The 72,089-nt window shown below is 45.6% G+C and overlaps 1 protein-coding gene across 1 annotated transcript; it reads right to left on the bottom strand.

Annotated features, from left to right (window-relative positions):
* Positions 1-19,945: 19,945 nt before the first annotated feature.
* On the bottom strand, positions 19,946-33,074 carry TKTL1 (transketolase like 1). Its single transcript, XM_073590796.1, has 14 exons — positions 32,907-33,074; positions 31,310-31,427; positions 30,915-31,028; positions 25,707-25,804; positions 25,430-25,621; positions 25,223-25,350; positions 24,941-25,134; positions 24,700-24,864; positions 24,417-24,573; positions 22,123-22,253; positions 21,919-22,002; positions 21,745-21,841; positions 21,390-21,509; positions 19,946-20,354 (listed from the first exon to the last, which is right to left on the bottom strand). Exons 1-14 carry the CDS (start codon positions 33,011-33,013, stop codon positions 20,182-20,184), a joined length of 1,878 nt encoding a protein of 625 aa, XP_073446897.1. The 5' UTR covers positions 33,014-33,074; the 3' UTR covers positions 19,946-20,181.
* Between the last annotated feature and the right edge of the window lie 39,015 nt (positions 33,075-72,089).

The raw sequence follows: 72,089 nt of genomic DNA on the forward strand, positions 1-72,089 counted from the left end.
GGAAGCCTTCTGCAGTGCCTGTGACAGATTGCTGATCTGTCACAGTGATCTGTGATGTGACAGGTCAGCGATCTGTCACAGGACAGTGATGTCCCACCTGGGACTATTTAATAAAGTAAAAAAAAATAATTAAAAAAGTGTTAAAATAAATTTAAAAAAATCGCCAAATAAATTAGAAAAAAAAAAAAAAATATTCCCCCAAATAAATCCATTTTTTAGAAATAAAAAAAAAACAAAACAATAAAAGTACACATATTAGGTATCGCCGCGTCCGTAACGACCCGCCCTATAAAACTGTCCCATTAGTTAACCCCTTTAGAGAACCCCTTAAAAAATAAAAAACGAAGCAAAAAATAATGATTTATTATCATAACGCCAAACAAAAAGTGTAATAACGCGATCAAAAAGACGCATATAAATATCCATGATACCGCTGAAAACGTCATCTTGTCCCGCAAAAAACGAGCTGCCACACAGCATCATCAGCGAAAAAATAAAAAAGTTATAGCTCGCAGAATAAAGCGATGCAAAAATAATTATTTTTTATATAAAATAGTTTTCATTGCATAAAACCGACAAAACATAAAAAAAGACCTAAATAAGGTATCTCTGTAAGCGTACTGACCCAAAGAATAAAACCGCTTTATCAATTTTATCGCACGCGGAACGGTGTAAACGCACCCCCCCAAAAGAAATTCACGAAACGCTGGTTTTTGTTCATTCTGCGTCCCAAAAATCGGAATAAAAAGTGATCAAAAAAGTCACGTGCCCAAAAATGGTACCAATAAAAACGTCAACTCGTCCCGCAAAAAATAAGACCTCACATGACTCGGTGGGTCAAAATACGGAAAAATTAGAGCTCTCAATATGTGGTGATGCAAAAACTATTTTTACAATAAAAAGCATCTTTTAGCGTGTGACAGCTGCCAAACATAAAAACCGCCATAAATAGTAAATCAAACCCCCCGTTATCACCCCCTTGGTTCGGGAAAAATAATAAAATTAAAAAAATGTATTTATTTCCATTTTTCCATTAGGGTTAGGGTTAGGGCTAGGGTTAGGGCTAGGGTTAGGGTAGGGTTAGGGCTAGGGTTAGGGTTAGGGCTAGGGTTAGGGTTAGGGCTGAGATTAGGGTTAGGGGTGTGTTGGGGTTCGGGTTGGAGTTAGAATTGGGGGTTTCCACTGTTTGGGCACATCAGGGGCTCTCCAAATGCAACATGGCGTCTGATCTCAATTCCAGCCAATTCTGAGTTGAAAAAGTCAAATGGTGCTCCTTCCCTTCCAAGCTCTGCCATGTGCCCAAACAGTGTTTTACCCCCACATGTAGGGTATCACCCTACTCAGGTCAAATTGCAAAACAATTTTTGGGGTCCAATTTCTCCTGTTACCCTTAGGAAAATAAAAAATTGGGGGCAAAAATATCATTTTTGTGGAAAAAAATGATTTTTTTATTTTCACGTCCGAGCGTTATAAACTTCTGTGAAGCACTTGGGGGTTCAAAGTGCTCACCACACATCTTGATAAGTTCCGAGGGGGGCCTAGTGTCCAAAATGGGGTCACTTGTGGGGAGTTTCAATAGTTTAGGTACATCAGGGGCTCTCCAAACGCACATGACACCCGCAGACCATTCCATCAAAGTCTGCATTCCAAAATGTCACTTCTTCCCTTCCGAGCCCCGACGTGTGTCCATACAGTAGTTTTCTCCCACATATGGGGTGTCAGCGTACTCATGACAAATTGGACAACAACTTTTGGGGTCCAATTTCTCCTGTTACCCTTGGGAAAATAAAAAAAATTGGGGACTAATTGATCATGTTTGTGGAAAAAATACGATTTTTTTATTTTCATGCCTGGGCATTATCAACTTCTGTGAAGCCCTTGGGGGTTCAAAGTGCTCACCACACATCTAGATAAGTTCCTTAGGGGGTCTCGTTTCCAAAATGGGGTCATTTGTGGGGGGTTTCCACTGTTTAGGTACAATAGGGGCTCTCCAAAGGCAACATGACACCCGCAGACCATTCCATCAAAGTCTGCATTCCAAAACGTCACTACTTCCCTTCCGAGCCCCGACGTGTGTCCATACAGTAGTTTTCTCCCACATATGGGGTATCAGCATACTCAGGACAAATTGGACAACAACTTTTGCGGTCCAATTTCTCCTGGTACCCTTGGGAAAATAAAAAAAATGGTGACTAAAAGATCATGTTTGTGGAAAAAATACTAATTTTTTATTTTCACGCCCGGGCGTTATAAACTTCTGTGAAGCACTGGGGGGTTCAAAGTGCTCACCACACATCTAGATAAGTTCCTTGGGGGGGTCTAGTTTACAAAATGGTGTCATTTGTGGGGGGTTTCCACTGTTTAGGTACATCAGGGGTTTTCCAATCGCGACATGATGTCCGATCTCAATTCCAGCCAAAAACGTCAAATGGCGCTGCTTCCCTTCCGAGCTCTGCCATGCGCCCAAATAGTGGTTTACCCCCACATGTGGGGTATCAGCGTACTCAGGACAAATTGCACAATAACTTTTAGGGTCCTGTTACCCTTGGAAAAATAAGAATTGAGGGTGAAAAGATCATTTTTGTGGAAAAAATATGATTTTTTAATTGTACGGCTTTATGTTATAAACTTCTGTGAAGCCCTTGGGGGTTCAAAGTTCTCACCACACATCTAGATAAGTTCCTTAGGGGGTCTAGTTTCCAAAATGGGGTCATTTGTGGGGGGTTTCCACTGTTTTGGTACATCAGGGGTTTTTCAATCGCGACATGGTGTCCGATCTCAATTCCAGCCAAAAACGTCAAATGGCGCTGCTTCCCTTCCGAGCTCTGCCATGCGCCCAAATAGTGGTTTACCCCCACATGTGGGGTATCAGCGTACTCAGGACAAATTGCACAATAACTATTAGGGTCCTGTTACCCTTGGAAAAATAAGAATTGAGGGTGAAAAGATCATTTTTGTGGAAAAAATATGATTTTTTAATTGTACGGCTGTATTTTATAAACTTCTGTGAAGCCCTTGGGGGTTCAAAGTTCTCACCACACATCTAGATAAGTTCCTTAGGGGGTCTAGTTTCCAAAATGGTGTCATTTGTGGGGGGTTTCCACTGTTTTGGTACATCAGGGGTTTTCCAATCGCGACATGATGTCCGATCTCAATTCCAGCCAAAAACGTCAAATGGCGCTGCTTCCCTTCCGAGCTCTGCCATGCGCCCAAATAGTGGTTTACCCCCACATGTGGGGTATCAGCGTACTCAGGACAAATTGCACAATAACTTTTAGGGTCCTGTTACCCTTGGAAAAATAAGAATTGAGGGTGAAAAGATCATTTTTGTGGAAAAAATATGATTTTTTAATTGTACGGCTGTATGTTATAAACTTCTGTGAAGCCCTTGGGGGTTCAAAGTTCTCACCACACATCTAGATAAGTTCCTTAGGGGGTCTAGTTTCCAAAATGGTGTCATTTGTGGGGGGTTTCCACTGTTTTGGTACATCAGGGGTTTTCCAATCGCGACATGATGTCCGATCTCAATTCCAGCCAAAAACGTCAAATGGCGCTGCTTCCCTTCCGAGCTCTGCCATGCGCCCAAGTAGTGGTTTACCCCCACATGTGGGGTATCAGCGTACTCAGGACAAATTGCACAATAACTTTTAGGGTCCTGTTACCCTTGGGAAAATAAAAATTGGGGTGAAAAGATCATTTTTGTGGAAAAAATATGATTTTTTAATTGTACCGCAGTACGTTATAAACTTCTGTAAAGCCCTTGTGGGTTCAAAGTTCTCACCACATATCTAGATAAGTTCCTTGGGGGGTTTAGTTTCCAAAATGGGGTCACTTGTAGGGGGTTTCCACTGTTTAGGTACATCAGGGACTCTCCAAACGTGACATGGCGTCCGATCTGAATTCCAGCCAATTTTGCATTGAAAAAGTCAAACGGCGCTCCTTCCATTCTGAGCTCTGCCATGTGCCGAAACAGTTGTTCCCCCCCACATATCAGGTATCAGCGTACTCAGGACAAATTGCACAATAACTTTTGCAGTCCAATTTCTCCTGTTACCCTTGGTAAAATAAAAAAAATTGAACCTGAAGTATTTTTTTTGTGAAAAAAAGTTAGATGTTCATTTTTTTTTAAATATTCAAAAAAATACCTGTGATGCACCTAAAGGGTTAATAAACTTCTTGAATGTGGTTTTGAGCACCTTAAGGGGTGCAGTTTTTAGAATGGTGTCACTTTTGGGTATTTTCTATCATATAGACCCCTCAAAGTGACCTCAAATGTGATGTGGTCCTAAAAATAAAATTGTGTTGTAAAAATGAGAAATCACTGGTCAACTTTTAACCCTTATAACTTCCTAACAAAAAAAAATTTTGTTCCAAAATTGTGCTGATGTAAAGTAAACATGTGGGAAATGTTAGTTATCAAGTTTTTTGTGTGCTGTATCTCTGTGATTTAAGGGCATAAAAATTCAAAGTTGGAAAATTGCGAAATTTTCAAAATTTTCACCAAATTTCCGTTTTTCCCACAAATAAACACAAGTTATTTGAATGAAATTTTACCACTAACATGAAGTACAATATGTCACGAGAAAACAATGTCAGAATCACCGGGATCCATGGAAGCGTTCCAGAGTTATGACCTCATAAAGGTACAGTGGTCAGAATTGTAAAAATTGGCCCGGTCATGAACGTGCAAACCACCCTTGGGGGTGAAGGGGTTAAAGAGAAATGAAAAAAATTAGGATAAAAAAACGGCTGCTTTCAAGCTTGGTATCTATCGATGTGGTTCCCGAAAATGTTGTACCTGCAAAATCATCAACCATATGACTCAGTACATTACGTTGTACAGTTCGGGTGAAACCATAGCGATCACACAAAAATTAACGTGCTAGTGACTTTGTGATATATGCTATTACCTGTGCCTGCAATATGTGCATCAGACCATCTAGTCCTTATGATCCCGTATGAATGGCCACAGATACAATACCAAAAATGGCTTTTTAAAACAGAGTTTATCCCGGCATTTATGTTTGAAGCATAATATAACATTCAATATTTCCGTGACTTCTCTTTAGCAAATACCTGATAAATGTACTAATAGGATTATTATTATTTATTTATTTATAAAGCACCATTGGTTCCATGGTGCTGTACATGAGAAGGGGTTACATACAAATTACAGATATCACTTACAGTAAACAAACTAACAATCACAGACTGATATAGAGGGGAGAGAGGATCCTGCCCTTTTGGGCTTACATGCTTACAGGATGGAGGGGAAAGAGACAGTAGGTTGGGGGGTTGCAGCAGCTCCAGTGATGGTGAGGCGGTAGCTCCAGTAGTTGTAGGCTTTCCTGAAGAGGTGGGTTTTCAGGTCCCGTCTGAAGGATCCGAGTGTGGTTGACAGCCGGACGTGTTGGGGCAGGGAATTCCAGATGATGAGGGCTATTCGGGAGAAGTCTTGGAGGAGGTTGGGTGAGGCGTGAATAAGTGTGGAAGAGAGAAGGAGGTCTTGGGAGGACCGGAGATTATGTGAGGGAAGGTATCGGGAGATTAGTTCAGAGATGTATGGAGGAGACAGGTTGTAGATGGCCTTGTAGGTCAGTATTAGTAATTTGAATTGGATACGCTGAGGGAATGGGAGCCAGTGAAGAGATTTGCAGAGGGGAGAATCAGAGGAGTAGCGAGGAGAGAGATTAATTAGTCGGGCAGCAGAGTAGAGGATGGACTGGAGAGGTGCAAGGGTGTTAGCAGGGAGGCCACAGAAAAGGATGTTGCAATAGTCGAGGCGGGAGATGATGAGGGCATGCACAAGCATTTTAGTAGATTGAGGGTTGAGGAAGGGACGGAACCTGGAAATATTTTTGAGCTGGAGGCGACAGGAGGTGGAGAGCTTGGATGTGCGGTTTGAAGGACAGGTCAGAGTCAAGGGTTACTCCGAGGCATCGAACCTCCGGTACGGGGGAAAGCATGATATTGTCAATTGTTAAAGAAAGGTCGGGTAAGGAAGATCTGTGAGATGGGTGAAAGTTGATCAGCTCAGATTTGTCCACATTGAGTTTGAGGAACCGAGAGGAGAAGAAGGAGGATATGGCTGATAGACACTTTGGGATTCTGGAGAGCAGAGAGGTGATGTCTGGGCCAGAGAGGTAGATCTGAGTATCATCGGCATAAAGGTGGTACTGGAATCAGTGGGACTTTATGAGTTGCCCCAGGCCAAGTGTGTAGATTGAGAAGATTAGGGGTCCTAGGACAGAGCCTTGGGGGACTCCAACAGAGAGAGGGTGGGATGAGGAGGTGGTGTGGGAGTGGGAGACGCTGAATGTGCGGTTGGAAAGGTATGAGGAGATCCAGGATAGGGCGAGGTCTTTGATGCCAAAGGAGGAGAGGATCTGCAGTAGGAAGCAGTGGTCAACGGTGTCGAAAGCAGAGGACAGGTCTAGAAGCAGGAGTATAGAGTATTGTCCGTTAGCTTTGGCTGTATGTAGGTCTTGGGAATTTTGGTCAAGGCTGTCTCAGTGGAATGATGGGGGCGGAAGCCAGATTATAGATTGTCAAAGAGCAAGTTAGATGAGAGGTGGGAGGAAAGTTCAGTGTGGACATGCTGTTCCAGGAGTTTAGAAGCAAATGGGAGCAGTGATATTGGGCGATAGCTGGACGTGGCTGTTGGATCGAGGGTTGGCTTTTTAAGGATAGGCATGATTGTGGCATGGTTGAAAGCAGAAGGCAAGGTACCAGAAGTTAGTGATAGGTTGAAGAGGTGGGTTAGGGATGGGATAAGAGTGGTGGTGATGTTGGGGAGGTGGGATGGGATAGGGTCAGGTGCACAAGTGGTGAGGTGTGATTTGGAGAGAAGATGAGCAAGCTCCCCTTCAGTGATATTAGATAAGGAGGTTATGGGGTTTGGGCATTGGTCTGGTATACAACGGGTTTGTGGTGGTTGAGCAATAAAGACTTGCCGTGTTTGGTCTATCTTGTTTTTGAAGTGTGTAGCAAAGTCCTCGGCAGAGATTAGGGAAGTCGGAGGGGGCTGTGGTGGGCGGAGGGAGTTAAAAGTATTGAACAACTGTTTGGGGTTGTGGGATAAGGAAGATACAAGGGATGTAAAGAAGGCCTGTTTAGCAGAGGTGAGAGCTGATTTGAATGCAAGTGTTGCTTGTTTGAGTGCAGTGAAGTCGTCTTGCGAATGCGTTTTCTTCCAGCGCCATTCTGCAATTCTGGATGCTTGCCGAAGCTTTTTAGTGGTGTTATTGTGCCAGGGTTGTCTATTGATTCGTCGCACTCTGTTATGCATGACAGGAGCGACTGAGTCGATGGCTGATGCAAGAGTGGCATTGTAGAAACTAGTGGCAGTGTCAGTGTCGTGGAGTGAAGCTATGGAGGACAGTGGTAGAATAGTCAGAGAGTGTGCGAGTGTCTAGATGTGCGAGGTTTCTGCGGGGGTACGCATGCTCCTGGACATGGGTGATAGGTGAGGAGGACAGGGATGAGAAAGTGAGAAGGTGGTCAGATAGAGGGAGAGGGGAGGTAGTGAAGTTAGAAAGAGAGCAGAGGCGGGTGAAGACCAGGTCTAGTGTATGTCCGTCTGCGTGGGTGGTTGAGGAGGACCAATGAGTAAGTCCAAAGGATGAAGTAAGGGACAGGAGTTTGGAGGCTGCTGACTGGTGGGTGTCAATGGGGATGTTGAAGCCACCCATGATGATGGTGGGAATGTCTGCAGAGAGAAAGTGAAGGAGCCAGGTAGAGAATTGTTCAATGAAGGCAGTGATCGGGCCCGGAGGTCGGTATATGACGGCCACTTGGAGGTTGGAGGGAGAATAGATGCGGACAGTGGACTTCAAAAGAGGGGAGGATAAGGGAGGGAAGAAGTGGGATTGGGTTGAAGGTGCAGATGGAAGAAAGGAGAAGGCCCACTCCTCCGCCATGTCTGTTGCCAGGGCGAGGAGTGTGGGTGAAGTGGAGGCGGTGTCGGAGGGAGTCCTTAGGATACAAAAGGATTCCTTAGGATACAAAAGGAAAACCAGAAGGAATCATATTGGATCTCCAGTCTGGGTACATTATACCCAGATGGATTAAATGATGTTATTAAGGGTATATGATGTATAAAACAAATAAATCGCCACGTATAAAAATCGCATATTAGTTTTTTTTACACGAATGAAATATCAAAAAATTCTATTTGGTATGTGTAAATAGTTCCAATATGGATACAGGAAGAGTTTTACATTTTGTCAGTGTATATGTTTGTAGGATTTTACATTTTTGTATGAAATCACTGTTTCTTAACATTGTAAAAAAATTTTTACTTACAGTATAATTATGCTTATAGTTTTTTGGAAAAGAAAGATACTTGTGAAAAATGTGTGTAAAAATTTGTGTGCAATTTTATTTTTTGTGAAAAAACTTGTGCATAAAATTCATTTGGTATATGGGTTTTGTTAGATTCCTCAGAGTGCAAAATCCTGCATGTCTATCTGTGTGTCTGAAAAAGTCGTAGTTACTCACTGGTTAACGGTATTTTTCGGAGTCCGTGACAGCACCACCTGAGAGAGGGACTCTGCCCTCCAGGAACAGGAAATGCTACAGATACATAAGGGCGGCACCTCTCCCACGCATCAGTTGGTTTACAGAGCACAAGAGGTCCGCAATGGTTAATAGCATAATTTATATACAATACTCTACACGACTATCAATTACCCGTGTACATATAAGAGGAAGAAGTGCACACCCAAATTAAACTAAAGGGAGGGAATATACGGGTGCTGTCATGGACTCTGAAAAATACCGTTAACCGGTGAGTAACTACGACTTTATTCGGTCGTCCATGACAGCACCACCTGAGAGAATTACAGAGAGTAATAACTACTTTAGGGAGGGACTACAGCCTGCAGAACCCTGACACCAAAGGAGAGGTCTGAGGAAGCACCCAGGTCTAGTCTATAATGGTTATAAAACGTGCTCAGAGAGGACCAAGTAGCTGCCTTACATATTTGGTCGATTGAGACCTCCGATCTCTCGGCCCACGAAGTTGCCATGGCCCTGGTGGAATGCGCCCTCAGCCTGCCAGGGGCCGGTTTGCCTTTTGAGGTGTATGCTAAAGAAATGGCCTCCCTAATCCATCTCGCTAGCGAACTTTTTGAAGCTCTAAGGCCCTTCCTAGTGCCCTGATAGGAAATAAATAAGGCATTATCTTTTTTCCAGGGGTCGGTAACTGTCAGGTACTCTAGGAGACATCTCCTAGAGTGTGTCCTTTCCTTATCGTTCGTGGGATTAGGGAGGAAGGATGGAAGAACTATCTCCTGAGTTCTATGGAAACTGGAGGCTACTTTAGGCAGGTATGCTGGGTCAGGTGTAAGAATTACCCTATCATCCCTGAATTGTATGTAAGGAGGGAGTCTAGCTTGGATGTCACTCACTCTTCGGGCAGATGTCAACGCCACCAGGAGAGCCACTTTAAGGGATAGGTTTTTCGTGGAGGCTGATGATATAGGTTCAAACGGGGCCTCTGTCATGGCTGTAAGAACTAGGTTTAGATCCCATGGCATAAATTTATTTTTCACTAACGGTCTGGACCTGCCTGTTGCTTTAATGAACCTATTGATCCAATGGTTATTGGCGATGTTGCAGTTGAACAGTGCCCCAAGAGCCGACACCTGTACCTTGAGGGTGCTGGTGGAGAGTTCCATATTCAGACCTTTTTGCAAGAACTCTAAGATCTGTGCTATGGGAGTGGACTGTCCAGCTACTACCCCTGAGCTCTGAAGGAATCTCTTCCAGATCCTGATGTAGATTTTTGTTGTAACCGGCTTTCTGCTTTTAAGTAGGGTGTTAATTAGGGCCGGGGAAAAACCTCTCTCTCTTAGCAGTGCCCGTTCAAAATCCACGCCGTCAGATGTAGGCCAGCTACCTGAGGATGGTAAACTGGGCCCTGGGACAGGAGGTCTGGGATGTTTGGTAGGACCCAAGGGTCGGATACCGACATAGTCCTCAGACATGAGAACCATGCCCTACTGGGCCAAAACGGGGCGATCACTATAATAGTCGCTTTGTCCTTCCTGACTTTCCTCATCACCAGGGGTAGTAGAGCCAGGGGAGGAAAGGCGTATGCTAGCCTGAAGTCCCATTTGATTAAAAGAGCATCTACTGCCAGAGGGTTCTCCCTGGGATTCAGGGAGCAGAACCGCGGCACCTTCCTGTTCTCTCTGGTGGCGAAGAGGTCCACTTCTGGCTGTCCCCATTTTTGTACTATCTGGTTGAAGATGGACGCTTTTAAGGACCATTCTCCTTGCTTCAGGAGGTTGTGGCTGAGGAAGTCTGCCGTGGTGTTTTCCTTTCCTTTTATGTGCAGAGCTGTTAAAGACAGGCTAGATTGTTCTCGTCTAGCCACCACTCAAGTGATCTCAAAGTGTGTTGGGACAGAGTCAACCAACCTTCTAGATACCCGCCCAGGATTTTTTGGTGGCGTAAAACCTCGCTCTGTAGCACCCTTGTATGGAACTGGGTCCACCGGACCGCGGGGATGCAGGATGAGAGAGAGCCCAGGAGGGACATTGCCTTCCTGAGACATAGAAGGGCTATTGGAGGCGTTCAAGACCTGCTGACGTAGGCGGACCAATTTGTTGGGAGGAAGACGACATTCCTGATTCTGCGAATCTAGGATTAAGCCCAAGAACTGCTGGACCTTCATGGGCTGTAGACGGGACTTTTTAATATTTAATAGCCACCCCAACCTTTCCAAAGCCAATTTTGCTTTCTGCAATTGATCCAGACAATGGACTGCTGTTTTTCATACAATAAGGAAGTCATCCAGGTAGGGGATTACTAGGATGTCTGCCTCCCGTAGATGGGCCATAACCTCCGCTATGACTTTAGTGAATACCCTGGGGGCAACTGCTATACCAAAGGGAAGGGCGACATATTGGAAATGCTGCAACAACACCTCCAAATGAACTGCCACTCTAAGGAAACGCTGGTGAGACGCATAGATGGGTATATGGTAATAAGCGTCCTTTAAATCCAATACCACCATAAAGCAATATTCAAACAGCAACTTTATTGTGGAGCTGATCGTTTCCATTTTAAAAAGGTCGAATGACTAGGTATTTGTTAAGCGCCTTCAGATTAATTATGGTCCTGTAGGAATTATCCGGTTTACGGACCAAACATAGGGGGGAGTAGAAGCCTTCACCCTTCTTTGCCTCTGGTACCTTTATCAGTACCCCCTTCTGGCATAGTTCAATAACTTCGGTTTCTAGGGCAGTCTGTTCCACCAAGGAAGACCTAAGCGGAGTGGCTCTAAAGCTGCTCTTTGGGACACAGGCAAATTCGAGCTTTAGGTCTGCGGCCACCAACCCCAGGATCCAGTTACTGTTCGAGATCCGTGACCAGGCTGGGTAGAAGGCCGATAGTCTAACTCCCACCGGGGCTTCTAGTCATTGGGGAGGTTTCTTGGACTCACGGGATGCTTCTTGGCGTCCCCCTCCAAACATAAAACCGGTACTTTTTCTTTTCTTATCTTCCCATCTGCCCCGGTCCCTGGATGACCTCCTCCGAAAAAATCTCTTCCTAGCAAAGGGACGCCTATAGGAAGTGGTGGGTAGGGAAGGGAATTTCTTTTTATCATCGCCAGCCTTCTCCAGGAGTTCATCTAGGACGGGTCCGAATAAATATTCTCCTTCACATGGGATGGAGCAAAGCCGGGATCTGGCCTGGATATCCCCGGGCCAGCATTTCAGCCATATAGCCCGTCGGGCTGCATTCGAAAGAGTCTGCTGAAGCGTCGGCTAAAAAGGCTGCCGCATCCTGGATGGTAGGTAGGGTTTTTAAGATAGACTCCCTCGAGGCTCTGTCCACTAGCTGTGTTTCTAATTGGTCCAACCAGACCATCATAGATCTGGTCGTGCAGGTAGCTGCGACCGCCGGTCTCAGGGCGCCAGCTGACATTTCCCATGTGTCTTTCAAGTAGGAGTCCGCCTTTTTATCCAGCGGATCTTTCAAAGAGACCATGTCCTCAAAGGGAATAGTGGATTTTTGGACGCCTTAGCCACTGCTGCATCCAATTTCAGGGCTTTGTCCCATTTATTCACCACAGGGTCCTCAAAGGGATATTGCCGTTTAAAGGCTGGTGGTAGGGAGCCTTTCCTTTCCGGTTTCCTCCATTCTTTATTAATCAAATTTTGGACCTTGTCGTTTAACGGGAACGACTTACGTTTCCTGGGGTCTAAACCCCTGAACATTAGGTCCTGTGCTGACCGTTCAGGTCTGGCATCTGTTACCCCCATGGTAGCCCTAACTGCCTTGACTAGCTTGTCCACTTGGTCAAGACCTAGGCAGAAACGGCTGGAGTCTTCCTCTGAAGAGGATGCGGACTCCGAGGGTTCTGAGGAGTCTTCGTTCCCTCTAGGGTCTGCTGAAGAGCCTGACTCTGAGAAGCTCGCCCTCTTTCTCTTCCTAGACGACTCCCCCTGGGGTACGGATTTTAGGGCTTTAACCTCCTCTCTGATTATCTCCCTTAGACTTGTATCGAAGTCAGGGGTCTCTTCTGCCACCTACAGAAGGGGGGACAGAGCAAGGAAGTATGCTTGTAACTCTTTGTGACTACGCCCCCCCTTTTCCCTTTTCTTTTTACCATCTGCCGTATGAATGACTAGCACAGCCTCTTAGGATAGGCATCCGGCAAGTGGCATTTACAAAGGGCGCATTCCCTGTTTTTTGCCTTGTCGGTACATTTCTTCCCCTATAGGAGGAAAAACATAAAGGGGAACACTGCATCAGGGCACATTCACGAATATCTCTTACCCTGAGCAGAAGGCATAGGTACCGGATCACGGGGGGGGGGGGGGGGGCGAGCTGGATCCTTCGGTCTGGAGGAACTTCTATGGCCGGATTGTCCAGTTCGTTTCTTCTTTTGCTGGGTGCTGGTTTTGGACCTCTCTGAGGTACGTTCCTGCTCTTTGTCCAGCTGTGGCACGGGAGCTTCCGGCTCATCTATCCTGCCCCTGAGCTTGAAGCCGCTCGGCAGTGCATTTGTGCCCTTTTTCTCCCCCCGGAAATCCGGGTCCGCAGGTGACGTGGCCAGGGGCTGATTTTCGCCCCATTTTCCCGATCGTCCACCCCCCGCATGCCGCGCCCCCCGCCCCCACCGCCCTGCTGGCGACGCACGGGGAGAAAGCCGGCACCCGACTTCCGGTCCGGCGCCACCAGCCCCGCCGCGCCACTTCCATTCCGGGCGCGCGGCGACGCGCAGGCCATCAATGTCACCGGCCCCGCCGCACCACTTCCGGTCCGGGCGCGCGAGTACGCGCAGGCCACCGGCCCCGCCCCCCCGTCGCATCACATCCGGTCCGGGAGCACGCGAGGACGCGCAGACCACCAGCCCCGCCTCTCACCTGCGCCACCCCCGGCGCGCGCGAGGATGCGCAGGCCACCAGCGCCCCGGCGGCGCCGACACATAGCACTCCCCGAGCGCCACCGAAGCGCAGCCGCACGGCCCCGACTGCGATCCAGGCGAGGGGAGCCGCACCAGCCGGGACAAGGACCGGAATCCTGGGGGGGAAGCCTACTTACCCGCCGGCCCAGGAGACGGGCATCCACCGGACCCCGCTCCCACCTGCCCCGCACACTGCCGTGAAACCCTGCGCGGGTCACCGTGGCGCTTCCAGGGGACTCCGCACTGCCCGAGGTAGGAGACCCCCCCGCTACCTGAGTCGGACAGCCGGCCTGGGGATTCCTTCGTCCATGATGGCATGATCTGTAGGGAATCCTGTCCTCCAGGAACAGGAAACCAACTGATGGTGGGAGAGGTGCCGCCCTTATGTATCTGTAGGATTTCCTGTTCCTGGAGGGCGGATCCCCTCTCTCAGGTGGTGCTGTCATGGACGACCGAATAAACAGATCTTTCAGCCCCCACCCAAAAAGACATGCAGGTATCTGCTATAAAATGTATTCAGATACATCTGTTTATATGCATGACATTTTACCGAGGAAAAATCTAAGACGTCGAAACCAGTTGTGTTCTAGCTTGAAATAAAAATCATCCTTGAATCAGAATATTGAGTTCCATCGTCCTTCAGGAGCGCATATTGCTGGGAAAAGTATTTATAAAGTGTTTTCACTTGTGGAATATACAGTTGTGGCCAAAAGTATTGACACCCCTGCAATTCTGTCAGATAATACTCAGTTTCTTCCTGAAAATGATTGCAAACACAAATTCTTTGTTATTATTATCTTCATTTAATTTGTTTTAAATGAAAAAACACAAAAAGAATTGTCCTAAAGCCAAATTGGATATAATTCCACACCAAACATAAAAAAAAGAGGGAGGACAAAAGTATTGGCACTGTTCGAAAAATCATGTGATGCTTCTCTAATTTGTGTAATTAACAGCACCTGTAACTTACCTGTGGCACCTAACAGGTGTTGGCAATAGCTAAATCACACTTGCAGCCAGTTGACATGGATTAAAGTTGGCTCAACCTCTGTCCTGTGTCCTTGTGTGTACCACATTGAGCATGGAGAAAAGAAAGAAGACCAAAGAACTGTCTGAGGACTTGAGAAACCAAATTGTGAGGAAGCATGAGCAATCTCAAGGCTACAAGTCCATCTCCAAAGACCTGAATGTTCCTGTGTCTACCGTGCGCATTATCATCAAGAAGTTTAAAGCCCATGGCACTGTGGCTAACCTCCCTAGATGTGGACGGAAAAGAAAATTTGACAAGAGATTTCAACGCAAGATGGTGCGGATGTTGGATAAAGAACCTCGACTAACATCCAAACAAGTTCAAGCTGCCCTGCAGTCCGAGGGTACAACAGTGTCAACCCGTACTATCCGTCGACGTCTGAATGAAAAGGGACTGTATGGTAGGAGACCCAGGAAGACCCCACTTCTTACCCCGAGGCATAAAAAAGCCAGGCTGGAGTTTGCAAAACTTACCTGAAAAAGCCTAAAACATTTTGGAAGAATGTTCACTGGTCAGATGAGACAAAAGTAGAGCTTTTTGGGCAAAGGCATTAACATAGAATTTACAGGAGAAAAAAAGAGGCATTCAAAGAAAAGAACACGGTCCCTACAGTCAAACATGGCGGAGGTTCCCTGATGCTTTGGGGTTGCTTTGCTGCCTCTGGCACTGGACTGCTTGACCGTGTGCATGGCATTATGAAGTCTGAAGACTACCAACAAATTTTGCAGCATAATGTAGGGCCCAGTGTGAGAAAGCTGGGTCTCCCTCAGAGGTCATGGGTCTTCCAGCAGGACAATGACCCAAAACACACTTCAAAAAGCACTAGAAAATGGTTTGAGAGAAAGCACTGGAGACTTCTAAGGTGGCCAGCAATGAGTCCAGACCTGAATCCCATAGAACACCTGTGGAGAGATCTAAAAATGGCAGTTTGGAGAAGGCACCCTTCAAATATCAGGGACCTGGAGCAGTTTGCCAAAGAAGAATGGTCTAAAATTCCAGCAGAGCATTGTAAGAAACTCATTGATTGTTACCGGAAGCGGTTGGTCGCAGTTATTTTGGCTAAAGGTTGTGCAACCAAGTATTAGGCTGAGGGTGCCAATACTTTTGTCTGGCCCATTTTTGGAGTTTTGTGTGAAATGATCAATGTTTTGCTTTTTGCTTCATTCTTTTTTGTGTTTTTTCATTTAAGACAAATTAAATGAAGATAATAATACCAAAGAATGTGTTTGCAATCATTCTCAGGAAGAAACTGAGTATTATCTGACAGAATTGCAGGGGTGTCAATACTTTTGGCCACAACTGTATGGTGGGTCTAACTCACAGGGTAGTACCCCCAGACCGCGCTGTAGTGTAAGGCGATTCTTGGCAGATGGCAGTCATGACCAATTGCCAAAGTATCCAAGTCTGATTCACCAGATGGAAGCCAAGGCACCTGGAGCACAACCATAATCAAGAGCGAGTTGCATGATAGAAGTTAGGTCTGACTCGCTGGATAGCTCCATCGGACACTTGCAGCTGGTCATATGGTACAAGATAAATGGTGCGTGTGACTTACATTGCTGCAATCTGCCAGCCGGTAAGTGCTATGCAAACTGGCCATGTGGAAGACGACATCTGGCTCACTAGAAAGGGAACATGGACCGTTGCTTTAGTCAACCCTGACGTATATGATACGTGGGTGAATGGCGAGTATAGCTCCGATAGTGAACAGGAAATATCTCCCAGTCGATTGCAGTGGACCAGGTCACTAGAAAAGTGGCGAGTCCTATTCCTTGAACAATGATCTGAAAATGTGGACTGCGGTGCAGTGGCTCCTGGAGGGATTAGCGACAGCCTGGGCAGAACGGCCAACACAACGAATGAGCAGCTGCGCCTCTGCCTGTTAGTGTATTGCTGGCCTCCGGGAAAGAAGAGGGCAGCAAGTGAAGGATGAGGGGGTGTGTGTAGAGAAAGTGCTGGGAAGCAAGACCCTGTGGTTGGGAGAGGGTTGTGGCTGCAGGAAAGCCCACGCAACTGACTGGATTGCCAGGGGTGTTTCCACAGCTGCAGGAGTAGGCCCCGGATGAAGCAGAGACTAAATTTAGCAACTTAGCAGCTGGGGAGCAGGTTGATGAGGAGGCTGCAGTACTGCATGCTGCAAAATATAAATAGCCCCACATATTATTTTACAGATATCTTCAAGTGCGTCAGTACATAATATTAGAGGAAAAAAAAAAAAGTGTAGTCAGCTTACTGGTCTGTAGTTAAATCCCCCAGCCTGCCAACGCCCAGCACGGATTGTGGTGAGCATCCACATCAAAGAGGAGAAGGGTGGGGGGAAAAACCAAAACACCACTGATCCAGCTGAGGACAAAGGCAGCTACAGCTTAACAAAATTTTATTCGACAACTTGAAAATATATAAGTGCTTTACAAAAATATGTGCATAACAAACACCGAGCACACCAGTAGGAACAATCTACACATTTCAACTAAACAGTCTTAAAGGGAATCTGTCACCCCTTTTTTGAGATATCATATAATGATATCATTCAATTGTGTGTCACATAAGGATTCTCTTAGTACTTTTGCTTCCCCCTGACCCCGCACCTTTCATGCATAAATACCTTGTTTATATCAGTTCAGATGTATGTAAACTGCCACTGTCCGGTCCGCTGGGCGGGGCTTATTCAACTGCTCTCCCCCTCCCTGTCTTGCTCTACGCATTTCTTCTTGTGTAGACAGGGGAGGGGGGGGGAGCAGTTGAATAAGCCCCGCCCAGCGGACCGGACAGCGGCAGTTTACATATATCTGAACCAATATAAAAAAGGTATTTATGCATGAAAGGTGAGGGGTCAGGGGGAAGCAAAAGCACTAAGAGAATCCTTATGTGACATACAATTGAATGATATCTCTAAAAAGGGGTGACAGATTCCCTTTAAGAGCCCGTTACACACAGCGATCTCACTGGTGAGATCGCCGATTTTGTGACACATCAGCGATCTCTCCAGCGCGATCGCTGTGTGTGACATCCAGCAGCGATCAGCCCCCCCGCGGTGTATCACTGACTGTCCTGACCCGTTTTTTCATCGCTGGTCTCCTGCTGGCCAGCGTGCATCGCTGCGTGGCAGCGGGAGCGACACTGCACGCTGGTTACCAACGTAAACATCGGTTTTCTAAGGGCCGCGGGGCCCTTAGAAACCCAATATTTACCCTAGATACCAGCGTGCACTGCAGGCAGGGCAGGAGGTGGAGGCAGAGTGGCACACAGACTGGAGTAGCTCTGCTACTCCAGTCTGTCAGACCGGAGTAGCAGATAGCGCTACGCCGGCCTGTCTGCACCACTCTGCCTCCACCTCCCGCCCTGCCTGCAGTGCACGCTGGTATCTAGGGTAAACATCAGGTTTCTAAGGGCCCCATAGCCCTAAAAACCTGATGTTTACATTGGTAACCAGCATGCTTGCTGGTCCTGATCACTGGAGGGGCTGTCTATATGACAGCTCACCAGCGATCAGCTAACAATGTCCCAGCGATCCCATCCACGTCAGATCATTGGTGGGATCGCTGTGACATAGTTATGTGTAACGGCACCCTTACTCATGATCTGAGTCCAATAAGATTTTGTTAAGCTGTAGCCACCTTTGTCCTGAGCTGGATCAGTTTTTTTTTCCCCCCCAGTACATATTAGGTACGGAACGGCAGTCTCACAGCCAGGCTCAGTCATCAAAACCACAGGACTTGAAAATCCCCCCCGCCCCCTCAAAAAAAAAAAAAAAACTTATCTACCCAGGCCTTGAAACAAATGCACTATCGGGGTGCAGTGGACCAGATTAAAGATGACGGCGACACAGGTGAAGTAACACCGATGTAGGCTGGCTGTCTGTATAGCTTTTAGTGCACTGGTGTAACAGTCTGTATGCGGCAATGTTCACACACAAGAAATGCAGAGCATCTGGCTTACAGCTAATTAATGATGTTGACACTTTTAGATCAAATAAATAAACTTGACAATTGCAGAAAAAAAAAAAAAAAAAAAAAAAAAAAAAAATAAAATTCCTTTTATTGTGCATCCAGACAAAATAAATGTTGAATGGGGTTATACTCTCTGGATATTGAAAGGAAGGGAGGGGGAGGAGAGAAGCAGAGATAAATAAGTAGTATGTGCATCTGTGATTGCAAACAGATTTGCCAGTGAACTGCGCTTGTGTGCCCCAGCCCGTGGTGCAGAGGATCGCTTACTCAGGGATTTGGGACCCATACAGACTAGACTAATGGTATGTGCACACACTGCGGATTCTGCTGCGGATCCGCAGCGGTTTTGGCTCTGCGGGTCCGCAACAGATTCTGCTGCGTTGTACAGTGCCTTTGTTTCCTATGGGAAGAAAAAAAAAAAAAAAAAAAAAAAAAAAACCGCTGTGCACACGCTGCGGATTTTTCCGCGCTGTTTTGCTGTGGGTTACAATCCACAGAAGGTCAGTTCTTTGTGCAGTTTCCAACAAAATCCACACAACCAAAAAACTACGTGTGCACTTACCCTTATACTATTAGATACAGCAATACACCACTTCTGGATAGCTTGTTTGACACCGCTTGAATTAAATATCCAAGGATATTCTTTCTAGTTTACGCTATGAAGGTATTCTGATGAAGGTCCTATGATGGACAGAAAAACGTTGACATTTATTTTGTCTGTATGCACAATAAAAGGAATTTTTTCCCCACAATTGAGTGCCAAGTTTATTTTTGTTTAGTTGATGGGCTGGATACCCAACAATAACAACTTTTCATGAGTGCCATGCTATCTATAGCACACTCTTAGATCAGGCAGGCTGCCCAGTGCTAACTAAAATGCATCCTGTGTGAACAGAGGCCATAGTTTACAGAGCCATCTGGGCCCAACTGCACCCTGAAAAAAAATATAAAGTGTAAAAAAAAAAACCCATAGCAATATGTGAGGCATTAATTATGGCCAAAATACAGGAGCACGCAACCCATGTCAAGGGTCCCAATGTTTTGCGAGTCCTACTCTATCAAAACCACAAAAAGGGGACAAAAAAAATCCTCCAAAAATCTATAAAAAAAACCTGAGAGTCATGCTGCCCCCATTGGGCAACATTAAATTTAATCACTGGTTCCCTTTGAATGAGAGCTAATTGATGTCTTGCCGATCTGCACTATGTTGTGTTAAAGAACCCCCCCCCCCCCCCCAAACACACAACACCCAGGACTCTGACACTGCCTTTTCCCCCCCCCACTCCTTTGAGAACAAAAGTGGCAAGTGACATGTCAAATCTGCAATGTTAATCCAGAAAGGTCTCAGTAGACAAGTGTTTTGTTGATTCATTGTCCAGAAGTCTCATGCCTGACCATGGGTGGTGGACAGATTGTAGCAGACCCCCCCCCCCCCCCCCAATACAAGTATTGATCTGATAACCTAAGATTACAGAAACTTGGGCGCTGCTCTAATATGACTCACCATAGACAATTTTCGCTTTGATAAGTCACAGTACAACGTTTAGATGAGTTTTTGCTTTATTAAGTGCATGGTGGAGGATAAACAGACATGGAATTCTAGAAGAGCTGTAGAAGCCAGCTCGTGCAACGTGGCGTATGGAAATGTCAGAACTGTTACACATGTATACACTGAGGTAGCTGACATGTTATGTGGAGGCCAGTGACAGGCTAGGATTAGACAGTGCTTTACACAGAAGGACAAGTGCTTTTCTATGGCAGACAACAACTTGATCTGATTAGTTTGCAAATGTGGCTTTTACAGCTTCCACAATACATTTTGCGCTGATGCCGAACACTTGTAACAGCTCTGTAGGTTTCCCGCTGCGAGGTACACCCTTAACGGCAAGGCTCTGAATAACGAATCCGGGTTCTCCTGCAACAGCTGCGGCCACAGCGTCCCCTATACCACCTGGAATAAGGAGAGATTAGGATAGAGGTAAGGCCATTTAATATAGAAGTGCTGTGCAAGTTACCAGTGGGCAATTCTACATGCTGATGTAGTGTAGGGTGTGGCACCACAGCACTGGTCCTGCAGAACATGTGCAGAGTTTAAGGCAATAGTGCCATCTACTGGCTAGAACTGTGAAGGACCATTTTAAAATCAAAATGAATATTCCAGACAGGCACTTCGCGCAACCAAAATCTTATAATTGGCTCACGCTGAAGATTGGAAAGGGAATGGTTCCTTCTGACTAAGGCTAGTTTCACACTAGCGTTTATGAGCGCAGCGACGGCCTGCACACGGCTGCCGCTAAGCCCCGCCCCTGCCGGTAGCTCCGCCCACCTGCGCATAACGCTGCATGCGCCCCCTATCTTTATCACAGGGGGCGCAGGCCGTGCGCAGTATGTGTTTGGCGGCGCATGCGTCCCTTTGACGGTGCGCCGACCAGCGCCAAACGCAACCTGCTGCAGTTTGGTTGCATCGGCGCACCGTCAAAAAGGCGCATGCGCTGCCAAACGCATACTGCGCACGGCCTGCGCCCCCTGTGATAAAGATAGGGGACGCAGGGCGCATGCAGCGTCATGCGCTGGAGCTACCGGCGGGGCTTAGCGGCGGCCGTGCGCAGGCCGTCGCTGCGCTCATAAACGCTAGTGTGGCACGGTGGCTCAGTGGTTAGCGCTGAAGCCTTGCAGCGCTGGGGTCCTGGTTTCGAATCCCACCAAGGACAACATCTGCAAGGAGTTTGTATGTTCTCCCCGTGTTTGCGTGGGTTTCCTCCGGGTACTCCGGTTTCCTCCCACATTCCAAAGACATACTGATAGGGAATTTAGATTGTGAGCCCCATCAGGGACAGTGATGATGTGTGTGCAAACTGTAAAGCGCTGCGGAATATGTTAGCGCTATATAAAAATAAAGATTATTATTAGTGTGAAACTAGCCTAAGTAGGATTGCATGGCTCAACAAGATGCATCAGCCCTTCCTTTAAGCACACAGTCCATTACCTTCTTTGTAGTGATCTTCCACAGTGATTATATGTCCGCCAGTAGCTCTACCGCTTGATATAACGGTCGCTGCGTCCAGAGGCTTAATGGTAAAAGGATCGATCACACGGATGTTAATACCTAAGGATAATAGTCCCATCAGTCAGTGCCATATTATTCAGCATTCTTTACAGAAGTTTGAACATGCTGGGAGTTGTGGCTCCCCCATCAGAATAGTAGGAGGTTATTAACAGTGCACCAAGTTATACTGCTAGTTGAAGTATTGAAATCAGTGATGCAATTAATGTTTCAGACTCGAAGGGGGCAACAAGTTGTGCACTGCATGGGCACTAAAAAAAATATATGCAAGTCTCACCTTGTTTGGCAAGCTCATCTGCTGCCGCCAGGGCCTCATGTAAGGTGACGCCAGCACCAATAACCGTGACCCTGTCTGTTTCACTTTGACGGACGACCTGTATGAAAAGGAAAATAAAGTAGTGTCCAAAAGATGAGGGTTATGGAGTAAAGCACCAGGACTTTTTTTTTTTACCTTCGCTTGACCAATTTCAAACTTTTCTTCTGCAGAATAGATTATAGCGGTGTCTGGACGGCTGGTGCGAATGAAACAGATGCCCTACAGGTGTAAAGGGGTGAGAAGTTACTACATCGTATGTAAAGATCTGGACTAACGCATTTCAGCCACTTACTCCAGGGAGAAACAAAATGCAAACTGAGGTGAGAGGGTAACACTTACTGGGGTATTAGCGGCTAAAGTGACAGCATATTCTGTGGAGACACCATCACTGGGGTAGAAGATTGTACAGGAAGGAATAGCACGGAACATGGCAAGATCTTCCAAAGCCATCTGAGAGGGTCCATCCTCACCTGAAACACAGCAAACAGGTGAACCATGTGTGGTGCAACATAGTGGAAGATCACCAATTAGAGGGATAGATCTGCTCCTCGTATCCGATACCTGCATAGTCAGAAGGTTTTGGCAGCTGCATCAACCCGTCTGACAGATTTACACCGATGTCGGACTCGCTCCCTTTGACGTGGGCTCCGGTGGTGAGCTCACATCTTTCCCGGTACATGTCAGCTGTTTTGAACATCTGACATGTGCCCAGAACAGCCACGGGTGGAATTGCGATTCACCTGCAGCTATTACCCAGTTAAATGCTGCTGTCAAACTGACAATCGTGCCAGAGATCTGCCCACTGGTGAACCCCCCCCAGCACATGATTGCGGGTCACCGGTGGGTTGGAATGACAACCAGAGGTCTCAGAGACCTCTATGGTTGTCATTGCCACTTGACGGTCTGTGCTCATAGCAAGTCAATTCTGCTACATACAGGTGACCTGGTCATCGCCTGTATGTAGCAGAGCCGATCAGGTTATAGCAGCTTCTAGTCTCCATGAGACTATTGAAGCATGCCAAAAGTGGAGGGAAAAAAAAAAAAAAATTATATATATATATATATATATATATATATATATATATATATATATATATAAAGTTCCTCCAGCGATCAGTCCAATGGTGGGGTAAAATATAACTTATTTTTCCATTAAAAATGGTTCCATGTTTCTTCAGTAACAATTATGCTCATAGTCAATCCCTTCTGGACGACATGTGTCGAAACATGTCCAAAGGGGAACTAAAAATATATATAATTTCCCCCCCCACCCCAAGATGACGAGAAAAAAAAAAAAAAGATGCTGCTGGTATCAGAAAATTGTATTTTCAGACTATACGATGCACCCCAAATTTTCAGTACACATGGTAAAACCAATGGTGTTCAAAAGTACAACTCGTCCTGCAAAAAACAAGCCCTCACATGGCCATTTTGGCAAAAAGTTATGGCTCTGGGAAGAAGGGGAGCAAAGGAAAGTGCAGAACCAAAAATGCCTCTGGTCATTAAGAGGTTAATTATGGGACATGTGCACCATCAGCAGGAGTCAGGACAGATGCACAATTCTTGCAGATTATATTAGGCATGAGATGTGACTAGCCCCACTCATGTCACAACGTAGATGTGAGCGTAGAGAGACCAACTCCTTTTAAGGCTAAGTGCACACGTACCGGAACTCTCGCGGAAATTACCGCGAGAATTCCAGTCCGCGGAAGAAAAAAAAAAAAAAAAAAAAAAAAATTGCATTTTAAATTCCCGCGGAAAAACTAGCATTTTGCAAGCGTAATTAGCTTGCAAAATGCTAGCGTTTTCCAAGCGATCTGTAGCATCGCTTGGAGAACTGATTGACAGGTTGGGTCACACTCGTCAAACATAGTGTTTGACGAGTGTGACCAACTTTTTACTACTGAGGCTGCCTATGCGGCATCAGTAGTAAGATAGAATGTAAAAAAAAAATAAATAAAAAACGGTGTTATTCTCACCCTCCGACGTCCCGCGCATCCGTTCCCAGTAATCCTTTGCGAAAATGCCCGCAATGACGTCAGTTCTCGCGGGATCGCAACGTCTCGCGGTAATTCGCGATGTCGTGCGAATGACCGTGAGACTTCGCGATCCCGCGAGAAGGGACGTCATTGCGAGCATTTTCGCAAAGGACTACTGGGAACGAGAGCGTGAAGAGAAGCGGGAAGGCTGCGCGGGACGGAGGGTGAGAATAACAATATTTTTTACTTTTAAATTCTATTTTTTACAGGGATATGGTACCCAAAGCCCGGAGGACAGTCTCCTCTCCTCCGGACCGTGGGTACCATCCGCACATGTTCTGCTTACTTTCCGCATGGTGTGCACAGCCACATGCGGGAAATAAGCGGAACAATGCATTCCTATGGGTGCGGGATCGCCGCAATTCCGCAAATTAATGAGCATGCTGCGGTTTTTACCGCGAAGCGATTCCGCCGCGGTAAAAACCGCAGCATTAGCACAGCATTGCGGAATCCCATAGGAATGCATGGGATGCTCATTTTTCGCGGCAAAATCGCGTGGTTAAAACCGCCACAGAAACGCGAAAAAAACGCCACGTGTGAACTCAGCCTAAGTGTTCAGAAAAGAGAGAAGTGTACAAGGTTATGGTCACTCACCTATTGAAACACCACAGTGGGAGCCACAGATGTTCACGTTGGATTGAGATATGGCGCCCATACGAATGTGATCATAAGCTCTACTAAGGAAAGCGGCAAAAGTGCTGGCAAAAGCAACAGTGCGATTGCGGGTAGCACAGCCCATAGCCACACTCACCTGGAAGATACAAGTTAAGAATGGAGATTTTTATTAAAGACTTCAAACTGCTTGTTTTTACAGGAAATTTATAGCACTACCCATTAACAGAGACAACTTACTGTCTCTGCAAAAAGGGCAACTTACCATGTTCTGTTCAGCAATGAAGCACTCAATGAAACGGTCAGGATGTTCATTCTTGAAGATCTCAGCAAAAGTGGAGTTCTTGGTGTCACCATCAAGAGCAACAACTCTGCTATTTGCGTGGCCAAGTTTGGCAAGTGCTAGTCCATATGCTTTACGGGTTGCGATCTGAAAGGAATGGTGGCATTTATATAGTCAGGAGACCCTTACATACAGTTCTATATTACACCAGACCTCTCTTTACCTTGTCACCAACTTTGTAGCTTGGTGGGGTTAGCATCTTAATGTCAGCAATGTCAACTTCAGGAGCATCTTTTACTGGAGCCGCTGGAGTCAGGCTCTTATTAGTCTGGATATTATCCTGGATCTCCTTGATGATGGACTCTACCTTGTCTTTGGGCATCGGCTTCCCGTGCCAGTTATCTTGATTTTCGACACCTTGAAGAAACAAGTATTTTAGTCAGCTGGATCAAACCTCGTCCAGCCTGGGGGTATATCCCTGATGCCATATCTTCCAGGTACTTACCAGAAATCCCTTTCCCCTTGTAGGTTTTTGCAATGATTGCTGTGGGTTTATCCTTCACATTGGCAGCTTGCCATAAAGCACAGCACAACTCCTCCACACTGTGGCCATCTACAACATAGGTGTTCCACCTGCAAGTGTATCAGAAGGCTGTTACTTGGATGGTTCCTTTCAAGTAAACAGGTGTCTGCTAGAAGCAGGGCAACATACCCAAAAGCTTCACATCTCTTCCTATATATGTCAGTCTGATGCTGAAGAGGAGCCGCCTCACTCTGCCCCAGACGATTAACATCGAAAATTGCTACCAGATTGTCCAACTTGTAATGAGACGCAAAAGCCATGGCTTCCCACACAGCTCCTTCAGAGGACTCCCCATCACCCAGCAGACAGTAAACACGGTAACTGAGGGGGTAGGTGGATAACATAAGACATTCAGAAGACAAGTCATTGGTGAATTGTATCACAGGAAACCTCAGACAATTCTTACCTGGCTTTGTCAAAGTGCTTTCCAGTGTACGCCATGCCACATGATGCCCCCAAGCCTTGTCCTAAGGAGCCAGTGGCCACATCCACAAATGGTAGTTTCTGGTAGTTAAACAGATGAGTCACATTCATGCAATCTAGTAATTTGTAGACCACTTATGGCTTATTCAGCAACCATCCATTGGGCAGGTGGTCAACACCTGCTAGACAAGTTCACTGTTGAGCCCATGCCTCTAAAGTAGTTTGATGGTTCAGCAGCAACAATCTGTATGTTTGCAGACTGGTATAGTTCTAAAACACCAGTATCTTAAAGATCTAAAGGTGAAGTTAGTCTGACTCTTCCCAGAACCATTGCTAGCGATGATCATGTCTCTTCTTCGTGTGTACATAGGTAGAGCAGTTGGCCACCTGCAGCAGAGTTAGGAAAGGATAGACTAGACTTGTCTCAGGCTGGAACTGTAAGTTTCTTCTCAAACGTTTAGAGCATATACCTGGCTGCAATTATACTGACATCAAGTGACAGGTTTCCCAAGAGATGCACCATCTTGACATGCAATTGTCAGCTCCAAGTGAACAGCTCAGACTTGCAAAATCCCCAGCGATCAGCTTTCATTATGGAAAGTGGCAGCTAGCCAAGTGAATGGGAAACTTGACCTGTCCACCCATTACAGTGTGAGGCAGTTTTTTTGTTCTGGTGTATTGCAAGGTTCTTAATGTAGGATATATAATAACATATATAGAGTGCATATTGTAGTTGTATGTAAAGATAGCCAAGCACAAATTCTCCTAGAAGTTATTGCATTAGAAGTGATCTCTGACCATGATCCGACACCAGCATGACATCCTACGCTAGTGACCAGGGAACAACACTGACTGATCATGCTTGTGTCTTCTCTCTATGGGGTCAGTCATTGGCACAGCTCACCACTGCCTGAAGTGAGCATCGCCAGATAGGCCCTTTAACAGTCAGATACTGGACCAGTAATGATGTCCCAGTATATGGGCTCAGCCACTGAAGTCTAGGGGAGACCCTGGTACCCTGTAATAGTTATAAGGTTGGTGCTGGGACACATTAGCCCATCCTGCCATTGTTCTTTTACATTTGAGAGCACAAATTAAGTGGGCAAAAGGAGTTACGAACACCACACAAACCCAGGTCTGCGGTGGATTTAAGGCTGCAACAGTTGGCTTTATGCTTCAGGATTATTTCTTGTCACAACATTTCTCTGGTTAAGCCCAGATAAAAGCAATAAAGCAAGCCATCTGCAGAGCTTCTTAACGCCAAGCGATTTCTTTCATTCATGGACAAGTGTCTGATGGCAACTACTGTTAGTTTGCGATGACGCTGCCGATCTAAACTCCTTTCTGTTGCATTTATGAAAGTGCAGAAGATTGTTAAGGATGGCCAGCATATAGCTACCGGGGATGTAGAGAGTGCAGTTGCCCCAGGGCCCTACTGATACTGCTCAAGGTGACAGTTGAGGGTGTGACAACAGTCAATGCCTCCCTGCACTGCCATGCTCTGTTGTGTAGGTCTCCGGTTGCTTTAGGCCTACAACACAGAAGGTCCAGAGCAGAGTAACGTGATGTCAATTGCACCGTGACAGGATGAGTCCCGGCACTATGACATCACCACCCCCCGACATCTGCTTCTGGACTTGCTGGGGTAAGGACAGCATGAGGCTTATTTTTCCATTAAAATTGTGATGGCCATCAGAGTGTGGGCACTACAAAGGGAGTCATCAGAGCGTTGGGGCCATCATACAGCGATAGCCAATGTGGGGCCATAGTACAGTGTAGGGCTACTAAGGGGCCATTATAATGTGTTTAGGGGAGCATACGGGAGATGACTCCGTACACTAATAAAAGTTAAGTGGGCACTCAGGTTGTGACTCAAGAGGGAATATTCTAGGTACAGAAGGTGGACACTTGCACAGGTCATTAATATATTATAGGTTTATTTTACTGTTTAACCCCTTTCTGACCTTGGACATAGTAGTACATCCAAGGTCAGATCCCCCACTTTGATGAGGGCTCCAGCAGTGAGCCCACATCCAAGCCGGGACATGTCAGCTGTTTTGAACAGCTGACATGTGCACACAATAGGCACAGGTGGAATCGTGATCCACCTGTGCCTATTAACTAGTTAAATGCCCCTGTCATACGCTGACAGCGGCACTTAAATACGTGCATCACTGACCCCAGTCACATGACTGGGTTGGCATAACAACCAGAGGTCTCCTTGAGACCTCTATGGTTGTTGATGCTGGAGGTGACAGACCAATTGTGTACAATGGCAATTGTCCTTGGACACAATTGTCCTTGGACACAATTGTCATGGAACCGATGCTGGATTGTTATGAGCGCCACCCTGTGGTCAGCACTCAGCAATGCAGTATTTCTGCTACATAAAGATGATCTGAGCATTGTATGTAGCAGAGCTGTTCACGCTATGGCAGCTTCTAGCCTCCAATAGAGGCCATTGATTAACCTGTTCACTAAACGGTATAGCGGGGGGGGGGGGGGGGGGAAAAAGCAGACAGTTATGTTTTTGGTCGCCGCGACATTGCATTAAAATGAAATAATGGGTGATCAAAAGATCGTATCTGCACAAATGGTATCCTTAAAAAAAAAAAAAAAAAAAAAAAAAAAACCCTCACACGGCCATATTGACAGTAAAATAAAAGTTAGGGCTCCAGAAGAAGGGGAGCAGAAAACAAATGCAACAATGGAAAAAGCCCCGGTCAAAGTGCACAAGAGAGGCATTATTATTGCTATGCAAGGAGCACAGAGGTGGCATTTTTATTTTGTGGGGCAGCAAGAAGAGTGCTGTTAGGCTGTGTGCCCACGTTGCGTTTAAGAGTTTCTGCCACTGCGGAAACGCTAACAAAATGCCTTCCCATGCAATTCCGCAGTTGCTGTGCCCATGCTGCGGATTTTTCCGCTGCGGAGTCACATAGCGTTAAAGTGCACATGTCCATTAATTCTGCAGAACCGCAGAGATTCCACCGCCATAGGATTGCATTGAAACGCTCACTTTACACATGCGACTATGCCCACCATGTGCATATGGTACACAGGAGAAGAGGAGACTCTCCATGCCCTGGTACCATATTCCTGAGAATATGAAGAAAAAAAAAAAAAAAAAAAAAAATAAAAAATAATATATATATATATATATATATATATATATATATATATATATTTTTATGCTCTGTTGGCCCCCAGCAGCACTGCTGGCATCTTCCGATCCCAATGATGCTTTGTGCGAATGACCTCTGATGACAGAGGTCTCGCGTGACCACTACATCAGAGGTCATTCGCACAAAGCATCATTGGGATCGGAAGATGCCAGCAGTGCTGCTCAGGGCCGGGAGGGCTCTGGGGGCCAACAGAGGGAAAGTATCTATTTTTTTTTTAATTTTAACATTTTACTATTGATGCTGCATAGGCAGCATCAATAATAAAAAGTTTGTCACACTTGTGAAGCATAGTGCTTGACAAGTGTGACCAACCTGTCAATCACTTCTCCAAGCAATGCTTCAAATCACTTGGAAGAGATCTAACATTATGCAAGCTAAAAACGCTTGTGTTTTGCAGGAAACTGCATGCAAATTCCACATGCGGTTTACCCGCAGCAGGGAGTTGCAGACAATTCTGCAGCATTTCTGCATTGTGAGCACATAACCTTATTGCACCACAGCAGGTGCAGTAATAGGGACACATGGCAGCTGTGGCATCAGTAGGATGAGGAGTTTGTGCAGGTTGGGAATAGATGGAGCTAGAAGTGTGAGAGTTCAGATGTCTGTTGTAATAACTGCAGACAAGTCATGGCTGGAAGAAGTTGTATTGGTCTGGGCCAGATGGAAAAGGTGAACGGCTCCAGGAGAACAAATATCAGCTGTAAGTCACAATCTAATGGTACAGTACTCTTACATGTTCTGCAGAACTGGCATCTAACACTATATGGTGGTAATATCCGTGTTGGCCTTTGTATAGAGATTTTAGTAACAGCTCTCACCTGCTGAGGTTCTCCTACATCCACTATAGTTGTAGTCAGGGTTCCCGGGTTAGAGGCCCAGTCAAACGCTTTTCCCCTGATCCAAACCCATAGTTATGCCTCTGGTGGCCATATGAATTCCATGTCTGCCACAAGGGCCTAACATGATCTAATGACACCATACCTGTGCAACCAATCACAAGATGTGATGCCATTATTGAGGCATGTTCACATGATGCTTTTTTATTTATTATGTCGTGAGACACTAAAATTATGTAAAAATTACCCCATTTTTACTGTGAAGCAAATATGGAAGTTTACAAAGCAAGAAGTAACGCTTGTGTGAACAGGACCTTAGGATAGCAGGTAACAGATGAGGATATGCCAGTGTAGAAGAGTATCATCCAGGAGAAGTGGGCAGCAACTAACAGAATGGTTTTTAACAGGGAGAAATGCAAAGTACTACATCTGGGCAATAAAAATGAAAAAAGCATATATAGAATGGGAGGAATAGGGCTAAGTGACAGCACATGTGAAAAAGACTTGGGTATACTAATAGATCACAGACTGAATATGAGTCAACAGTGTGATGCAGCAGCAAAAAAGGAAAATGCAATTCTAGGATGTATTTACAGAAGCATACAGTCTAGATCACGTGAAGTCATTATTTCCCTCTACTCCTCTTTGGTCAGACCTCATCTGGAATATTGTGTCCAGTTTTGGGCACCACATTTTAAAAAAGACATCAACAAACTGGAGCAAGTTCAGAAAAGAGCGACCAGAATGGTGACCGGTCTGCAAACCCTGTCTTATGAGGAAAGGTTGCAGGATTTGGGAATGTTTAGTTTGCAAAAGAGAAGACTGAGAGGAGACTTAATAGCTGTCTACAAATATCTAAAGGGCTGTCACATTGTAGAAGGATCATCTTTATTCTCATTTGCACAAGGAAAGACTAGAAGCAATGGGATGAAACTGAATGGGAGGAGACACAGATTAGATATTAGAAAAAACTTTTTGACAGTTAGAGTGATCAATGAGTGGAACAGGCTGCCACGAGAAGTTGTGAGTTCTCCTTCAATGGAAGTCTTCAAACAGAGGCTGGACAGACATCTGACTGGGATGATTAAGCGAATCCTGCTTTGAGCAGGGGGTTGGACCAGATGGTCCAGGAGGTCCCTTCCAACTCTACGATTCTAGGAGTCTGGTACATACCGGTGTAGGATGCCCTTCCAGGTCACAGTCAATCTTTCTCAAGTTGAGAAGGTCCGATCCCTTGATGTAGCCAGCTTCTACCCAGGCTGCGTACAAGATGGGCGCAGCATGACCCTGAAGAGAGACACCATTAGAGAACTGGAGAAGTTGTGCTGCTAGTACTCTGGTTATACATAAGCCATAGCACCATGGTACCCAAGGTCCGGCACCAACATGCCTGCATATAAGAGGGACATGGTACACCACAGCCCCTCCATTCTGATGGCTGCCCAAGGTCAAGCAAGGCCCACTGATTATTAACCAACTCAATATTTCACATCAAGGAGTGATCACAGGAGCACCAGCCCCACCCCATGCCTGGTGATCAGTCGTAGGCACAGTGTGGTCATCCTCACCTTGGACAGAACAAAGCGGTCATTGTTATAGTTGCCAGGGTCAGCCGCATCGTATTTCATGGCGTTGAAGAAGAGGACAGACAGGATTTCGGCAGCGCTGCAGCAGGATGTGGGATGCCTGTCACAAGGAGCAGAGCACATTACACAGTCACTAAATAACCCATAACCGTATGACATCCAACACGGATTCTAGGGGAAATCCGGTTGGAAGCGATCTCCCGAAATGCACATTGGTGGAGGGTGGTAAACGTCTAGACCCCCTGGCACAGCAGAGACATTTCAGAGCTAACTGACTGATCCATAACTCAGTTTGCACAAGAAATAAAGCCCTCCGAGTAGCACCCAATGGGTTTGGACAGAGTGAAAACCAAACCTTCAGTGTCCTACACTTTCTCTTGTCCCCTCCACATGTACAGGTGGGTAACCTATACCTCCCATTTTCTTCCATGCAGTCTGTGCATAAGGGGAAGCTAGGGTTACCCCCATCGCACCCACAGGAAAGATGGTTCCTAAGTCTCTTGTCCCCACATAATAGGACTAGGTTGATCACACACAGGCCCAGTGTCTTAGCCATTTAACTACACACATTTTTTGGCAGAGTCACCAGCCCTAGCTGCCACCCACTAGACAGCTGGCAGATCCTACAGTCACATGGGAGAAAGGTAATCCCTGCTGTCTAGGAAACTTTTCCTGGAGGCACAAAGTTGTAAGAGGGGAATATAGATCCTGAATGAGCCATCAGCACAGGGGGGACACAGACAGCTACATCCCAGTGTCAGAGATACAATACACCCCCCTATGTACATGTATGCTCAGCATGGCTGATCACGCTCTGTGTGTAGCATGCAGCTCATCTACCGGGGGGGGGGGGGGGGGGGTGTTATTGGGAGTTTACAGGGACGACTACATCAGCCTCCACATATCACACGTGTCTCAGCCACCATCCTGACCCTCACACAACCCCTGAAGACCCCTTGCGTGTACAGTATTATATTATCTCTGCCCTGTAATAAGGCTAATACCACAAATAAATAAAAGTTCAGTTTCCTAACCTGTATCTGATCCAAAAGCCAAGGACAGAGGATAATATTTAACCCTGCACTGTCCAAAGGATCAGGCAACATGCGAAGTCTTAAAGAGGTCAGAGGCCTCCACAGCTAAGATGGAGGCGGGTGCCAAATGAAGCCCCCCAGTCATCTGCAGAGACACCAGGTGCACCCAGACAAAAGGAGCCATGTGCCGGCGGAGCCTGGGCTCTTTAGCCAGTGATCTGCCAGGAGTGGAGTTCCCCTTTAAGTAGGAGCCGCTACTTCACACTGAAGACGAGGCCTGCCGGGAACTGACACATTAACTCGTCACATCCCGACATGAAGATGCCATGGCACGGTGAAGGGGGAATAGTTAGGGGTTAACAATTACAATGCAGCTCTAGTTGTAGAGACTGCGCCCCCCATGTGTGCACAGGACGCGTGCTGCGGGGGGCTACAAAGACACACGTGGAGGTCAGGCAGGGGGAGCGAACCGACCACCACGTGTGCAGGGGGACCTCTAGAGATGATGCATGAGAAGACCCCGCACACAGATGAAGGGGGCTCACCCGGAGTTGGAGGCGCATGTTGCCCTGATGGAGTGGATTCTCAGCCGGTTGGCCACGTCTCTGAGGGCCTGCAGCGCCTTGTCCTCGGGCTTCTGGTAGGTGTCCATGCTGGGGATGGCGGCGGGATGCTTCTCCTCCAACCTGTGCAGCGGCAATGCTGCTCACACCAGAGGCCGGACTTATACGGGTCCGCCCCCAGCCCCTGCACGGAGGAAGTGAGATCAGCTGAGGGGGGAGGGGACCGCTGTGAGGTGTTGGGGACTATGGGGAGGAATAGGGACCCCACACACGGTCACACCACCCACTGGTGACCAGTCACCCCACACTAATGTGTACTCACCCCACTGGTCACCAGTCATCCCACACTGATGTATAGTCCCCCCCACTAGTGACCAGTCTCACACACTGATGTATAGTCCCCCTACTGGTGACCAGTCTCACACTGATGTGTAGTCCCCCCACTGGTGACTAGCCTACCACACTGATATGTAGTCCCCCACTGGTGACCAGTCTCCCACACTAATGTGTACTCACCCCACTGGTCACCAGTCATCCCATACTGATGTATAGTCCCCCACTAGTGACCAGTCTCTCACACTGATGTGTAGTCCCCCACTGGTGGCCAGTCTCCCACACTGATGTGTAGTCCCCCACACTGGTGACCAGCCTCCCACATTGATATGTAGTCCCCCACTGGTGACCAGCCTCCCATACTGAGATGTAGTCCCCCACTGGTGGCCAGTCTCCCACACTGATGTGTACTCACCCCACTGGTGATCAGTCTCTCACACTGATGTATAGTCCCCCCACTGGTGACCTGCCTCCCACACTGATATGTAGTCCCCCACTGGTGGCCAGTCTCCCACACTGATATGTAGTCCCCCACTGGTGGCCAGTCTCCCACACTGATATGTAGTCCCCCACTGGTGGCCAATCTCCCACACTGATGTGTAGTCCCCCCCCCTGGTGGCCAGTCTCCCACACTGATGGGTATTCCCCCCATTGGTGGCTAGTCTCCCACACTGATGTGTACTCACCCCACTGGTGGCCAGTCTCTCACTCTGATGTATACTCCCCCCACTGGTGACCAGCCTCCCACACTGATGTGTAGTCCCCCACTGGTGGCCAGTCTCCCACACTGATATGTAGTCCCCCACTGGTGGCCAGTCTCCCACACTGATGTGTAGTCCCCCACTGGTGGCCAGTCTCCCACACTGATGTGTAGTCCCCCCCACTGGTGACCAACCTCCCACATTGATATGTAGTCCCCCACTGGTGACCAGCCTCCCATACTGATATGTAGTCCCCCACTGGTGGCCAGTCTCCCACACTGATGTGTAGTCCCCCCATTGGTGGCCAGTCTCCCACACTGATGTGTACTCACCCCACTGGTGATCAGTCTCTCACACTGATGTATAGTCCCCCCACTGGTGACCTGCCTCCCACACTGATGTATAGTCCCCCCACTAATGACCAGTCTCACACTGATGTGTAGTCCCCCCACTGGTGACCAGCCTCCCACACTAATATGTAGTCCCCACTGGTGACCAGTTTCCTACACTGATGTGTAGTCCCCCCATTGGTGGCTAGTCTCCCACACTGATGTGTACTCACCCCACTGGTGGCCAGTCTCCCACACTGATATGTAGTCCCTCCACTGGTGACCAGCCTCACACTGATGTGTAGTCCCCCCACTGGTGACCAGCCTCCCACATTGATATGTAGTCCCCCCATTGGTGACCAGCCTCCCATACTGATATGTAATCCCCCACTGGTGGCCAGTCTCCCACACTGATGTGTAGTCCCCCAATTGGTGGCCAGTCTCCCACACTGATGTGTACTCACCCAACTGGTGACCAGTCTCTCACTCTGATGTATAGTCCCCCCACTGGTGACCAGCCTCCCACACTGATATGTAGTCCCCCACTGGTGTCCAGTCTCCCATACTGATATGTAGTCCCCCACTGGTGGCCAGTCTCCCACACTGATGTGTAGTCCCCCCCATTGGTGGCCAGTCTCCCACACTGATGTGTACTCACCCCACTGGTGATCAGTCTCTCACACTGATGTATAGTCCCCCCACTGGTGACCTGCCTCCCACACTGATATGTAGTCCCCCACTGGTGGCCAGTCTCCCACACTGATATGTAGTCCCCCACTGGTGGCCAATCTCCCACACTGATGTGTAGTCCCCCCCACTGGTGGCCAGTCTCCCACACTGATGTGTATTCCCCCATTGGTGGCTAGTCTCCCACACTGATGTGTATTCACCCCACTGGTGGCCAGTCTCTCACTCTGATGTATACTCCCCCCCACTGGTGACCAGCCTCCCACACTGATGTGTAGTCCCCCACTGGTGACCAGCCTCCCACACTGATATGTAGTCTCCCACTCGTGGCTAGTCTCCCACACTGATGTGTACTCACCCCACTGGTGACCAGTCTCTCACTCTGATGTATAGTCCCCCCACTGGTGACCAGCCTCCCACACTGATGTGTAGTCCCCCACTGGTGGCCAGTCTCCCACACTGATGTGTAGTCCCCCCATTGGTGGCCAGTCTCCCACACTGATGTGTACTCACCCCACTGGTGATCAGTCTCTCACACTGATGTATAGTCCCCCCACTGGTGACCTGCCTCCCACACTAATATGTAGTCCCCCACTGGTGGCCAGTCTCCCACACTGATATGTAGTCCCCCACTGGTGGCCAATCTCCCACACTGATGTGCTGATGTGTAGTCCCCCCCACTGGTGGCCAGTCTCCCACACTGATGTGTATTCCCCCCATTGGTGGCTAGTCTCCCACACTGATATGTAGTCTCCCACTCGTGGCTAGTCTCCCACACTGATGTGTACTCACCCCACTGGTGACCAGTCTCTCACTCTGATGTATAGTCCCCCCACTGGTGACCAGCCTCCCACACTGATGTGTAGTCCCCCACTGGTGGCCAGTCTCCCACACTGATGTGTAGTCCCTCTCACTGGTGACCAGCCTCCCACATTGATATGTAGTCCCCCACTGGTTACCAGTCTCACACTGATGTATAGTCCCCCCACTGGTGACCAGCCTCCCACACTGATATGTAGTCCCCCACTGGTGGCCAGCCTCCCACACTGATATGTAGTCCCCCACTGGTGGCCAGTCTCCCACACTGATATGTAGTCCCCCACTGGTGGCCAATCTCCCACACTGATGTGCTGATGTGTAGTCCCCCCACTGGTGGCCAGTCTCCCACACTGATGTGTATTCCCCCCATTGGTGGCTAGTCTCCCACACTGATATGTAGTCTCCCACTCGTGGCTAGTCTCCCACACTGATGTGTACTCACCCCACTGGTGACCAGTCTCTCACTCTGATGTATAGTCCCCCCACTGGTGACCAGCCTCCCACACTGATGTGTAGTCCCCCACTGGTGGCCAGTCTCCCACACTGATGTGTAGTCCCTCTCACTGGTGACCAGCCTCCCACATTGATATGTAGTCCCCCACTGGTTACCAGTCTCACACTGATGTATAGTCCCCCCACTGGTGACCAGCCTCCCACACTGATATGTAGTCCCCCACTGGTGGCCAGCCTCCCACACTGATATGTAGTCCCCCACTGGTGGCCAGTCTCCCACACTGATATGTAGTCCCCCACTGGTGGCCAGTCTACCACACTGATGTGTAGTCCCCCCACTGGTGGCCAGTCTCCCACACTGATGTGTACTCACCCCACTGGTGACCAGTTTCTCACACTGTGTAGTCCCCCCACTGGTGGCCAGTCTCCCACACTGATGTGTAGTTCCCCCCACTGGTGGCCAGTCCCCGCACAGCCTCCTCATACATATCTACAGTATGTGTCCATCCTGTGATTTCCAGAATCCCACCGCTTTTCCTCCTTAGCTGGTGTACAGCCATGTTTTGGGTGCAGGTTGCGGGTTCTCCGCCGCCCCATGATACAATCAGCGCCCATCCGCCTCCTCGGTTGGAGATGACTCGGCGCTTGATGCCGGAGATTTCCTCGATGTCCTCAGCGTCTCTGTCACCCATTCACGTCCGTGGTGCCAAGAGCCGCGTCCAATATTATATCTCATTTATCCGATGCCAATCCTGTCACTATGCGCAGGGAGAGCCCCACATAGTTGGCAGACAGCTGCGGAGCATTCCTGCGCTTACAACTGAGGTTGCTGGCCGCCAGCCATTGGTGCCTTCCATGACACACGCTGCGAGCAGAGATCTGTCTGTCATCCCGGCTGCTGGGAGGCGTACAAATAATAAACCAAATAATAAACCATGTCTGCAAATCTGTTATCAGTGATTGTACAGGAGGAGGAGGAGGTGAGCTGTGATATCACCTATTGTGAAAGGTGGATGCTGTGTTATCTACTGTAAATAGAGGTGTTATCAGTCATTGTACAGGAGGAGGAGGTGAGCTGTGACATCACCTATTGTGAATGGTGGATCCTGTGTTATCTACTGTATATAGAGGTGTTACCAGTCATTGTACAGGAGGAGGAGGAGGTGAGCTGTGACGTCAGCTATTGTCAGAGGTGGATCCTTTGTTATCTACTGTATATAGATGTGTTGTCATTGTACATGAGGTTGAGGTGAGCTGTGATATAACCTATTGTTAATGGTGGATCCTCGTGTTATCTACTGTGTATAGAGGTGTTATCAGTCATTGTGCATGAGGTTGAGGTGAGCTGTGATATAACCTATTTTTAATGTTGGATCCTCGTGTTATCTACTGTTTATAGATGTGTTATCAGTCATTGTGCATGAGGTTGAGGTCAGCTGTGACGTCACCTATTGTGAATGGTGGATCCTGTGTTATCTACTGTATATAGAGGTGTTACCAGTCATTGTACAGGAGGAGGAGGTGAGCTGTGATATCAGCTATTGTCAGAGGTGGATCCTTTGTTATCTACTGTATATAGATGTGTTGTCATTGTACATGAGGTTGAGGTCAGCTGTGACGTCACCTATTGTGAATGGTGGATCCTGTGTTATCTACTGTATATAGAGGTGTTACCAGTCATTGTACAGGAGGAGGAGGAGGAGGTGAGCTGTGACATCAGCTATTGTCAGAGGTGGATCCTTTGTTATCTACTGTATATAGATCTGTTGTCATTGTACATGAGGTTGAGGTCAGCTGTGACGTCACCTATTGTGAATGGTGGATCCTGTGTTGTCTACTGTATATATAGGTGTTATCAGTCATTTACAAGGTAAAACAAACAAAAAAATTAGCCTCACCGTGTCCTATATTATGATTCAGTTCGTCTTGCAATGTAGTGGGTCTCCAGCCAATAGTCGTGCCTGGCGACTTATAAAAAAGAAATTTTAGCGAGTCCCAAAAATAGATAAAATCCTCAAATTTATTTCAAATATTTTAAAATAAATAAATAAAATAAAACGCGTTGAGATGTATCCCCAACCTGTATGATCTTTTAAAATATTTGAAATAAATTTAGGGATTTTATCTATTTTTGGGAATCGTCAAAATTTCTTTCTTTGTTATCAGTCATTGTAGGTGACGAGGAAGTGAGCTGTGACATCTCCTATTGTGAATGGTGGATCTGCAGTTATCTACTATATATATAGAGGTGTTATAAGTCATTGTACAGGAGGAGGAGGAGGTGAGCTGTGACATCAGCTATTGTCAGAGGTGGATCCTTTGTTATCTACTGTATAACCTATTGTTAATGGTGGATCCTCCTGTTATCTACTGTGTATAGAGGTGTTATCAGTCATTGTGCATGAGGTTGAGGTCAGCTGTGATGTCACCTATTGTTATTGGTGGATCATGTGTTGTCTACTGTATACAGAGGTGTTATCAGTCATTGTACCTGGATGAAGGTAATGGTCATATGCCGGTTGGAAAACCGCTGGGCCTTTTCCTGGGAGAGAGACAACTTATCCACCACTTGGTCCCAGATCTGGTGCATTCTCTCCACCACAGTGTCAACACCTGGGCAGGCAGAAGGCTCCACCTGCCCTGAAGAGAATCGAGGATGAAACCCAAAATTACAAAAAAAAGGTGACATCAAAGTGGCAGAACTAGCTCTATTATTTAAAGCAAATTCGGCCAAGGGCAAAAATGAAACCCAATCATCATGATCAGCAGAAATAAAACATCTCAAATACGACTCCAAAGTCTGGTTTGTTCTCTCCGTCTGCCCATTGGTCTGAGGGTGAAACGCAGAGGAGAAGGACAACTGAATTCCCAGCTTGGAACAGAAAGTCCTCTAAAATCTAGACACAAACTGAACTCCTCTGTCAGATACAATGTTCTCAGGAATCCCGTGCAAGCGAACCACCTGTTGCAAAAACAAGGGCACCAACTCTGAGGAAGATGGCAACTTAAGGAGTGGTACAAGATGGACCATCTTAGAGAATCTATCACAAATCACCCAAATAACAGTCATTCTCTGAGAGACAGGCATGTCAGAGATAAAATCCATTGAAATATGGGTCCATGGCCTCCTGGGCACCGGCACAGGCATCAACAACCCACTAGAGCGAGAACAAGGTTTAGACCGAGAGCAAGTCCCACAGGACTGCACAAAATTCCTGACATCACGAGACAAGGCGGGCCACCAAAAAGACAGACTCACCAAATCTCTAGTACCAAAAATACCTGGATGACCAGCCAATGCAGAGCAATGAACTTCAGACATCACTCTCTTCCTCCACTGGTCAGGAACATACAATTTTCCAATGGGACAACGCTCAGGTTTGTCCTCCTGAAACTCTTCCAGAGCACATCTCAAATCGGGCGAGATGGCAGAAAGAACTACCCCCTCACCTAAGATGGTAGAAGGCTTGGTCACAACAGGAGAATCAGCAAAGAAACTCCTAGAGAGGGCGTCTGCCTTGACATTCTTAGTGCCCGGAAGAAAAGAGACCACAAAATCAAAACGTGTGAAAAACAAGGCCCACCTAGCCTGTCTAGGATTCAAGCGTTTGGCCGACTCCAGGTAAATCAAATTCTTTTGGTCAGTAAGGACCACGACTTGATGTTTAGCTCCCTCCAACCAATGTCTCCTCTCCTCAAATGCCCATTTCATGGCTAACAGTTCCCGATTCCCCACATCATAGTTACGTTCGGATGGGGAGAACTTTCGGGAAAAGAAAGCACAGGGATTCATTTTAGATGTTACAGGATCTTTTTGGTATAAAACAGCTCCTGCACCAATCTCAGAAGTGTCCACCTCTACCTGAAACGGGAGTGAAACATCAGGTTGCCGCAAAACCAGAGCAGAAGTGAACCTTCTCTTCAGCTCCTGAAAGGAAGAAACAGCCTCTGGAGACCAATTCAGCACATCAGCATCCTTCTTAGTCAAATCAGTCAATGGTTTGGCAATACCAGAAAAATTAGCTATAAATTTACGATAAAAATTAGCAAAACCCAAAAACTTCTGGAGGGCCTTCAAAGAAGTGGGCTGAACCCAATCATAAATGGCCTGTACCTTGGCCGGGTCCATTTCAATAGTTGACGGAGACAAAATAAATCCCAAAAATGAAATCCTCTGTACACCAAAAAGGCATTTCGATCCCTTGACATACAGGGAATTCTCCCTCAAAATCCGGAACACAGTCCGAACAAGTTCCACATGAGAGTCCCAATCCTTGGAAAAGATCAAAATATCATCCAGATAGATGATCAAAAATTTATCCACCAAGTCTCGGAAAATATCATTCATGAAGCACTGGAAGACAGAAGGGGCATTAGTGAGCCCAAAAGGCATCACCAGGTACTCAAAATGTCCCTCCGGAGTATTAAACGCCATCTTCCATTCATCCCCATGCTTAATGCGAATAAGATTATACGCCCCCCTGAGGTCAAGCTTTGTAAACCAGCAAGCACCTTTAACTCTGGAGAATAGATCAGAAATCAGGGGTAACGGATACTGATATTTAGCAGTAATTTTGTTGAGGGAACGATAGTCAATACAAGGCCTTAATGACCCATCTTTCTTAGCCACGAAAAAAAAACAGCACCTATGGGTGAAGAGGATGGTCTAATATGACCCTTCCCAACGACTCCTTAATATAGGATCGCATAGCCTTGTGCTCGGGTACAGATAAATTGAAAAGTCGACCCTTGGGAAATTTACACCCAGGGCTCAGCTCAATTGCACAGTCATAACTCCTATGAGGAGGCAAAGACGCAGACTCATTCTCACTAAATACATCATAATAATCAGCCAAATAGTTAGGAACATCATGCGACTGGGGAGAGGTGGAGAAAACAGGAGCATCACTAAGGGCACACCGACAACCCCAACTCACCACAGACACAGATTTCCAATCCAACACTGGATTATGAATTTGCAACCAGGGAAACCCCAGAACAATGGTATCATGCAAATTATGCAACACCAAAAATCTGCAATTCTCTTGATGGTCTGGGGCGACTCGCATTACCACCTGGGTCCAAAACTGAGGTTTATTCTTCGCCAAAGGAGTAGCATCAATACCCCTCAAAGAGATAGGCGTCCGCAGAGGTGTCATAGGAAATCCACAACGTTTAGCAAAATCCAAGTCCATCAGGTTCAGAGCTGCTCCCGAATCCAAAAAAGCCTTAGCGGAAAATGTGGACAGGGAGCAGATCAGAGTAATTGCCAGAAATAACAGACAGAAATAATATGCGAGGCATCAGCACAGAAGAAACACAGCTTATTACGCCTTCTGAACTCCTGACGTTGCACCCTAGACAAAACTCTATCACATTGCATAGGTTCAGACATTTGTTCAACAGGTGGCAACACCTCTCCTGCGGTTTTGCGTTCACGCAAACGCCGATCAACCTGAATGGCTAATGACATAGAATCGTCAAGACCAGAGGGAACAGGAAATCCCACCATAGTATCTTTTACGGTTTCTGACAAACCCTTCCGAAAGAGAGCTGCCAAGGCACCATCATTCCAGGTAGTAAGGACCGCCCACCTTCGGAATTTTTGACAGTACAACTCTGCAGAATCCCGACCCTGGCTCAATGCCAACAGGGCCTTTTCAGCCTGATCAATAGCATTAGGTTCATCATACAACAACCCCAAGGCTTGAAAAAATGCATTCACATTAGTAAGAATAGGATCATCAGGTTTCAAAGAAAACGCCCAATCCTGGGGATCGCCGCGCAGCAAAGAGATGACAATTTTAACCTGCTGCGCGGAGCTCCCCGACGAGTTAGGCTTCAAGGCAAAAAATAATTTACAAATATTCTTAAAATTCAAAAATTTAGACCGATCCCCAAAAAACACATCAGGAGTTTGATCTTTGGTTCAGCAGCATGTGAATGAGCAAGATAGGCGGAAATTCCCCGCACTTCAGCAGTGAGCTGCTCCACACGATGAGACAATTGCTTCCTCTCCATTGAGAAAAAAAAAATTCCCCCTACGGCCTCAGAGACATAGAGGAAAAAATATACACAAAAAAAAAAATTCTGACAAACTCCTTTTTTTTTTTTTTTTTTTACAATTCTTTCCTGCTATTGAGTACCCTAAGATCTGCGGTATGGCTGGTGATTCTGTTATGATTGAGTCACCGAAGGAGGAAAAAACAAAAATACAAGCTAAGTCCAGAAAACCGGAGAGGTTGGTAGCTATCGGATTGCAGACCCCTGATCCTATCCACAACAACTAACAGTAGCCGTGGGAGGTTCCTATGATGCCCTAGACCCCTCGAACACAGCCGGAGAACTAAATATGCCTAAAGAAAGAAAGGGGAAATCTAAACTGCCCCAGAGCAGACCCCAAAGCAATAGGCAGCCCCCAACATATAATGACGGTGAAGCAAGATGAAAACACTAACACAGATAGAAAGATAGGTTGAGCAAACGATGGGGCCCAAGCTAACTAAAAAGGACAGGATAGAAAAGCTGCTGTCTGCAATCCGTAAAAAACCCTACCAAAAAATGTCCCAACCGTCTGATAGGAAAAACAGGCCCTGAAGTCGCTAGGACTTCAAAAAGACTATATCAGCACTCAGGTAAATTCTGAAGAAGAGACAAAAATGGAACTCAGCACACCCCCGACCGGGGATGGCTGAACTCCAAAAAACAAGGTAAACAAAACTAAACTAATAAGTTCAATAGCAGAGCAAAAACTTATCTTTGGGAAGCAGGATTCAGACTGGTCTCCAAGAATCCAGCAGAGAAATCACCAGCGACTCAGAAGGGCGTCGGCTGCCTTATATCCAGTCAGAATTTCCTGTTACCCAGTCATCATCTATCGGATCAGGTGTTTGGTAATCAGTCTCACTACCTTCCTACACCAGAAGAGGGAGTTCATCAGACATCGACGGTGAAGGGGAAAATGAACTCACAACAGGTGCCACTGAGGCTCATTCGCCACAGAGGTACTGCACCTTCTCCTAAGGTGTAGTGCCCCACCACCTAGGTAAGTTGGGAACTCCTTTCCTCACTCCAACACCTGCATCCCACACACAGGATAGTTCAGCACTGATCACATTGTGGCTCATGCTTAGAGGGTAGCAGAGCACCTCTGGTGATTCCTTGCTTCGTAACACGAGATGTGCTGGGAGGTGGGTGGAGTCGTTGTTCAACATCTTTATCAACGATTTAGATGAAGGAATTGAGGGTAAACTGGTTAAATTTGCTGATGACACAAAGCTAGGAGGGATAACTAATACTAGAGAAGAGAGAGAGAGGATTCAAAAAGATTTAAATAAACTGGAGAAGTGGGCAGCGACTAACAGAATGGTTTTTAACAGGGAGAAATGCAAAGTACTACATCTGGGCAATAAAAATGAAAAAAGCATATATAGAATGGGAGGAATAGGGCTAAGTGACAGAACATGTGAAAAAGACTTGGGTATACTAATAGATCACAGACTGAATATGAGTCAACAGTGTGATGCAGCAGCAAAAAAGGCAAATGCAATTCTAGGATGTATTAACAGAAGCATACAGTCTAGATCACGTGAAGTCATTATTTCCCTCTACTCCTCTTTGGTCAGACCTCATCTTGAATATTGTGTCCAGTTTTGGGCACCACATTTTAAAAAAGACATCAACAAACTGGAGCAAGTTCAGAAAAGAGCGACCAGAATGGTGACCGGTCTGCAAACCCTGTCTTATGAGGAAAGGTTGCAGGATTTGGGAATGTTTAGTTTGCAAAAGAGAAGACTGAGAGGAGACTTAATAGCTGTCTACAAATATCTAAAGGGCTGTCACATTGTAGAAGGATCAACTTTATTCTCATTTGCACAAGGAAAGACTAGAAGCAATGGGATGAAACTGAATGGGAGGAGACACAGATTAGATATTAGAAAAAATTTTTTAACAGTTAGAGTGATCAATGAGTGGAACAGGCTGCCACGAGAAGTGGTGAGTTCTCCTTCAATGGAAGTCTTCAAACAGAGGCTGGACAGACATCTGACTGGGATGATTTAGCGAATCCTGCTTTGAGCAGGGGGTTGGACCAGATGGCCCAGGAGGTCCCTTCCAACTCTACGATTCTATGATTCTATGAGATCCATATAAAAGAGGGGGAAAGTTTAGAATGATAGGTCAGTCTGACAGGAGGTCAGGCGAGAGGAGTTCAGTTCTGAAGTTAGTTTTGAGTTCAGTTTGAGTTCAGTTTAGAAAGAGTGCTGCAGCTGCCTCAGTGATCTGAGCCAGCTGGCACGGGAAAGAGAAGACAAGGAGAAAGATGAGAGAAGGAACAGCGCGGAACGAAGGAGTAGGAGAACAGAGAGGAGTTGTGGGTTGGAAGAGGAACCCTGCCTATAGGTTCTCAGCGCAAGGCCGGGGCCCGGTCACCGAGGTTGTATGGACACTAAGGCCATGTGCACACGCTGCGGTTTTGCTGCAGTTTTGGCACTGCAGAACTGCAGCAGTTCCGCAGACATGGTACTTTACCATGTTAGCCTATGGGTTTTCAAAACCGCTGTGCTCACGCTGCGGTTTTTTACCTGCGGAAAAGCTGCAGGTTTTTTTCCGCAGCATGTTAATTGTTTCTGCGGATTCTGCTGCGGTTTGCCACCTATTCCATTGTCCAGGTGGTAAACCGCAGGGCAAAACCGCAGGCCAAACCGCAGCAAAACCGCAGGTCACTTTACCTGCGGTTTTACCTGCGGTTCCGCAGGAAAAAACCCGCAGGTGAATCTGCAGTGTGTGCACATACCCTTATGGTTCTGCAGCAGACACCGGTGGAGTAGTTGGCTGTAAATGCACTACTCCCACCTAAGACTTGGGACACAACAGCAACACAGATAGAGAGCCAGGATCCAGGAGGTCCCTGATCGGGCTACAGCTGTCTGTCTTACAAGTAAGGTTCTAGGAACATCTGACAGGAGGAACTTCAGGGAACCACGGTACTGGAGTTCTTCACACTAAAAGGCGCAATAGAGGAGTCGTTCAGGAAAGGCACATGTTGGCGGAGTGTTGGAGAGGAGAATCCTGACTTGCCCGGGAGGTTGATTGAGTCTCTACCCCGGAGGACACGGCACGGAGGCAGGCACCTGTGGGTACCACGAACTGTGAGTAAAGCTTTGAAACTACAAGCCCTGGTGTCCTCCATTCATTCGTTTCTAACACCTCCAGCACCGCTACATCTGGGTACCAGCATCTATACCATTCTGCGCCTCTCCTCATCCGTTGCACCTACACTGCCCTGGGACTACAGCTCCACCTGTGGGAAGCTACACCATCTTTGCTGCACCACACCATCAGTCCCAGTGGATCTGCATGCAGCGTTGGCTCAACATCTTACTTGCCAAACACCACGGGTGGCGTCACGAACTATTCATATAAACTATTATACTATTATACTATTAACATCCCCGCCATTGATATTGGGCGCCCAGGGCCACGGACTGGGTCGCTGCTGTGACACGTCCCCCTGACACCGGCCTGGTACCAAGTACCCCGCTGCCCTGGGTGTGAGGGCGACCCAATTTTGGCGTCACGAACAGATTGACGAGACCTGATGTCTATGCCGGCAGCTAATAGGGCAAAAAAAGGGTGACTGATTCCCTTTAAAATTAAGGAGAAGTGCTTCTTCTCAGCGCTGGAATAGGAGCAATCAGATGCCGCGGTCTTCTGGCTCCACACTGGGGCGGTAACTTCGTGATAATATGGAGCCCGTTATAAAGGGTGGGCCATTTATATGGATACACCTAAATACAATGGGAATGGTTGGTGATATCCTGTTTGTGGCACATTAGTATATGGGAGGGAAGAAACTTTTCAAGATGGGTGATGACCATGGTGGTCATTTTGAAGTCGGGCATTTTGGATCCAACTTTATTTTTTCCAATGGGAAGAGAGTCATGTGACACATCAAACTTATTGAGAATTTCACAAGAAAAACAATGGTGTGCTTGGTTTAAATGTAACCTTATTCTTTCATGAGTTATATACAAGTTTATGACCACTTATAAAATGTGTTCAAAGTGCTGCCCATTGTGTTGGATTGTCAATGCAACCCTCTTCTCCCACTCTTGACACTCTTGTGAAGCGCTATATCGGCCCATTATACATTATGGTGTACTATATGGAGCCCATTATACTGTATGGAGCACTATATGGGGCCATTATTCTGCATGGAGCAATATATGGGGCCGCTATACTGTATGGAGCACCTTGTGGGACCATTATATTGTATGGAGCAGTATGTGATGCCCATAATACTGTATGGAGGACTATGTGGTGCCCATAATACTGTGTGGCGGAATATGTGGTGCCCATAATCAGGGTCGGACTGGGGCACCGGGACACCGGAGAATCCTCCGGTTGGCCCAGCCCCAGCTCCTGCCACCCACAAAGGGGGCCACCTGCATCGGCAGCCCCTTTATGAAGTGCACAGTGTTCAGCATTCCTTACAGTGAGTAACGCTGTGTATGCTCAAAAGTTCTTTGCTCGCATTTCCCAAATCCCCCTACATCACCCCTCTCTCCCTGCAACTGTCAGGATAAGTTGAGAGTGAGGGGGGGGGCATCTCACAGTACAGCAGAGGTCAGACAGGGGGCAGGAAGATGTCTGCAGCACAAGTGAAGCACCAGGACCTGGTAAGTATACACAGGTGGTACACTGCTGCTAGGTAATGGCGGAAGAATAGAGCGGCGTAAAAACAGTCACACGTGGGTTACGTCACCCAATGTGAACAGGTGCGAACTCTGTTAATGTACAGAGTCGCTCAACCGCTGAAAGTAGATGCCGGAGCCTGTTTAGCTCACAGAGCCCGGCCAAAAGAGCGCACAGTGTACGGCCACAGAACTCTACCCCAAGGACACGTGGTTAGAGTCCTTCTAGGCCCACTGAGCGCGCGGCGTCGCTGCCGCGAGCGCCGCTGTGGACGCTGGCTCTGAAGTGGAGCACGTGCACTGAGGCGTGCCGAGTCCCTGGTGAAGACTGATGCCTGACTCAACCTCTGTCCTACCTACACCTAAGCCTGGGTGCTAGCAGGCTAGGCTGCACAACACATGCGTACCAAGGGTAGGGGTTTCTTAATGAGTCATTCACCAGAGACATTCATATGTGCATACATCACTCACTCCACATAGTCTGTAAATACAGTCTATCCTAGCGCATGGCCAAGCGGCCATGCGAACCTTTTTTAGCCGCGAGCGTCCGGGACCTTCCTGGCTTCTCGGATGGGCCAATCCGAACATGAGCAGGACCTGAGCACGTGACCTTCGATCTCCAATGGGAGATCACTCCATGGGCATGCTCAGTGGCCTGATATGGGGACTTAGTCCCTGGAGAATCTCGCTGCTGAGCAGCATGTATTGCCATAGATGTGCCAGAGGTGGCAGCAGCAAGCAAACCTACAGAGCTGGTCTGGGCAGAGTGCCGGGACCGACGAGTTTGCTGAGCAACCTCCTCTGCAGCTGGAGAGGAATGGGAGACCGCTGGAAGTAAGGCTCGGGATTCTTGCTGTGCAGCGACAGAAATCCAACGCCTAACAATATGTGTGTGTGTACATGTGCAGTATACAATGTGTGTATATAGTATGTGTGTGCATATATACAGTATGATTGTGTATGTGAGGGACAAGGCAGAATCCATTTTGGATTTTAAGTTCAAGACATCTCCTTCCACTCCTGAAATGTACCCCCTCCCTTGGCATCCCCGAAGGCCATAAAAAGCCACGCAGTGTTTATCTTTAACACCTTAACGACCGCCGATACGCCTTTTAACGGCGGTAATTAAGGGTACTAAAACCACAGCGCCATTAATTCACGGCGCTGTGATTTAAGTGAATAGCGCCCCCCAGTGTCGGATTTTCTCCGGGGTCTCGGCTGCCAGGGGTAGCCGAGACCCCAGAGAACTAGAATCGGTCGGTTTTTACCGACCCCCGCTTTTGCGATCACCGTTATTAACCCTATAACGGCGACCGCAAAAAAAAAAAAAGCCGCGATTTTACATTTAATTTCTCTCTCCTCTGATGTGATCGCACATCAGAGGAGAGAGAAATAGGGTCCCCGATCCCCCCCGGTACCTCTCCGTGGCCCTCCGTCCCCTCCCGGTGGTCCCACGTCCCGCCGGCATCCTCCGATGGGCGCCGCCATCTTAAAAATGGCGGGCGCATGCGCAGTGCGCCCGCCAGGAATCTACCGGCTCCGGCTGGCAGATTCCATTCATTATTTTGATCACTATGATAAACGATCATAGTGATCAAAATAAAAAAAATAGTACATAACCCCCCCGTTTATTACTCCCTTATATAGGCCAATATAATGAAATAAAGAAAATATTTTTTTTTTCAGTTTTCCATTAGGGTTAGGGTTAGGGTAGGGTTAGTGCTAGGGTTAGGGTAGGGTTAGGGCTAGGGTTAGGGCTAGGGTTAGGGTAGGGTTAGGGCTAGGGTTAGGGTTAGGGTTAGGGTTGGGCTAGGGTTAGGGTTAGGGTTGGGCTAGGGTTAGGGTTAGGGTTGGGCTAGGGTTAGGGTTGGGCTAGGGTTGGGCTAGGGTTAGGGTTGGGCTAGGGTTAGGGCTAGGGTTAGGCTAGGGTTAGGGTTGTGCTAGGGCTGGGCTAGGCTTAGGGCTCGGGTCATGACTAGGGTTAGAATTAGGGTTAGGGCGAACTAGAATTAGGGTTAGAATTAGGATTAGGGATTAGGGTTGGGATTAGGGTTAGGGTTGGGATTAGGGTTAGGGGTGTGTTGGGGTTAGGGTTGGAGCAAGAATTGAGGGGTTTCCACTATTTGCCAACTTTGGGGGTCTAAAAATTGGGGTCTAAAAAATCACTTTTGTGGAAATAAAAAAAGACTTTTTATTTTCACGGCTCTGCGTTTATAAACTTTTGTGAAGCGCTTGGGGGTTCAAAGTGCTCACCACCTAGATAAGTTCCTTAGGGGGTCTAATTTCCAAAATGGGGTCACTTGTGGGGGGTTTCCACTGTTTAGGCCCATCAGGGGCTCTGCAACCGCAACATGATGCCCGCAGACCATTCCATCAAAGTCTGCATTCCAAAATGGCACTCCTTCCCTTCCGAGCTCTCCCATGCGCCCAAACAGTGGTTCCCCCCCACATATGGGGTATCAGCGTACTCAGGACAAATCGCATAACAACTGTGCGGGTATCATTTCTCCTGTTACCCTTGTAAAAATAAAAATTTGGGGGCAAAAAGATCATTTTTGTGGAAAAAAAATGGATTTTTTATTTTCACGGCTCTACGTTATAAACTTCTGTGAAGCACTTGAAGGTTCAAAGTGCTCACCACACATCTAGATAAGTTCCTTAATGGGTCTAGTTTCCAAAATGGGGTCACTTGTGGGGGGTTTCCACTGTTTAGGCCCATCAGGGGCTCTGCAAGCGCAACATGATGCCCGCAGACCATTCCATCAAAGTCTGCATTCCAAAATGGCACTCCTTCCCTTCCGAGCTCTCCCATGCGCCCAAACAGTGGTTCCCCCCACATATGGGGTATCAGCGTACTCAGGACAAATCGCATAACAACTGTGCGGGTATGATTTCTCCTGTTACCCTTGTAAAAATAAAAATTTGGGGGCGAAAAGATCATTTTTGTGGAAAAAAAATGGATTTTTTATTTTCACGGCTCTACGTTATAAACTTCTGTGAAGCACTTGAAGGTTCAAAGTGCTCACCACACATCTAGATAAGTTCCTTAATGGGTCTAGTTTCCAAAATGGGGTCACTTGTGGGGGGTTTCCACTGTTTAGGCCCATCAGGGGCTCTGCAAGCGCAACATGATGCCCGCAGACCATTCCATCAAAGTCTGCATTTCAAAATGGCACTCCTTCCCTTCCGAGCTCTCCCATGCACCCAAACAGTGGTTCCCCCCCACATATGGGGTATCGGCGTACTCAGGACAAATCGCATAACAACTGTGCGGGTATGATTTCTCCTGTTACCCTTGTAAAAAATAAAAATTTGGGGGCGAAAAGATCATTTTTGTGGAAAAAAATAGATTTCTTATTTTCACGGCTCTACGTTATAAACTTCTGTGAAGCCCTTGGGGGTTCAAAGTGCTCACCACACATCTAGATAAGTTCCTTAATGGGTCTAGTTTCCAAAATGGGGTCACTTGTTGGAGGTTTCAACTGTTTAGGCACATTAAGGGCTCTCCGAACGCAACATGGCATCCGATCTCAATTCCAGCCAATTCTGCGTTGAAAAAGTCAAACGGCGCTCCATCCCTTGCGAGCTCTGCCGTGTGCTGAAAAAGTGGTTTACCCCCACATATAGGGTATCAGCGTATTCAGGAGAAATTGTACAACAAATTTTGTGATTGATTTTCTCTTTTAACACTTGTGGAAATAAAAAAAATTGGTTCTGAAGTCAATTTTTTGCAAAAAAAAGTTAAATGTTAATTTTTTCCTTCCACATTGCTTTAGTTCCTGTGAAGCACTTAAAGGGTTAATAAACTTCTTGAATGTGGTTTTGAGCACCTTGAGGGGTCTAGTGTTTAGAATGGTGCCACTTTTGGGTATTTTCTGTCATGTACACCCCTCAAAATGACTTTAAATATGATGTGGTCCCTTAAAAAAATGGTTTTGTAAATTTTGTTGTAAAAATGAGAAATCGCTGGTCAACTTTTAACCCTTATAACTTCCTAACAAAAAAAAATTTTGCTTCCAAAATTGTGCTGATGTAAAGTAGACATGTGGGAAATGTTATTTATTAAGAAATTTGTGTGACACATCTCTCTGATTTGAGGGCATAAAAATTTAAAGTTTTAAAATTGCAAAATTTTCAAAATTTTCACCATATTTCCATTTTTTTCATAAATAAACACAAGACTTATGAAGAAATTTTACCACTAACATGAAGTACAATATGTCACGAAAAAACAGTCTTAGAATCAGCGGGATCCATTAAAGCGTTCCAGAGTTATAACCTCATAAAGGGACAGTGGTCAGAATTGTAAAAATTGGCCTGGTCATTAAGCTGCAAACTGGCTCTGTCGCTAAGGGGTTAATTGAAAAGCTAGTAACAAGCCCTTTGAAGTTCTTGACACAATGGTGTGAAATCTTCTGCAGCTGCAAGCCAACTGGCTCCTCTGTGTGACTAAGCACATGGTACAAGAAGTCGCAGCAGACTCTGAGGTATTTAATCTGGAAAATGACCTATAATAACACAATGCAATATCTCTGAGCCTAGCCGAGCACATCATCCGAATCGGTGTTCCTTTCCACATGCGCCCATATTATTTAGCCACCTGTAGCACTCTAAACTATGGAGTTATAAAGCTTAGCTACCCGGAATTACATACGGGAGGTATATTTGACTTTGTGCACAGATAAAATCCAGCCAAATCCAGTGGCACTGCTGCCATTCCATTCAGAGCTTCGAGATGAAAGTTGTGGGCCGTTCACGGTTCTGGACTGGAAATCATACTCTCAGAGATGGGAGGAGAGAGGCTGCACAATCCCAGGGATGGGCACAGAGTGTGGGAGGAGCAGCCAAGGAGATCAGTGTCAGCTCCTCACTTGGAGCCCAGATTTCTTCTGGCTGGAGGACCCATTATCAGACAGAGCCCGGAAAGCCTGTAACTAAGATTTGGACCTGTGATCCATCAGCGCCTCCCTGTGGTCACATGCTACATAACAGAGTAATTGCAACTTATCTATACCTTATCCTTTGTACTACACCCCTGACTGCATACTTGTATATTGTTCTGTAAATATATGCTTGTATATTCCTAGTGCGCCTTTTAGGCAATTAAATATAAAATTAATCTTGGACTGCTCTTTTATCTCGATCCACGAATCCCCACGTCCGCATGCTCTCCTGGTTATTTGATACGCTACAGGGTTGGATCCTGACTCGATATAAGCCTGTTTTTGGACAATTTCATATGAGGAACTGGTGGCAGAATACCGTATTGTTTTAGTGAGGAACTCTTGACAGTCACGGCCAGGAGGTTTATATATATATATCCCCAACCTGGACTGGTGATATATATCCCCCTCACTGGGAGCGTCTCATTAACTCGTACCTATAAGGGAAGCCAGAGAGCCGACCCCGAGGTCCTTCTCTCCTCTCCCCCCGAGGTGAGCAAAGTTGACGCCCCCCTTCCCCTGTGAGATCCCTCACAGTGTATAGCTGTGGTGCATGTGTATATATTTATATATATGCATGTACATACAGTATATAGGATGTGTGTCTGTGTATATTATGTTTGTATACTGCATGTGTGCACTGTGTTGTGTATATGTATGTGAGCATATTGTAGTGTATATAAACTGAATGTTTCTGTGTGTGTATACCTTGTATGTCCTTGTACACAATGTATGTCCTTGTACACAATGTATGTCCATGAGCCGTCCATGAGCCGTACATGTGCTGTACGTGTGCCGTCCGTGTTTACCATTGAAAGTATGTGAGAAGCTTTGTAATTTAATTTTCAATATCCATACCGGAAAAACACAGATGGCACGTACGTGTTTTATATAGACATGTGAAGGGGGCCTAACAGTGTTGTTGGTGGGGCAAGTTTGATGTGATGCTTCAATGGTGCTGCTGGGTGATCCCAGCATATTCTCAACATACTTTGAGCTAATCTTGTCTATTTGCATTACTGAGTAGATGCTAAGAATATGCTGAGATGGCTTGTAGGCAAATTTGAATTCCAATTTTTAAAATTGGGAAAGGTGAAATTCCTAATTCTTTGGGAATTATACATTTTGGTCAATAAAGTCAGTTTTATATAATATTTATTTTTATCTATTAAATAATACTCATTTTTTTGTTATTGCACTTTAATGGGTACTCCCATATTTCCAGGATGTGCCGCAATAGTAGATGTGGTTCTGACAAATGGAACAGGCACCTGTTTCGCTGTTAGTGGAGAGATGGCCAGAATTTTGTCTACCTCACCACTTATATCAATGTGTGACGGGGCGCCGTGCTCAAAATACATGCAAGTTCCATTTGTGGGAAATGTACCTTGAAAGTATTTATTGTTTATTGAACGAGACATAAGTGTTTCTTTTTTGCCTGGAGTGTTTCTTTAGTTTGTTATTTATACATTAATTTAAATTGGTTATTTATTGGCTAATTATTATTATTATTCATTAATATAGGGCCATTTATTCCATGGCGCTTTACATGTGAAAAGGGGCAAATATAGACAAGTGCAATAAACATGAGCAAAACAAGGCACACACAAGTACAGAAGGAGAGAGGACCCTGCCCGCAAGGGCTCACAGTCTACAGGGATGGGTGAGGATACACTAGGAGAGGATAGAGCTGGTCGTGCAGTGGTTCAGTAGACTGAGGATCACTGCAGGTTGTAGGCTTGTTGGAAGAAGTGGGTCTTCAGGTTCCTTTTGAAGGTTACCGTGGTAGGTTAATAAACACTTTGTTTGGTATCACCTCATTTGCAACAGAATTGGTATTATTTCTATATAACTGCAAGGTAGGCCCCAAGAATGATTTTTGTCTGGTGTGCCCAAGGTACTCCAGTCCGACGCTGCCCATGATACTGTATAGAGGACTATTTTGTGCCCATAATACTGTATGGAGGACTATGTGGTGCCCATAATACTGTAGGGTGGACTATGTAGTGTCCATAATACTGTATGTAGGACTTTGTAGTGTCCATAATACTGTATGGAGGACTATGTGGTGCCCATAATACTGTATGGATAACAATGTGGTGCCCATAATACTGTATGGAGGACTATGTGGTGCCCATAATATTATATGGAGGACTATGTGGTGTCCATAATACTGTATGGAGGACTATGTGGTGCCCATAATACTGTATGGATAACAATGTGGTGCCCATAATACTGTATGGCCGTCTATGTGCTGTCTATAATATTATATGGAGGACTATGTGGTGTCCATAATACTGTATGGAGGACTATGTGGTGTCCATAATACTGTATGGAGGACTTTATCAGGCAATATGGAATTAATCTTCAGCTCACCTGATCCAGCCTGCCCAGTCCTCCTTTCCATGATCTCGGTGCACGGAATAAATCCATCCCCATCTGGGAGAAAATTCTTAGTGAAAAAAACTTTTGTAGTTCCAGCACACGATATAGAAAAATTAAAAAAAGCCTTTATTTAGTCCATCATTAAAAATTACAATACCATGTAATAAAAGCATGTGTAGGCTTACGCGTTTCGGATCATATTTGACCCTTAATCATAGCATAAAATACTGGATAAATGTTGCACTTATCAATGAAAAGCAACCAAAGACGGCTGCCTTGGGTAACACCCACCAGAATCAGCTGTAATACCAGCATCACTAATTCAAGGTTAGTAATAGTACCTCACTGGATTAACCCTATGATACATCCATCTTATGCAAACATATTACAATGTGAATTCTCACTTAGTATTAATACAATAGTTTAGTCACTTTTTAACCAAATTTTTATATATATAAATTCATCAGGATGGGATAGGATTACAGGCGCACACCATGGCACAAAAAAAAAAATGAAAAAAAAATAGGATTACAGGCACACACCACCGAACAAAAAAAATAAATAAAAATAAAAAAAATAAAAATATTTAAAAAAAAAAATAATAATAATAATGTTTTTCCTTTTTTGTCTTAATTCTTTTCCCTTCCTCTTCCTTTCAATGTATATGTTTCCAACTATTTTAGTATAGATACATCAATTCATGCTTCAAATTTAATCCTGCTGGATATCTGGTGTTAAGTTTTAGAATCCATCGAGCTTCAGTCATCTGGAATAGTTTAATTTTATCACCACCACGTCAAGGAGCAGGAACAAATTCCAAAGCACTTACTCGCAGGCTGCTCAATTCTCCCTTATGTTTAAGCAAAAAATGCTTAGAAGCCCCCGAAAGACTGCGGGTAGTGATATTATTGATGTCATAAATGTGTTCCGACAATCTTCTTCTTAGGCCGGGGTCACACTAGCGATTAAATCGGACGAATGCAATGCGATAAAAAATCGCATTGCATTCGTCCCAATGTTATTCTATGGTGCTGCTCCCATCATGTGTTTTTTGATCGCATCCGTTCCTCGGACCAAGACAATCGCAGCATGCTGCGATTGTCACCGATTTTCGGATCGGATTCGACAATGCAAGTCTATGGGTGCGATTAAAAATCGCATTGAAAACGCACCACACGTGTGACTTGAGATTAAATCGCCAGACTTCTCCTGGTCAACAGGAAAGAGCATCAGGTATTGGCATTGGATGTCAATTGGATGCTTAGATGCGAATAAAATCGGTTCATCGCCGGAAAATAGGATGACAGACGGATCCCTGGACAAGAAATCTTTGTGTGATTTCGTACCGTAAAAATCGGACCGAATTTTTAATGGTTGTGTGTGACTCCAGCCTAATACTACGACTTGTGGATCCTACATACTGTAATAATATAAACACAGTAATCAGTAGCACAATTCATAAAAGTTTTGAGATTAAATACTTGACCCTCATTGCTTGTAACAGACTTATTATTATTTATCATGAATTTATATAAACCACATGACTTCTGCCCGCATCTGAATGAGCCTTTAGTAGATAACCATGTACAACCTGTTTTACCTGTGTTCTCACTGAGTTCACTAGGAGAGATTATATTTCCTATTGTCAAGGATTTTTTTGGGACAAATTTACAACCATTTTTCAGAATTTCCCTAAGCGTACTATCAGTAGTTAATAATGGTAGATGTTTGTCTGTGGATTGGATGTAATTATTAGATAAGAGACCTTCTCTAAGATCAACTATTATCTAGGCAGTTATGCATGGCAGTAATAAGTAGTATTTCACTTGTGCTTGAGTTGTTGTGACCCTATTGTTAGCTCTGTCCACCTACTGTTTGGTGGAATTATTTTATATTTTACTAAGAGGGCTATACATTGGGGTCTTTTTGACTGTGTCACTTATCAGTCTGTGTATTCTTGCTGTTTAATTGTTCACAGGTGATGCACATAGTGTTAGCACTGAGCACATTATTAATATAGCGCATATGTACTCTGTGTTGTTATATTGGATACTCATCTCCTTTTATCTTATTCTATACATGTATTTGTCTTTGTGTCTTTTGTAATTGATTGAATAAAATAGGTATTTTATGGCGATATGCTTCCGTAATCCATTTTTGATGACAGTTATGTTGGAAGAGCTATTTTTCTAGGCCTAATTGTTCTGATTAATTTATAATTATAACCCCTATGTTGTAGCCTTTTTTTAATATTATAAGGAATAATGTGATAATATTAAAAAAAGGCTACAACATAGGGGTTATAATTATAAAATGGAAGATTGTCGGAACACATTTATGACATCAATAATATCACTACCCGCAGTCTTTCGGGGGCTTCTAAGCATTTTTTGCTTGAACACAAGGGAGAATTGAGCAGCCTGCGAGTAAGTGCTTTGGAATTTGTTCCTGCTCCTCAACGTGATGGTGATAGAATTAAACTACTCCAGATGACTGAAGCTCGATGGATTCTAAAACTTAACACCAGATATCCAGCAGGATTAAATTTGAAGCATGAATTGATGTATCTATACTAAAATAGTTGGAAACATAGAGATAAATTGAAAGGAAGAGGACAGGAAAGGAATTAAGACAAAAAAGGAAAAACATTATTTTTTTAATTTTTTTTAAAATATATATTTTTTTTTTTGTGCGGTGGTGTGCACCTGTAGTCCTATTTTTTTCTTTTTTTTTTAATTTTTTAATTTTCTTTTTTTTGGTGCGGTGGTGTGCGCCTGTAATCCTATCCCATCCTGATGAATTTATATATATAAAAAGTGACTAAACTACTGGATTATCACTAAGTGAGAATTCACATTGTAATATGTTTGTATAAGATGGATGTATCATAGGGTTAATCCAGTGAGGTACTATTACTAACCTTGAATTAGTGATGCTGGTATTACAGCTGATTCTGGTGGGTGTTACCCAAGGCAGCCTTCTTTGGTTGCTTTTCCTTGATAAGTGCAACATTTATCCAGTATTTTATGCTATGATTAAGGGTCAAATATGATCCGAAATGCGTAAGCCTACACATGCTTTTATTACATGGTATTGTAATTTTTAATGATGGACTAAATAAAGGCTTTTTTTAATTTTTCTATATCGTGTGCTGGAACTACAAAAGTTTTTTTCTGTATGGAGGACGTTGTGGTGGCCATAATACTGTATGGAGGACTTTGTGGTGGCCATAATACTGTATGGAGGACCAGGGCCGGAGTTAAAGGGAATCTATCACTTCATTTTTGGGTTATGAGATGCGGCCACAGCTATCAGGGGCTTATCTACAGCATTCTGTAATGCTGTAGCTAAGCCCCCGATGTAACCTGAAAGATAAGAAAAACGAGTTAGATTATACTTACCGGGGGGCGCGGTCCAGTGAGGTGGGTGTGGTGGTCCAGTCGAGCGCCTCCCATCTTCTAGCGATGACGCCCTCCTTCTTTAATTAAATTGACAAAGTCAACTATCACTGCAGCCCTCCACTAGTCGGGCCTTTATGGCAGAGTGGCCCCGATGGAAGCCTCTCCTGAGTACAAGACATATGAAAGCCCTCAGAGTTTGCTAAAAAAAACACCTGAAGGACTCCCAGACTATAAGAAATAAGATTCTCTGATCTGATAGATGAAGATAGAACTTTTTGGTGTTAATTGTAAACGGTATGTGTGAAGAACACCAGACACTGCTCATCACCTGCCCGATACAATCCCAACAGTGAAACATGGTGGTGGCAGCACCAGGGACAGGACGACTGGTTGCAATTGAAGAAAACATGAATGCGGCCAAGTACAGAGATATCCTGGATGAAAACCTCTTCCAGAGTGCTCTGGGCCTCAGACTTGGCCGAAGGTTCACCTTCAAACAAGACAATGACCCTAAGCACACAGCTAAAATAACAAAAGAGTAGCTTCAGAACAACTCTGTGACCATTCTTAACTGGCCCAGCCAGAGCCCTGACCTAAACCCAACTGAGCATCTCTGGAGAGACCTGAAAATGGCTGTCCACCAACGTTCACCATCCAACCTGACGGAACTGGAGAGGATCTGCAAGGAAGAATGGTTGAGGATCCCCAAATACAGGTGTGAAAAACTTGTTGCATCATTCCCAAAAAGACTCATGGCTATACTAGCTCAAAGGGTGCTTCTACTCAATACAGAGCAAAGGGTCTGAATACTTATGACCATGTGATATTTCAGTTTTTCTTTTTTAATAAATTTGCAAAAATGTCTACATTTCTGTTTTTTTTTCAGGCAAGATGGGGTGCAGAGTGTCCATTAATGAAAGAAAAAATGAACTTTTTTGAATTAACCAAATGGCTGCAATGAAACAAAGAGTGAAAAATTTAAAGGGGTCTGAATACTTTCCGTACCCACTGTACTCTATGAAGTGAACTGCATTATACTCTAAGTGGGGGCTGCATGATATTATGAAGGGGGCTGCAGTATACTCTAAGGGGAAGTGCAGTATACTCTGAGGGGAATTGCAGTATACTCTGAAGGGGGCTGCAGTATACTATATGAGGGGACTACATTGTACTGTGTGTGGGAGGGCTGCATTATAATCTGTGAAGGGGGCTACCTGAAACTGTGTGTGGGGCTGCATTTTACTATATGGAGGAGGTCTGCATTATACTTTGTGAGGGGGCTGCATTATACTCTGAGAGGGCTGCATTATACTTTGTGTGGGGGGCTTCAGTATACACTGAGGGGGCTCCAGTATACTCTATGAGGGGACTACATTATACTGTGTGTATGGGGGCTGCATTATACACTATGGGGGGTTGCATTATACTCTGAGGGGGGCTGCAGTATACTCTGAGGGGGGCTGCAGTGTACTCTATGAGGGGGCTGCAGTATGCTCTATAAGGGGGGCTGCTGTATACCCTGAGGGGGGCTGCATTATACTCTATGAAGGAACATGGGCAGTGCATTGTACTATATGGGACCTGCATTATACTGTATCGAGGACTATCTGTCCCCATCATTCTTCCTCAGCCGATGTAAAGAAACTCGAGAACAAGCGTTGAACGACTTCACTATTGTTGATTACGCTCATTTAACGGCCTCAACTCAGCGCACGTAAATACAACAGAAATATTTCTGTGTGATGGTGCAATAGCACTTGGGGCCCCACTGTAAACTTTTGCCGAGGACCCCACTTTGTCTAAAACCGGCCCTGTGAAGGACTAAACAGTCCATTTCTGAGCTATTGTAGAATTTACAATAGATATCACTCATGTAATGTAAGAAGTAAGTGAAATCTTTGGCATTGTACTATAGCTATATTTCTCTGCCGTATCTGTGCATCATGAATTGTGGTATGTGTTTTAGGGGCCTACTGAGACTCTTTCTCCCGGGGCCCACAAAAACCTGGAGCTGATCCTGGTGACAATGCACATCAAGATGCGACGGCAGCTGTGACAGGCAAGGCATCAACGTCACATAGCAGTTATGTTAAATGGCCGACAGCCTATCAGTGGCTTCACACTGACGCCTGCAGCCTTTAATAGGCCAGCTGCCTTTCAAAATTACGGCTATGTGACGTCAGGGCACGTCCCGTCACACAGCAGAGCAAACTGTCAAAGCTGCAGTCGGCGGCCATTTTAACGACCATGGCGAATATAAAGCCAAAAAAAGACGCCAGGGAGTACAGGAAGGTGAAAAGAATCCCCCTTCACCCCCTCTGGGATTGGGCAAGGTAATGGACATAGGGGTTAACATAGGGACCCCAGATTGGGCGACAAAGGGGTCTAGGATGAGGACATTGATTAAAGGGGCCCTGTATGGGACATTACTACTGGAAGGGGCCCAGGATGGGGACCTTATTAAAGTGGACATTGAGGTCCAGGATGGGGACTTTAAATATGGGGCCCAGGATCTGGCACCTTATTAAAGTGGTGACATAATTACTGTAGGGGGTCAGGATGAGGAACATACATTATTGGTTTATGGTGACAAGTGAGGACATAATTACTGTATGGGGGTCAGGTTGAGGAACATACATTATTGGTTTATGGTGACAAGTGAGGACATAATTACTGTATGGGGGTCAGGATGAGGAACATACATTACTGGTTTATGGTAACAAGTGGTGACATACAGTAAATACTGTATGGGGGTCAGGATGAGGAACATACATTATTGGTTTATGGTGACACGTGGTGACATAAATAGTGTATGGGGGTCAGAATGAGTAACATACATTATTGGTTTATGGTGACAAGTGGGGACATAATTACTGTAGGGGCCAATCAGGTAACATTATTATTGCTGTAATTTAATTTACTTTTGAGGATACTTTCATCCATGGGGGAGAACTAAAGGGGGGTCCTATTACTGTGCAGCACAGCACTATGTCTCTTTTTTTCTTCATCTGACAAAGTGTAGAAGTCGGGGAAAAAAAGCGGGGAATGTACCCTGGAAGTGATCAGCTATAGATAACTGCGTTATTCTCTGCAGAGATGAGGCCTGGCTCAAAGAAGTAATGGCTGTTTGCACTGGATGAAGATGAAGGACTTCAACTACATTGTACACTATATACAGATATCTTGTGTATGATGTCACTGGTGATCACTGTATTACCTGTGCATTATATACTATATACAGAGCTCCTGTATATAATGTCACTGGTGATCACTGTATTACCTGTACATTATATACTATATACAGAGCTTCTGTGTATAATGTCACTGGTGATCACTGTATTATCTGTACATTATATACTATATACAGAGCTTCTGTGTATAATGTCACTGGTGATCACTGTATTACCTGTACACTATATACAGGCATCATGTGTATAATGTCACTGGTGACTACTGTATTACCTGTACACTGACACTATATACAGAGCTCATGTGTAAAATGTCACTGGTGACCTCTGTATTATGTACACTATATACAGAGCTCCTGTGTATAATATCACTGGTGATCCCTGTCTTACCTGTACACTATATACAGAGCTCTAGTGTATAATATCCCTGGTGATCCCTGCATTACCTGTACATTATATAGCGAGCTCCTGTGTATAATGTAACTGGTGATCCCTATATTACCTGTACATTATATACAGAGCTCCTGTGTATAATGTATCTGGTGATCCCTGTATTACCTGTTCACTATATACAGAGCTCCTGTGTATAATGTAACTGGTGATCACTGTATTACCCGTACACTATAAACAGCTCATGTGTATAGTGTCACTGGTTATCACTGTATTACCTGTAAGCTATATAGAGAGCTCCTCCTATGTATAATGTCACCGGTGGTCACTGTATTACCTGCACACTGACACTATATGCATAGCTCCTGTTTATAATGTCACTGTTGATCACTGTATCACCTGTACACTGACATTATATGCAGAGCTCCTGTGTATAATGTCACTGGTGATCACTGTATTATCTGTACACTATATGCAGAGCTCCTGTGTATAATATCACTGGTGATCCCTGTATTATGTGGACACTATATACAGAGCTCCTGTGTATATTGTCATTGGTGATCACTGTATTACCTGTACACTATATACAGAGCTCCTGTCTATAATGTCACTAGTGATCCCTGTATTACCTTACACTATATACAGAGCACCTGTGTATAATGTAACTGGTGATCACTGTATTACCTGTATACTATATACAGAGCTCCTGCAGAGGCGTATCTAGGCTTTCTGGCACCCGGGGCAAGAATTTGGTTCGGCACCCCCCCCAGTGAATATGCGACTTGCAAACTTAGCCATGTACCCACGAGCCACTCTCCCTAATGCTCTCAATGTTCAGTAAAAAACTGAAAGCAGGATGAGAAGCTCGTTGTCACAAGACCATAGCTATGAAAATCGCATATGAGTGAAGTGTCCGTGTGATGACTACTGGAACCTGCAGAGCTGAATCCTGACATTGCAGGCTTCTGAATTCTCACAACGAATGCACTGCACACTTTTAGGATTCTCCCTTGCTGATGTACAGTCATGTCAGCACAAGTATGTGATTTGTATACTTCTGGCCACATTCCAACTAGACGTGCCTGGCCTCGCTCAGTTCATTTCATTTAGTGAGGCCACACATGTCTAGTCAGCATGTGACCGCATGTATGTAAATTACCGGCATGATAGAATTCTAACAGCGTTCCGTGAGCACTGTGAGAATTCAGAAGTCTGCAGTCACATAGAATGTCTGCAGACTCAGCACGAACCTGGACAACCCCTTTAATGTTCCTAACAAATAAAAACATGATAATTAGTTAGTATCACAAATAATATTTACATCCAGGTACCTTATAGATGACGTCGTCTCTGAAGTTGTTCTCCTTCTTCTTGTCCAGACCCCATGATGAGTTTTCTCATCCACAGCCGTCTCTGCAGACTTCCATCTTCTCCGGTCTTCTGCAGCAAATCTCCACACGATGCCCTTAAAGATAGAAGTGTCATTATAATGCTCCTAAATAAAAATATCTGCAATATGCTGTCACCTCACACTATTCCCCTCCTTCCTCATACTGTCTCCTCTATCATCCCTCTGTTCACCATACTGTCTCCTCATATATTTACCCCCTCACTCTCTATTCTGTCTGCTCACACATACCCCTGACTCCCCATACTGTGTCTGCACACATGCCATCACCCTCACTCCCCATACTGTGTACACATACATTCACCCGTTCACACCCCTTACTGTCTACACCCATCCCCCATACTGTTTCCTCATACATGCCCTCATACATACATACTCTTCATTTTGTGTCCTCAAATCTCCCCACACACATTAAATACCATCCCCACTCCAAATCCCCCCATCCCCAATCCCCCACACACTTTAAGTATCCCCCATCCCCACTCCAAATCCCCCCACACATTAAGTATCCCCATCCCCACTCAATAACCCCTCGTCCCTACTCCCAAATCCCCCCACACATTATGTACCCCCACTCCAAATCCCCCCACACATTATGTACCCCCACTCCAAATTGCCCCACACATTAACCCCCATCCCCACTCATTAAACCCCATCCCCACTCATTAACCCCTCCACTCATTAACCCCCATCCCCACTCATTTACCTCATCCTCACTCATTAACCCCCATCTCCACTCATTAACCCCCATCTTCACTCATTAACCCCCACACATTAACCCCCATCCCCACTCATTAACCCCCATCTTCACTCATTAATCCCCATCTCCACTCATTAGCCCCCATACATTATCCCCCCTACACATTAACCCCCATTTCCACTCATTAACCCCCATCTCCACTCATTAACCCCCCACACTCATTAACCCCCATCTCCACTCATTAACCCCCCGCTTATTAACCCCCATCCCCACATTAACCCCCACACATTAACCCCCATCTCCACTCATTAACCCCCACACTCATTAACCCCCATCCCCACTCATTAACACCCCACTCATTAACCCCCATCCCCACACATTAACCCCATCCCAACATTAACCCCCATCACCACACATTAACCCCCCACACATTAACCCCCATCCCCACTCATTAACCCCCCCACTCATTAACCCCCCACTCATTAACCCCCATCTCCACTCATTAACCCCCCACTCATTAACCCCCATCCCCACATTAACCCCATCTCCACTCATTAACCCCCACACATTAACCCCCATCTCCACTCATTAACCCCCACACATTAACCCCCATCTCCACTCATTAACCCCCCACTCAATAACCCCCATCTCCACTCATTAACCTCCCACTCATTAACCCCATCCCCACATTAACCCCCACACATTAACCCCCATCTCCACTCATTAACTCCCACACATTAACCCCCCACTCATTAACCCCCATCCCCACATTAACCCCCATCTCCACTCATGAACCCCCCCACTTATTAACACCCATCCCCACATTAACCCCATCTCCACTCATTAACACCCCCCCATCTCCCATCTTCGGTGGTTCTTCAGCTCCACAGAGGAGCACACTTACCACCAGCATTTGCTCTGGGTGCCGGGGAGTGACGTCAGCAGCGTGATCACATGACATGATCACGCTGCTGACGTCGCTCTGACCCGGCGGTCAGAGCTTCAATTGTACTGTATAGACGCCAGTACAATTGTTGCCTGGGAGCCGGCGCGGCCTCCTTCTCTGCGCCGGCTGTCAGCTTGACAGCCGTCACAGAGAACAGTCGACTCACAGGATGGGGAGCGGCAGAACGCAGCTGCCGGGGGAGACACTGCGGACCGCTGCATTAGGCGGCCCGACTGCGCCCCCCCTGCTGCTTGCGCCCGGGGCAACTGCCCCGGCTGCCCCCCCGGATACGCCTCTGAGCTCCTGTGTATGATGTAACTGGTGATCACTGTATTACCTGTATACTATATACAGAGCTCCTGTGTATGATGTAACTGGTGATCACTGTATTGCCTGTACATTGACAATATGTACAGAGTTCCTGTGTATAATGTTACTTTTGATCAGTGTACTAACTGTACACTATATACAGAGCTCCTGTGTATAATGTTAATTTTGATCAGTGTACTAACTGTAAACTATATACAGAGCTCCTGTGTATAATGTCACTGGTGGTCACTGTATTACCAGTACACTGACACTATATGCAGTGCGCCTGTTACGGATGTGTCAGATGCAACAGACAGTCGCTCTGCATCTAGCTACAGAAGGTCTCTGTGTTTGGCATGTAGATGCCTTCTTAATCCTTCTGACTTTTGAACCCAATGGCAACCTCCATCCGAGTCTAATTGACACACCTGGACCTGGGTGTTTATAGACTCTCAGTCTGCTTCAGGGAGCCACCAGTGATATTCACATTTTCCCCTGTGAAGGCTTGGAGCAATAACAGTCAACTTACTTCCTCTCTGGTGCTCTTGGAGCAAGTTTGGTGCTACCTCTCTGGAGTTTGTGCAAGTTAAGTTTCTCCCCCTTGTTTGTCTCCCTACTTGTCTTTAGTGTACAGTGGGGACTGATCAGTGCTCATCCCCCTTACCTATTCAGGGCCCAGCTCTAGGGAGATACAGGGCTTAGGCTTCCAGCTCAGCGATTGGTGTGGAACCAATATAGGGACGGTAGGGTAGGCAGGGTGCTATTGGATCTCCACTCTCTCATTCCCTAGCGAATGGGCTTCCTTTCCCTCATCCCTTCGTGTTGCACTGTGCATGACAGCGCCTGTTTATAATGTCACTGATGATCACTATATCAGCTGTACACTGACATATGCAGAGCTCCTGTGTATAATGTCACTGGTGATCACTGTATTACCTGCACACTGACACTATATACAGAGCTCCTGTGTATAATGTCACCAGTGATAATGTAAATGTTATTAGTATTGTAGTTTTTATTAATGATCAATATTGTAGTATTCAGTTACTATCTGGTGATAATTTGTGATCTGGTCATGACGTGGTGGTATTTATCCCCTGTATGTGGTATTATTCTGTCACTATGGTCTGGTCATGGTGTGGCAGTATTGGTTCCTTGTACAGTTAGGTCCATATATATTTGGACAGAGACAACATTTTTCTAATTTTGGTTCTAGACATTACCAAAATGAATTTTAAACAAAACAATTCAGATGCAGTTGAAGTTCAGACTTTCATCTTTCATTTGAGGGTATCCACATTAAAATTGGATGAAGGGTTTAGGAGTTTCAGCTCCTTAACATGTTCCACCCTGTTTTTAAAGGGACCAAAAGTAATTGGACAATTGACTCCAAGGCTATTTCATGGACAGGTGTGGGCAATCCCTTCGTTATGTCATTCTCAATTAAGCAGATAAAAGGCCTGGAGTTGATTTGAGGTGTGGTGCTTGCATTTGGAAGGTTTTGCTGTGAAGGAAACAGCGGTCAAAGGAGCTCTCCATGCAGGTGAAACAAGCCATCCTTAAGCTGCAAAAACAGAAAAAACCCATCCGAGAAATTGCTACAACATTAGGAGTGGCAAAATCTACAGTTTGGTACATCCTGAGAAAGAAAGAAAGCACTGGTAAACTCATCAATGCAAAAAGACCTCGGCGCCCACGGAAGACAACAGTGGTGGATGATTGCAGAATAATCTCCATGGTCAAGAGAAACCCCTTCACAACAGCCAACTAAGTGAACAACACTCTCCAGGAGGTAGGCGTATCAATATCCAAATCTACCATAAAGTGAAGACTGCATGAAAGTAAATACGGAAAGTTCATTGCACGGTGCAAGCCACTCATAAGCATCAAGAATCAAAAGGCTAGACTGGACTTTGCTAAAAAAAATCTAAAAAAGCCAGCACAGTTCTGGAAGAACATTCTTTGGACTGATGACACCAAGATCAACCTCTACCAGAATGATGGAAAGAGAAAAGTATGGCGAAGGCGTGGTACACCTCATGATCCAAAGCATACCACATCATCTGTAAAACACGGCAGAGGCAGTGTGATGGCTTGGGCATGCATGGCTGCCGGTGGCACTGGGTCACTAGTGTTTATTGATGATGTGACAGAGGACAGAAGCAGCCGAATGAATTCTGAGGTATTCAGAGCCATACTGTGTGCTCAGATCCAGCCAAATGCAGCCAAACTGCATACTACAGATGGACAATGACCCAAAACATAAAGCCAAAGCAACCCAGGAGTTTATTAAGCAAAGAAGTGGAATATTCTTGCATGGCCAAGTCAGTCACCTGATCTCAACCAAATTGAGCATGCATCTCACTTGTTAAAGACTAAACTTCAGACAGAAAGGCCCACAAACAAACAGCAACTAAAAACCACCGCAGTGAAGGCCTGGCAGAGCATCAAAAAGGAGGAAACACAGTGTCTGGTTATGCCCATGAGTTCAGGACTTCAGGCAGTCATTGCCAACAAAGGGTTTTCAACCAAGTACTAGAAATGAACATTTTATTTACAATTATTTAATCTGTCCAATTACTTTTAGTCCCTTTAAAAACAGGATGGCACATGTCAAGGAGCTGAAACTCCTAAACCCTTCATCCAATTTTAATGTGGATACCCTCAAATGAATCAATCAAATCAATCAATCAAATTTATTATCGCCAAGTACATATTACATATATACAAGGAATTCTTTGTGGCAAAGATGCAACATAATATATAACAACAGATACAACAAGTAACATCTAACAAGACAGATACAGTATATAGTCTACACATGACGATTTAATTGTTGAACAGAGAGTGGATAGAAGCTGTTCATATGGCGGTTGGTGCTGCATTTGGGGACTCTGAAGCGACGTCCTGAAGGGAGTATTTGGAATGAGGAGTGTCCCGGGTGAGAGGGATCGGATGAAATTTTCAATGCGTGGGATCGAATACTCTTATCATAAAGATCCTGGATTTTAGGCAGGGGGAACCTATAATTCTCTCTGCTGTTCTGAAAGTCCTTTGTAAGCGGAGTTTGTCATGCGCAGTGGCTCCCCCATACCAGACTATCAGAGAGGAACAAATCACAGATCTGATGACAGCATTAAATAATAAGATCAGCAGATTCTTAGACAAACCATATCTTTTCAGCTGACGCAGGAAGAACATCCTCTGTTGTGCTTTTCTTATAACAGCATCCACGTTTTTCCCCCATTTAAGATCATGAGAGATGATAACACCAAGGAATTTGGTCTCTGTGACCCTAAGAACCACTTCGTCATGGATGTAGATTGGAAGTATCTCATGTTGATCTTTCCTAAAATCCACAACCATCTCAGCAGTTTTTTTAGTGTTGAGTACAAGATTATTGGCTTTACACCAGTCACATATTCTTTCCACCTCACTCCGATACAAGTCTTCAGCATTTCCCCTGATGAGACCAATCAGTGTCATATCATCGGCAAATTTCAAGATTTTTACTGAGTCTGCTGAAGAGATGCAATCATTCGTATAGAGAGAAAACAGTAACGGGGACAAAACACACCCCTGAGGTGCCCCGATGTTTGTGACCGAGGTGTCCGAAGTGAATGGTCCAACTTTTACACTCTGTATCCTGGCTGTCAGGAAGTTATAAATCCACAAGCATAAGTTGAGAGGGACTCCAAGAGCTACCATTTTCTTATGAAGTAAATTCGGATCAATGGTATTGAACGCTGAGCTAAAGTCCATGAAAAGAATCCGGACATATGAGTGCAGTTCATCTGTATGATCCAAAATGTACTGCAGTGCCAGATTGACAGTGTCGTTTGCCGAACGATTCTCCTTATAGGCAAACTGAAGCGGGTCCCATAGCTTCTGCGTGAATTTTATCAGGTGGGACATCATAATTCTTTCGAAGACTTTCATAGCTACAGATGTGAGTGCTACTGGTCTATAGTCGTTCAACTCAGAGGATCCCACTTTCTTGGGGACAGGGATAATTGTGGAATTTTTCCAACACTGAGGTACAACGCACTCTTTCAGTGACACATTGTATATATTTGTCAGTATAGGGGCAAGCTGGGTAGCACATACTTTCAGACACATTGGAGATACACCATCAGGGCCAGGTGCCTTTTTGACCTTAAGTCCCTTCAGGATGCGTATCACCTCTGCCTCGGAGATCACTACTTGGGTGTTGCACAATGAATGATCTTTATATGAACAGACTGAGGAGCTTAGAGATGAATAGCCACTGTGTGTAGAGCTTGCCTCAAATCTGCAGTAGAATTCATTTAACTCTGCTGCCAGACTTCTGCTGGGGTTCACTATAGTGGGGTGGCTTTTATAATTGGTGACCTCTCTTAATCCTCTCCATGCAGATCTAGTATCTTTTGATGAGAACCTTTCCTCCAGAATCTTTGCATACTCGTGTTTGGCTAACTTGATCTCTTTAGATAGCGAGTTCCTAAGTTTCTTGAAGAGAATGAAAATGAAAGCTGAAAGTCTGAACTTCAACTGCATCTGAATTGTTTTGTTTAAAATTCATTGTGGTGATGTCTAGAACCAAAATTAGAAAAATGTTGTCTCTGTCCAAATATATATGGACCTAACTGTATGTGCTATTATTCGGTCACTTGTGGCCTGGGCTTGGTGTGGTGGTATTTATCCCCTGTATGTGGTATTATCCGGTCGCTACGTGGTGGTGATATGTGGTCTGGGCTTGGTATGGTGGTATGTCTCCCATGTATGTGATATTATTATGTCACTATGTGGTTGTAATATGTGGTGTGACGGTATTTATCCCCTGCATGTGGTATTATTCGGTCACTGGACGGTGTGGCGATATTTGTTCCTTGTATATGGTATTATTGGTCTTGGTATAGTGGATGTGTTGTGTATGGAGATCATTTGTTCTCTCTGATATCAATAAGAAGATTCTTGATTTCCAATACAGATTAAATACTTGGATGTTTAACCCCTCCATGTCCTGTGACTTTTACACAGTAGCAAATATGCACTTACAGGGGTTCTACGGTGAAAACCAGTAATCACCTATCCTAAGGCAATGTCCACATGTTCAGTATTAGGACAGTATTTTTACTTCAGTATTTGTAGCCTAAAATCAGGAATGGGTAACGTGTTTCTATTATACTTTTCCTCTAATTGTTCCACTCCTGGTTTTGGCTTACGAATACTGATCAAATACTGAACATGTGAACGTGGCCAAAGGATAAAGGATAAGTGATAATACTTTATTGACTGGCGGGGGTCCGACTGCTAGGACCTGCACCGATCTGCACAATGTACAACATTTTTCTCCATTTTTATGGAGTCTCATGTGCGACTTGACCACTGTTCCATTCATTTGCACTTTGCTTTTTCTGGAAGCCCTCCAAAAAGGATGAATGTAGCTGTGGTCAGACATCCCACCTGCCGCTCCAATTTAAAAATGGGGATAAAAGTGTCCTGTCAGGGATAAAAGATCCCTATTCAGCCGAACGGTGCTGTTTCCAAAGGTTGGATTCCACCGATCAATACGTTATGACCTACTTAACCTGTGGATCGGTGATAACTTGTTTTCACCAAAGAACCCTTTAATGCAAACTAACATAATTGTACATCTCAGTTATAGGAGCGCACAGCAGATGTGCAGGAGTTGCCTGTGTTTTAGTCAGGGCTCCACTAAAGGACAACATCTGCAAGGAGTTTGTATGTTCTCCCCGTGTTTGCGTGGGTTTCCTCCGGGTACTCCGGTTTCCTTCCACACTCCAAAGACATACTAATAGGGAATTTAGATTGTGAGCCCCATTGGGGACAGCGATAATAATGTGTGCAAACTGTAAAGCGCTGCGGAATATGTTAGCGCTATATAAAAATAAAGATTAATATTATTATTATTGCATATAGCTGTAGGGTGGGCCTGGAAGGTTCAATTCCCCCTGTTGGCCCCATACATCCCAGTTCGATCCTGTATAGAGGTGTTATCAGTCAATGTACAGGGGAATGGAGGAGGTGAGCTGTGACATCACATATTGTGAATCGTGGATCTGCGTTATCTACTGTATATAAAGGTGTTATCAGTCTTTGTACAGGAGAAGGATGTGAGCTGTGACATCCCATATTGTGAATGGCGGATCTGCATCAGCCGTGTGTAGAGGTGTTATCGGTCTTTATGAGGCTCGGCTACTCTGATGAGCGGTGTAGACACTGATGTCACCGCTGCACATTGCCACAGTGTCTGGAGGGAGTCAGCAACTTTGAATCTCTCCTATAACCAATGGAGCATTGTTTTGAGAATGACACTTCATAGATCACTCCCGGTCATGTCTCATGAGCTATGACATTACTGAATTACTGACGTGCTCACTCATGAGACATGACCAGGATTGACCTATGAAGAGCCGTTCTCAGAACAAGGTTCCATAGGTTGCAGTACAGAATCGCTGGACGTCGTGGGATCATCATGGATTACCTCGGAGCTACGGGGATTTTTTTTTAATAATAAATTGATGAATGAGGAAGTGGTTTTTGTCTTTATTTATTTAATTCTCTCTTTTTGTCTTTCAGTTTCCCATTTCTGGAATACTTGGGATTCCCAGGACTACTTTGGATTGTCATAGGTTTTTTTTTCCTGGTAAACCATTACCCCGATTGTCACCGTACCAGGGCAATCGAGAAAAGTCGGGCAAAGTGCCCGAATTGATGCATCTAATGGATTCGATAATCCTGGGGCCGCTGTGGGCTTGTTTTTTTAAGCTGGGAAGGGCCAGATAACCATGCACCTTCCCAGCCTATAAATATCAGCTCATTGCTGTCTGCTTTGCCTTTGCTGGTCATCAAAAATAGGGGAGGGGGCAAGTAACAGACCACTGGTGGGCGGTGAGAAAATTTATGGAAAATATCTGGGACTGGGGGGACGAGATCCCGGTGAACTTGGTTCTCTTCCATTATTGGGAGGAACAATCTAAAATACGACTGGGAAGCGGAAGCCCCCCGCAGGTTGTACATATAATTATTATGCTCACAAAGAAATTACTATTAAAATATTGGCTAAAGAAAGAAATACCAACCATTAAAGAACTCACGGACCATCTAAAACATATAATGCTTCTTGATAAATTGGAAGCAGAGAAGAGAAAGTCCAAAGATACAGCTAAATTTTTCATGAAATGGAAACAGTTTATTGGGGAACATTGCAATGGGGAAGAAATAAAGCGTATAGTTGGTCCATTTGTGGGCACAACGTGGTATCATACAGAATCTCTGGGAGGAACATTGGGTATACTAAAACTGAATTAAACGACCTAAAGAAGCGATGACCGTCGGCTGGAGAGCGTCCTGGTTGACCCCGAATGGAGGGTTTTGTTCTAACTGTAGTCTGATAAAGTTTCAGGGTAAGGGGAGGGGGTTTGTAGTAAAATGTTATATGGGGAGGGTGGGAGAGGGGGAGGGAGATACTCCTAG

This window comes from Dendrobates tinctorius, unplaced genomic scaffold (genome assembly GCF_039654945.1).
Source record: "Dendrobates tinctorius isolate UK_male_01 unplaced genomic scaffold, ASM3965494v1 ptg000120l, whole genome shotgun sequence".
Lineage (NCBI taxonomy): Eukaryota > Metazoa > Chordata > Amphibia > Anura > Dendrobatidae > Dendrobates > Dendrobates tinctorius.

Bases quoted from the DNA above. Each gene is read 5' to 3' on its own strand.
- TKTL1 (XM_073590796.1), bottom strand. From the start codon at position 33,013: ATGGACACCTACCAGAAGCCCGAGGACAAGGCGCTGCAGGCCCTCAGA. The intron at 24,865-24,940 runs GTAAAGAGAGGT...CATTCCTTTCAG, and splicing joins GCTACAAAGTTGGTGACAAG to ATCGCAACCCGTAAAGCATA. The intron at 20,355-21,389 runs GTAATGGACTGT...TCCTTATTCCAG, and splicing joins GGAAGATCACTACAAAGAAG to GTGGTATAGGGGACGCTGTG.